The sequence below is a fragment of the Pelophylax lessonae genome (genome assembly GCF_965119305.1).
Source record: "Pelophylax lessonae genome assembly, chromosome: 6".
Taxonomy (NCBI): Eukaryota; Metazoa; Chordata; class Amphibia; order Anura; family Ranidae; genus Pelophylax; species Pelophylax lessonae.
Window position 1 is genome coordinate 299,253,125 of NC_138773.1, and position 61,653 is coordinate 299,314,777.

The 61,653-nt window shown below is 44.8% G+C and overlaps 2 protein-coding genes across 2 annotated transcripts; one reads left to right on the plus strand and one right to left on the minus strand.

The window, feature by feature from the left end:
* Positions 1-9,754: 9,754 nt before the first annotated feature.
* Positions 9,755-21,090, minus strand: LOC309558744 (uncharacterized protein; the record flags this gene model as incomplete). Its single annotated transcript, XM_082261791.1, has 2 exons — positions 9,755-10,778; positions 20,927-21,090. 2 exons carry the CDS (start codon positions 21,088-21,090, stop codon positions 9,755-9,757), a joined length of 1,188 nt encoding a protein of 395 aa, XP_082117917.1.
* Positions 21,091-21,174: 84 nt separating this feature from the next.
* On the plus strand, positions 21,175-37,357 carry LOC309558745 (uncharacterized protein; the record flags this gene model as incomplete). Its single annotated transcript, XM_082261792.1, has 4 exons — positions 21,175-21,244; positions 27,569-27,647; positions 34,858-35,360; positions 36,960-37,357. The coding sequence occupies 4 exons, from the start codon at positions 21,175-21,177 to the stop codon at positions 37,355-37,357; spliced, it is 1,050 nt and encodes a 349-aa protein (XP_082117918.1).
* Positions 37,358-61,653: the final 24,296 nt, after the last annotated feature.

The window sequence follows — 61,653 nt, forward strand, 5'->3', positions numbered from 1 at the left end:
AATCCATCAGACAGAAAGGCAGGAGTTGACAAGCTTGAATTTAGACACTGGGCATGTGGGTGGCAGTGACTGTATTTTTTATTTTTTTGCTACAGCAGGTGGGGCAGAGAAATTTGCCTGCTATAGTCTACAGCTGGTGGTGTGCTACTGGCAGACGTGCTGCAAGGACCTGGGACACCCTGCGCTATATAAGGTATAGCGGGGGTAGACTGAGGTGAGGAGTGAGGAGGAACATAATTGCGTCCCTTTTGTGTGGCTTTCAGGTGCTCTTGCCATCAGGCTGAGTTGTGGGGGGTTAAATGCCTTGTCAAGCATGTGGTACCCAAATGGCTGGTATTTTTGCCACGCTTGATGTGCTTGAGGGAAAGTTTGCAAATTGCAACAGTGCGATTGGCTGCGCATGTGCTAAAAAAGGCTCAAACAGTTGAGCTATGGGAAGTAGGCCGGGAGATAACAACTCCACAATCTGGTGGAATAGGGTGGCTGCTCTCTACTCTTCCATGATGGCTTCATCTTTGGAGTTGTGCCTCACCCTCACTTTCCTCCTCTGCTCTATTCAGCACCCAAGTCATCATCATCACCCCCTCCATCCTCCGGATAACTGAAGACAACTTGGCAATAAGCTGCTGCTGGGGGTACATGACTGCCAATTTGTTTTTTACCAGTGTTCTACCCTCTCTTTAGGCTCATGTTCCTACCTTTCTCAACCTCAGAACCACCATCTGAATCAAGTAATGGCTGTGCATCGTCAAAGAGCCAGTGGCTGACTCTGTTCCAAAGACTCAGCTGACTCCTCCATGCCTGATGCTATGGCTATGTCAGGAGTAGCTGTGGACAAGGAGGCAGAATAAGCCACTCTGGCAGCTGCAGTGGAGTGCGTACTAGTCTTTGCTTGGGTGACAGAGGATGAGGATGGTTTAGTAAAACTAGTCCACCACGTCCTCTGCATGCTGTGGCTGGATAGCATGGGCAACATCACTAAACAGAGGAAATAATGCCCTGAGTGAGGACGGACCACGTCCACCTTTGGCTGTGGACACATACGCTGCTAGCCCCCCTTACAGTGCCATAGGAATGTCTGCCTCTCCTTGGCCTCCCAGACATGATGGGGGGCTTATTAACAAAATGTAATAAAGATGTGGAAATTAATCAATGCAAACATTTTTTTTTTAAACAATCGTTTTTTACAGGAGCAGTGATTTTAATAATGCTTAAAGCGAAACAATAAAAATGAAAAATTCCTTTAAATATCATGCCTGGGGGGCCCCCTTAACCACTTTACGACTGCCCGCCGCAGATGTGCACCAGGCAGCTGCTCCTGGCCGCTCTCGTCAGCGGGGAAGCCGATGCCTGTGTCAGGTGGCTCCGATTGCCGTCTGACACCCGCGATCGTTCCCCACTGAGAGAGAAGGACGTTCTTCTCCCTGAGATGATCATAGAGATCATGTGATCCTGCTATATAGGATCACATATCTCTATGGTCATTTCAGAAGCCACGCCCCCCACAGTTAGAATCACTCCCCTAGGCTCACATTTAACCCCTTGATTACCCACAGGGTTAACCCCTTCCCTGCCAATGGCATTATTACAGTAACAGTGCATATTTTTAGCACTGATTACTGTAGTAATGTCACTGGTACCCCCAAAAGTGTCAAAAATGTCAGTTAGGGGTCCGATCTGTCCGCCGGAATGTTGCAGTCCCGCAAAAAATCGCAGATCGCCGCCATTACTAGAAAAAAAAAAAAAAAAAACAATAAAAATGACATAAATCTTTCCCGTAGTTAGTAGACGAGATAACTTTTGCACAAACCAACTAAAATACGCTTATTGCGATTTTTTTTACCAAAAATATGTAGCAGAAAACAAATTGGCCTAAAATGTTAAAAAATTTACATTTTTGTTAAAAATGTTTAATTTTAATTAGTTTTTTTCAAAATTGTCGATCTTTTTTTCATAGCGCAAAAAGTAAAAATCGCAAAGGTGATCAAATACCACCAAAAGAAAGCTCTATTTGTGAGAGAAAAAAGGACGTAAATTTTGTTTGGGTACAGCATTGCACGACTGCGCAATTGTTCCGTTAACATAGCGCAGTGCCGAACCGCAAAATAGGGCCTGGTTAGGAAGAGGGCAAATCCTTCCGGTCTTAAAGTGGTTAATGTGCCTTTAAAGTGGTGCATTTGTGCAATGTATGTAGCCTTCTGCAGCAATACTGACATTTCTAAAGGAAAAAATGTCATTTAAACTTGCTCGCGGCTGTAATGTATTGTCGGCTCCAGTCAATACAAATAAAAAAATTAAAAGAATTAAAAAAATAAAAACGGTGTGGGGTTCCCCTTAAAATCCATACCAGACCCTTATCTGAGCACACAGCCTGGCTGGCCAAGATGGGGGTGGGGTCCCCCCTCCTGAACCATACCAGACCAGACCACATGCCCTTAACAAGGGGGGGTGGGCACCTTGCTCCCATGTTGCTGGAGACAAGGGTCTCTTCCCGACAACCATGGGCTGTGGTTGTGGGGTCTGCAGGGGGAGGCTTATCGGAATCTGGAAGCCCCCTTTAACAAGATCCCCCAGATCCCGGCCGCCCCCCCCATGTGAATGGATATCGGGTACATCGCACTTCTACCCAGTCACCAAAAAAGTGTACAAAAAAAAAAATAAAGACAAAAGCCAATTTTGGACAAGGCCTTTTTTTAAAAAATAAAAATAAAAAAATAATGTCCCCCCGATAATCACGTCGCCCGCCCGCAACAGAAAAATAGAAAAAAAGAAGAAGCTCCTGCTTCTCAAGACGCCTCCCGTGCATAATGAGCTGTTTGAGTTTGACAGCTCTTTTATAGGTATAGGGATCTGACCTCACGAGCGCCCCATAATGGCTGATGTCATGTAATTTATTATTTATTACGCCATTTTGTTCAGCAATACTGACATAAACTGACATAAACTGAAGTGCCTATATATATTGTATATATATATATATATATATATAAAACTGGTATACACTGCACTATATGATCTCAACAAACTGTAAAAAAGCAAAAATCTCTCTCCCTACCAGCAATGTATTATTAACTATACTACACTGCATTATCTGTTGAACTCACTACACTCTCCCTGAAGGAATTCCACTTTTAAATCAGCCACTGGCCAAGGGAATTACATCCACAACCTCTCAATTGCAAGCCTGCTATTCTACCACCTACGCCACCGTCAAGCCTGCTTAGGCTGACCACACTCTCTCTGCCTAACTAACTTCTATCTTGCCCTACACACAGTGCACCTGCCTTTGGCCAATCATGGCACAGATGATTTGATTGGCCAAAGCATGGAGGTTAGAGTCCAAGCTTTGGCCAATCACATAATGCACTGCCAGTGTGCAGTGCATTATGGATGCGGGAACTCGAAGTTCCCACTAAAATCCCATTTGTTCGCCATTCGGCAAATGGACGAATGGGCTGTGTTCGAGTCGAGCTTAGGTTCGACTCGAACACCAAGCCAATCCCTAATGACAGCCCATTGTTGCATAATCAATGTTGGGAGTTTGTCAGAATTTATGCAGGGTCTTTTTTGTTCACCCTCCTCTTGAGGATTTACCACAAGTTCTCAGTGGGATTAAGGTCTGGGGAGTTTCCTGGCCATAGACCCAAATTTAGATGATTTGTTCCCCAAGCCACTTAGTTGTCACTTTTGAATTATGGCAAGGTGATCCATTACGGTGGAAAAGGCATTATTCCTCACCAAACTGTTCTTGGATGGTTGAGAGAAGTTGCTATCGGAGGATGTATTTGTACCATTCTTTTTTCATGGCTGTGTTCTTAGTCAAAATTGTGAGTGAGCCCACTCCCTTGACTGAGAAGCAAACCCACACACATGAATGGTCTCAGGATGCTTTACTGTTGGCATGACACAGGACTTTGCCTTTGGGGGGGGGGGGGGGGGGAGAGGTGCATGAGACTACAGTGGTTGAGGATGTGTGTGAAAACAGTACAATGGTGGTGGTGTTTTAGGGTACAGTGGTGTGTGGGGGGAAACATTCATGGCAGAGGTGTGAGGGAGTAGAGTGGTAGCTGAACTGTTTTGGGGATACAGAGGTGTGCTTGGGGACACTGGTGGCAAAACATGGGTGGAGGGGGTGTAGTGTTATCAGAGGGGTGCAAGAAGTGCAGGGAGGGAATATGTTTCCATGGGAGACAGTGGCGAAAGAGGTATTCAGGAGTGCTGGTGGTGCAGTTGTGGAAATAGGGTGCAAAGGCGAGCAGTGGTGGCAGAAGGATGGTGGGGGTAAAGGGGGCACTATGTGTTATTTACTCCTGACCTGTGCTCATTGTATGCTGGGAGTGCAGCAGTCAGAAGTGTGCAACCTGTAGCATAATATATAGCTGTGTAGCTATAGTAGCTCTCTAAAATGTTTGATTAAAGTATTGCATTAGGTTGATATGCCTCTTGTAGAACCATTTTAATGAATACCCCACCCCTATTTAAAGTACATTCTCTCCCTACAATGGCTTGCTTGACTCCCTGGAACTTTTTTTTAATATTGGCAACTGTAAACAACGGCATCTTCATCTGTGCTCATGCATGTAACTCTACAGTAATAGACTTGATGATGTAGAAAAAGTCATCTTCATAGGCCAAATAATGATCTCCATTTCGGCCAGCTGAAGATCTCCAGATTTTCTTCACAGCTGAAATATGTTGACTAAAATTGTTTTAAAGGTAATAATGTCTTATCTCAAGTCCCCCTGTGCATATAATGCAAGCGAGCAGTACTTTACTGGACCTGGAAACTTTTTTTGATCTTCTCCTTTCTTCTATCACCTCTAGACAGGCCCTCTATAGGTTCCTAAGAATAAAAGAATGTCCACATGATTGGATCTTATGGGAAATATAACTTCCTGCACAAGCAAGTCTTCAGACAGAGGCCAACTTCCTGGTATGCTACTTTCTGCATTCAGATAGTGGTAACTGTAGGATGCATCCTGTCACACTTTGTGGTTTCTACTGCTGACGAGTGATGAGCCAAATTGCCCTAGGTTCATATCCACCAGGGTTCAGCTAACAGCAAAGAAAGTTGGATGCCAAACCCAATTGAAATCAGCCAAGTTAATTGACCACTTTTAACTTGAACAATGTTTCTGGTCTAATAAGTAAATGGAGGTGTCAACACATTTACCAAGGCAAGAGATTTTAGAAATAAAGTACTGACATTTACTGAAAGGAGTTTTAAATTGCTGACATCTCCCGCCTGTTTTGTTTTTGTTTTTTTTAAACCAACAGACCCCAATGTTTCCCACAAAATACAAGGACCAAGTATATGTTCTGTAGGAGGACTGAATGTCTTTTGTAAATAACCAGCAATGAGTTTTTTTTTTTGCCAGCAAAACTGCATCTTAGAATCCATGCTTTGAGTGATGGAAATTAAGAGGGATTTCATGCCAAAAAAGTACCTTTAACAATCCATACCAGACCCTGATCTGAGCATACCTTCTAGCCAGGAAGGGGAGGTTGGGAACAAGACAAGAGTGCAGCCCCACTTCTAAACCAGGCCAATTTTTCTTTAGATTTACCAAAACCGAATAAATATGAGGTCAAACCTAATACACTCAATTTTTATGCTGGCAGGAGAGCATCAACCAGATTTTGATGTTCTTGACCCCTCCCCCCACTCCTAAAGGTTCTCCTTAAAATGCAAAATCGAACTTGTATTTTTTTTTTTCCTCCCACATTTCTTGGTAGTATCACCATTTAGCAAGAACAGGAGTTTAGTAGCTCAGTCGTGCTCCTAACTAGAAACTACTCATCACTAGGGATGATCGAACGGTTCGGGTCCACCATTGGTTCGACCCGAACATTGGGTGTTCGAAGTTCGGCCGAATTTAGAACTTTTTGCCCAAAAAGTTCTGAATTCGGCAACCAGAACTGCCCAAAATGCAATGCTTAAGGAAATGGGCTTTAAAAGCCCGTGATTGGACAGGAACCATTAGCAAAAGCCAATTGAGGGGGCAGGAGAATGCTAGGAATGTGATTGGAGTGACTAGGGGGTCCCTAGACCAATCATTAGTGAATACGCTCCGCAGTATATAAGATCGCCCCCGCCATATTCCTAGCATTGTTATACTGGACATGGAAGAGAATGGAAGCAGTTCTGTTAATTTTACTTTAAAAGTGTCATTTAGCTATTTTTAGTGTGAGGAAAGGGATATCTAGTGTAGTTAGAGTGCTCCTTTACACTTAAGTTAGCTTCAAAAATTGAGTTTCTGTAGGGAAAGTGTTAAGTGTAAGGGGACCGTAGTGTAGTGTAGGGTTAACTGGCAGTGACTGCTATGGCAGGGTGACAAAACCCTTCCATAGCAGGGTGACCGCTATAGAGAAATGATCATTTCTCTGAATAGCTTCGTAACTGGAATGTGGCTTCTCACCAGCCAAGCATTTTTTATGCTGCAGGGGCTGCCACTGCCAGTGCTTTTTTGAGGACATGTTTGATGTCAGACATGACATCTGAACATGTGTATAGGGGGTATATATAGACATATATGTCTGAATATATACCCCTAGACATATATAGGTGTGATAGTAGCAGAAATAAATGCTTGCGCTAATGAAATCATTTACAGGAATATATTTCTGCTACTATCACACCTATATATGTCTAGGGGTATATATTCAGACATATATGCCTATATATACCCCCTATACACATGTTCAGATGTTTTGCCTGCCTCAAAAGAACCCCAAAAAAATGCCAAAAAAACGCTAGCGTCAAAAAAAAAAATGCCCAGGTGTGTTTTTGCTGGCATTTTTTGGGGGGTTTTGGAGGCAGGCAAAACATAAGAACTTGTGCACAGTACCACTATACACAAGTTCAGATGTTTTTCCTGACTGCAAAGAACCCCAAAAAATGCCTGCTATTAAACCGGGAGAGAAACTAACTACCTGTCCTGAAAGAAAGTGTTCTAATACAAACTATCTTTTCTTTTTCTGGTTCTGGACATGCTACAGAGCTGAAACTTCACATGTACACCTTTTAGACCCCCCAGATCTGAAATTCAAAGTAAAAATCAAAAAATCTCTTTTTTTTTTTAATTTTTTCAATAATTGGCTTTTTTATCAAAAATGACAATTTTTAAGAACGTTTTTTTTTGTGTGATTTGGTGTCTGGGGGGTCTAAAAGGTGTACCTGCGAAGTTTCAGCTCTGTAGCATGTCCAGAACCAGAAAAAAAGATCATATAGGTGTTAAAGTTAAAGGAGGGTCCCGACCCACATCCCTGTTCTACTGAAAAATTATCTTTTTTTTTTTCATGGTTCTGGACATGCTACAGAGCTTCACATGCACACCTTTTAGACCCACCAGATACTAAATCCAAAGTAAAAATCAAAAAATCTCTTTTTTTTAATTTTTTCAATAATTGGCTTTTTTATCAAAAATGACAATTTTTAAGAACTTTTTTGTGATTAATAGTTAATGGGGCATGACCCAGAACCCTGGGCACTTTTTAGGGGCGTTTATTGGGTTTTAGGGCTTAAAAATTGTGTTTTTTGATTACAGAAGTTCGGGTCCCATTGATTTCAATGGGGTTCTGAAATCCGGGCCGAACTTTCGGGAAGTTCGGATGTTCTGGCCGAACCGAACTTTTCAAAAGTTCGATCATCCTTACTCATCACTAAACAGGTTGACCTAGCTACTCAAGTGGCATCTTGAAGTGATCAATTGCACATAGTTCAAGTATTGCAAGACAGTTGGCACCTGGCTACCTATGCAGTAAGCCACACCTGTAGGATCAATTAATCTCATGTTCCATCATGTGTCAGACCACCAAAAGATGCTAATGCTATTGTAGCTTACCTCATAGGGAGCCATTTGCTTTATCTGTGCTAAATTGCTCTCACCAGTTAAACGATCAGTTTTAATAGCACAAAACTGAGAAAAGCAAAGGCCGACCCATCTTCAATCTGATCAAATTAAAATTGCAGAATAAGAATATTCTCACAGACTGCTAAAATCTTGCTGAACCAGGGTACAGATGACACTAGAGGGGTAGGGTGAGATTTTTCTAAACAATGAGTAACTGCACTAAAAGTTACATCATTAAAATTTTGTAGATAAATGCAGCCATGTTTTAACCACTTGCCGACCAGTCACGTTGACTGTACTGCGGCAAAGTGGGTCGTTCCCGTCCAGCGACGTAGACCTACGTCGCTGGACTCCTCCTCTTGTGGGCGGTGCGCGCGCCGCCGGAGGCTCGCTCCCACTGTATTTAGTCACATCGGGAGTCGGGCCAGGGGAGGAGCAGCGGTGATCACCGCCGCTCTTCCCCGATCGTCGGGGAATCGAGTCTGGAGATCCGCCCGCTTGTGTAAACAAAGCTCCCACTGTATTTAGTCACATCGGGAGTCGGGCCAGGGGAGGAGCAGCGGTGATCACCGCCGCTCTTCCCCGATCGTCGGGGAATCGAGTCTGGAGATCCGCCCGCTTGTGTAAACAAAGCGGGCGGATCTCCTAAGTGACAGGCAGGGTCAGATTGCAGGGTTCAGCATAGCTGAACCTGCGATCTGTCCCTGTGTCACTCAGTCACCTCCCCCCACACACGTTAGTAAGCACCAGGCATACATTAACCCCTCCCTCTCCTATAAAATTAACCCCTTCCCTGCCAGTGTCATTTTTACAGTAACAGTGCATATGTATAGCACTGATTACTGTAGTAATGTCACTGGTACCCTCAAAAGTGTCAAAAATGTCAGTCAAGGGTCCAATCTGTCCACCGCAATGTTGCATTCCCTGCAAAAAAAAAAAAAAAATCGCAGATCGCCGCCATTACTCGTTAAAAAAAAAAACACCAAAAATGACAGAAATCTTTCCCTTAGTTAGTAAACGCAATAACTTTTGCACAAACCAATCAAAATACGCTTATTGTGATTTTATTTACCAAACATAGGTAGCAGAAAACAAATTGGCCAAAAATTTGATTTTTACATTTTTTGGAGGGGGAATTTCATTTAAAAAATGTGAAAAATATTGTTATTTTTTCAAAATTTACGCTATTTTTTTGTTTATACCGCAAAAAGTAAAAATTGCACAGGTGATCAAATACCACCGAAAGAAAGCTCTGTTTGTGGGAAAAAAAGGACGTAAATTTCGTTTGGGTACAGTGTCGCACGACCGCGCAATTGTCAGTTAAATTTGCACAGTGCCGAATCGCAAAAAGTGGCCTGGACGTAAGACAGCAAAATCCTCCGGTGGTAAAGTGGTTAAGGAATTATTTAAATTAAAAGCAGGACAAATTAAATGCAATTTCAAAGCATATTTATTAAACTGAATTAGGGTACAAATGCAATGGTCACCACTCTGACTGCCAAGGATTTTAAAATTATACTTTGAAGTGAACCATGGTATTATTCATACTGGGCATAGTAAGCAGGATTTCTTCAGACAGAATTTGGAAATAGATAGCACTTGCCACACCGATCTTCTGTTACTAGGTTACCAGTACATGCAGCTGTGGGAAGTTAAAACATTTGCCTCCCCACAGTAAAAAGTTTTTGATTCCCAGGTGGGTAAACACCAAAAAACAGGAATCTCAAATCGTATGGTATGGCAGCAGAGCATTGATCACAGGGAAAGCAAGTAAAAGCTGGCCCAAAACTCTGTGAAAGCCTTACATTGCTCAGTAAGAAAAAGTACAGGTTCACTTTAATGGTACAGTGCTAATAAGAGCGACTGAAATCACATCAATATTTGATATCCAGAACTAATTTTCATGCACATGGCAGGGGGTTATCAGTAGGTGGGGTAGGGTTGTCAAGAATTCTCATATCCCGGCAATGAAGCACAGGCTTTTTTCCAAAACCCATCTGGTAGACATAGATGTAGACTTTTTGTTGGGGCTGCACAGTGAGTGTTATTGTCTCTTCAACTTCAGTGGCCTCATTCCAATTCTCCTTCTCTGTGTTTGTACTAGATCCACCATATTCAGACGAAAGGGAAAATTGGACCTTAGCAATCAAAGCACTTAAGCCTCCTGTCTCATCCGAGACAGTTGCTGACACTTTCCAGTTGTGCTCTATACTAGACATCTTCTCATATCCAACCTTCTTGGCAACCCGATTCTTCCATTCAAGGGGGGTCTGGGAGTCATTGTTGATGGTCTTGATGCACACCCACTCACCAAAAGAGGGGCCCCTGGCAATAGCCAGACCTCCAGGCAGAAAGCCAATAATGCTGGGATGGAACAAGAAGGTTTCAACACCCTCATTTTTGTTGAAGTTGTAACACCTTCTGTACTTAATCCCGCCCCGCTGGTCCTCTGGAGTCACAAAATAGTGGTAATCTTTCACACCAAAATAGTAAAGCCCATTTCTGCATTCCGGGTGTAGCGTGAATTCTTCAGCCTCTTTATCTTTGTTCATGTTCTTTGTTTGGCGATAGACCCCTCGGTCCTGAAAAATTATATAGAAGTATCCAAAAGCCGAAAAATAATGATCGCCCCCTTGACAGTTGGGGTGTAGGGAATAAACACTTGCACTTTCATCTTTGGTCATCTTTGTAACTCGACGGTAATGGTCTGACTTGATGATGTAGAAGTGTTCATCCTCATGGGCCAAGTAATGATCTCCATTCCTGCAGGATGGGTGCAAGCTGAAGATCTCCAGATCTTCTCCATGATTAAAGTCTGTTGATCTCATGTAACAATTAAGGTCTGGCCTGACGATATAGTAATACTTGTCCATGCTACAAAAATCTGCATTGCTTTTGCTCTTCGGGACAATCATAGTTGAGATGCTGGAAGGAAGAACACAAAAATCATGAAATGAGATGTATCCATTGACCAGTTAAGGACCAACCCACCCACCATTTTTTGTTTTTTTTTACTACAACTCTGGTTAGAGGGGAGGACAGGGCTGGTAAAGGGGGTTTATATCCCCAGGCCATTACAGTATGTTAGGCTGTAGTGATATTACCCTCATTTCCTCCCCCATTTGGAGCCCCCAGTCAGTGACAGTTGCTGAGTATTATGTGGCTATATGTTCCTTGTTCAGACCTATCACAGCACTGGGCAGAGGAAAATCTTTCAGCACCAACATCATTTGTAGTTCTAAAAGTGTCAGCTACTGAGTTGTAAGAGGTGCAAAGGAAGGCAATGCAAACATTTTGTTTGTATGCTATGGTCTTTAGGAGAGTCCATATTTTTCCCTAGATCTATAGTGATCTTTTTCAACTTATATAGAACTTCCACATTTACATGGCCTTAAATCCTTTTGTCCTGTGTCCATGAAAGGTGTTACATTAAACCAATTCTGCATTAATTTATGGAACACGCAACAGGAAAAAGGCATGTCCTTGGCTTACAAAAATTTATAGGTGACCCAAAATTGAAAACATGGCATGGGCGTGGGTAGATCTCCGACACAACTACAATGTGATCTGCAGGCTGTTATCAGTCAGTGGCACAGACACTAGAAAGTACCAGGCAATTGGCATTTTCATCAGAAGCTTAGCACTGGCAAGCCACATATTTTACCCAGAGCGGGTTTCCTTCTTGTTTTGCTTATATATGCAATCAGAAGTCACTTTGCTAAAGCCAGACCAGTACAAGATAAAATTCTGATTGGTTGCTACAAGTTACAGGCATTTGGGGGGACTGGGGGCAATGCTGTGGGCTCCAATTCTCCACTAGGCTTACCCTAGCCTACTGCAATGCTTTGTGTTCCATCAATATGCTGGTGGCCTCCAAAACAATAATGGTACATGTGTGGCCAGAGCAAATGAGGCTCAAGCATGGACATCCTATTGAAAATAGCTATGTGTAGGTTGGTTTGTCCCAAGATCTCTGGAAAGTAACAAGAGTTTTGCAGACACCACTAGTTACCCACAACAATATAGTAATGGCAGTTCCCACATATAGGCCTTACCTTAAGGATTCTACAAGAGTCAGACAGACAGAAGCCAGGACACATTTGACTAATAGAGGGCAAGCAGATGAAGTAAAAATAAAAACTTATTGGCCCTACTCCTACTATACAAGAGTGCACATGACCAAATCCATGTAAATTAACAACACCAAACAGATGAATCATTTGTTAATGTCCAACACCTAGAATACATTGTTCAGTATAAAAAATACACTACAAAAGGATTATTCCATATACTTGCAATGTAAAGCCTCGATGCAGAGATGAATAAAGGTCCATGGTGCTCAGTACATGTGAAAGCAACAGTCTGAGCTCCTTCTTATATATGGAGATCACCCAACACACTGATCTCTGATTGGGAGGGTTCACCTTCATTATAATCACCTGATACAATCTCAGGGGGACTTTTATCAAGACAATTAGCCACACATTTGGATTGCTGATCAGGACTGGAGTTGCAAGGTATCCCTTACCGTTTGTCACCCCAGCCAGGTTTAGCCTCTCCTGGGTGGAAGTCCTTCCTGTACAGTCTCTAAATTAGTTCTATGGTTGGAGCCCCATTCTGGTGGTCTGGGGGCATAGTTCAGCCTCTCCTGGGTGGAAATCATTCCTGTACAGCCTCTACATGAGCTATATGGTTGGAGCCCCATTCTGGAGGAGCAGGCTTGTCAAAGAAATCTTTAAACAAGATTTGACGTAAGTGACAGCGTTTTCCTTTTGCTTTCCATATGCTTTTCATCTCTTTTCTCTTTTTTGGGGGCATTTGCCATTTCCAAGATGGCTGCAGCAGTGGAAGTATACTCTGAGCATGAAAGGCAGGAAGTGATGTGGCCCCTGTGGCCTGTTTCCTGGCTAGCCCTTTTCCTAGATGGCGATCTGAGCATGGTCAGGCACTGATATCATCACTAATGGCAAAATGTGATAGTTTTAAATGGTTTTATGGCATTTTTGGGCAACACATGGTGGAGCTCCCTACTCATGCATAGTGATGAGCCAAACAACCCCCCTGTTCGGTTCGCACCAGAACACCGCGAACGGAGGAACAGTCCTCATTTTAAAGGCTTAAATGCAAGTTATTGCCCAAAAAAGTGTATGGGGGGTCCGGGTACTGACAATCGTTTTAAAAGGAGAAGTGATTTTAATGATGCTTAAAGTGAAAAATTAAAAATGAAAAATTCCTTTAAGCACTTGCCGACCAGTCACTGGGACTGTACTGCGGCAAAGTGGCTCGATTCCGTCCAGCGACGTAGACCTACGTCACTGGACTCCTCCCCTTCTGGGCGGCGCTCGTGCGCCGCCGGAGGCTCGCTCCCACTGTGTTCAGTCACAGCGGGAGTCGGGCCAGGGGAGGAGCGGCGGCGATCGCCGCCGCTCTTCCCCGATCGTCGGGGAATCGAGTCTGTAAGTGACAAACAGAGACAGTTTGCAGGGTTCAGCATAGCTGAACATGCGATCTGTCCCTGTGTCACTCAGTCACCTCCCCCCACACACGTTAGTAAGCACCAGGCATACATTAACCCCTCCCTCTCCAATAAAATTAACCCCTTCCCTGCCAGTGTAATTTTTACAGTAACAGTGCATATATATATAGCACTGATTACTGCAGTAATGTCACTGGTACCCCCAAAAGTGTCAAAAATGTCAGTCAAGGATCCGATCTGTCCGCCGCAATGTCGCAGTCCCGCAAAAAAAATTGCAGATCGCCGCCATTACTCGTTAAAAAAAAAAAACACCAAAAATGACAAATCTTTCCCTTAGTTAGAAAACGCAATAACTTTTGCGCAAACCAATCAAAATACGCTTATTGTGATTTTTTTTTTTTTTTACCAAACATAGGTAGCAGAAAACAAATTGGCCAAAAATTAAAAAAATTTTGATTTTTTAAAATTTTTTTGGGGGGAATTTCATATAAAAAAATGTGAAAAATATTGTTATTTTTCAAAATTTACGCTCTTTTTTTGTTTATAGCGCAAAAAGTAAAAATCGCACAGGTGATCAAATACCACCAAAAGAAAGCTCTGTTTGTGGGAAAAAAAGGACGTTAAATTTGTTTAGGTACAGCGTCGCACGACCGCGCAATTGTCCGTTAAAATCATGTAGTAAAAAAAATCGCAAAAAAACCCCTGGTCAGGAAGGGGGTAAAATCTTCCGGGGCTTAAGTGGTTAAAGAACATCATGTCAGCAGAAATTCGAACAGCCTGGGATATTTCCTTTTTGGAACACTATGTGGCTGAAAATATGGTCCCCCCGTTCCTTAAGGTGGGAGCTACCTCCAGAGCAAGATGCACTGATTGATCATAAAGATTGGCTTGCATTTTTCAATAATGCAGGTTTGGATCTGCTTAAATTATTGATCAATATCAAAAAAATAATACTTACAATCCTAGACACTGAAATTAATAAAGCTCTAGCATATGCCTCATACACACGTACCGATCGTCGGCCGACCGATCGGCCGTCTTTTGTCCAGGGCTGTCCTGTCCGCTGAAAAGTGCAAAAGACGAATTTTGTCCGCCTACTGCAGAAGTGATGTCATGTGAGGGTTAACTTTCCCTGTGTTTTTTCTTCTCTGAGCATGCCCAGTCTTGCAAATCTGCTGATTGTCGGCCGAATTCTGTACTGACTGGCGAACAATCGGCCGTTCTGGTGTTGGCCAACAAAAATTTTAATGCTTGCACGACAGATTCTTTTCGGCAGTGGCGGCCCGTGCATAGGGGCGCCAGGGCGCCGCCCCCCTACCCCTAAAAAAAAAGAAAAAAAAAAAAAGAAAAAAAAACAAAAAACAAAAACGAACAAATAAAGTTGTTCAAAAAAAAAAATTGGGTTCGCCGGCCTGAACCCAAGGAACTGGTGGCTGGGGGGGGGGGGGGGGGGGTGGGGTTACGTCCCAGAAGAGGCGCCGATTGGCTGCCTTCTGGGGGGGTAGGGGGGTATCCTGGGCGCAAGTCTTTGCGGTTGGACACCCCCACTTTCTGATATCCTGGCTGTGATTGGTCCAGTCTACAGCCTGGACCAATCATCATCCAGGATATCGCTGAAGTCGCAATGGGGGCTGTGCCGGTGCGTGCGTCAGTCACTCACCGTCACCGCCGCTCAGAGAAGAGGAGAGGCCTCCCGCCCGCCGGTTCCCGCCGCCGAGACGACGAGGGAGAAGGACCCGCCGCAGAAGAGGAGGAAGAAGCTGAGCCGCGCCGCCGCCAGGTAAGTTTGAAGGGAGCACGCACGCTGGCACTCTGCAATCATTGGGGGACAATGCTGGCGCTCTGCAATCATTGGGGGACAATGCTGGTGCTCTGCAATCATTGGGGGACAATGCTGTGGCGCTCTGCAATCATTGGGGGACAATGCTGGCGCTCTGCAATCATTGGGGGACAATGCTGGCGCTCTGCAATCATTGGGGTACAATGCTGTGGCGCTCTGCAATCATTGGGGGACAATGCTGGCACTCTGCAATCATTGGGGGACAATGCTGGCACTCTGCAATCATTGGGGGACAATGCTGGTGCTCTGCAATCATTGGGGGACAATGCTGGCGCTCTGCAATCATTGGGGTACAATGCTGTGGCGCTCTGCAATCATTGGGGGACAATGCTGGCGCTCTGCAATCATTGGGGGACAATGCTGTGGCGCTCTGCAATCATTGGGGGACAATGCTGGCGCTCTGCAATCATTGGGGGACAATGCTGGCGCTCTGCAATCATTGGGGGACAATGCTGGCACTCTGCAATCATTGGGGGACAATGCTGGCGCTCTGCAATCATTGGGGGACAATGCTGTGGCACTCTGCAATCATTGGGGTACAATGCTGGCACTCTGCAATCATTGGGGGACAATGCTGTGGCGCTCTGCAATCATTGGGGACAATGCTGTGGCGCTCTGCAATCATTGGGGGACAATGCTGTGGCACTCTGCAATCATTGGGGGACAATGCTGTGGCGCTCTGCAATCATTTGGGGACAATGCTGTGGCACTCTGCAATCATTGGGGGACAATGCTGTGGCGCTCTGCAATCATTGGGGGACAATGCTGTGGCGCTCTGCAATCATTGGGGTACAATGCTGTGGCGCTCTGCAATCATTGGCGGACAATGCTGTGGCGCTCTGCAATCATTGGGGACAATGCTGTGGCGCTCTGCAGTGATTGGGGACAATGCTGTGGCGCTCTGCATTGAAAGGGGCTCGCACGCTGAACTCTGCATTGATGGGGGCACGGAACAGTTGCATTGAAGGGGGCACGCACGCTGAACTCTGCACAGTGTTTATTGCATTGAAGGGGGCACAGCACAGTTGCATTGAAGGGGGCATGCACGCTGAACTCTGCATTGTGGGGGCACAGCACAGTGTTCATTGAATTGAAGGGGGCACAGCACAGTGTTTATTGCATTGAAGGGGGCACAGCACAGTGTTTATTGCATTGAAGGGGGCACAGCACAGTGTTTATTGCATTGAAGGGGGCACAGCACAGTGTTCATTGCATTGAAGGGGACACAGCACAGTGTTCATTGCATTGAAGGGGGCACAGCACAGTGTTTATTGCATTGAAGGGGGCACAGTACAGTGTTTATTGCATTGAAGGGGGCACAGCACAGTGTTCATTGCATTGTGGGGGCACAGCACAGTGTTCATTGCATTGAAGGGGTCACAGCACAGTGTTTATTGCATTGAAGGGGGCACAGCACAGTGTTTATTGCATTGAAGGGGGCACAGCACAGTGTTTATTGCATTGAAGGGGGCACAGCACAGTGTTGCATTGAAGGGGGCATGCACGCTGAACTCTGCATTGTTGGGGCATAGCACAGTGTTCATTGCATTGAAGGGGGCATAGCACAGTGTTTATTGCATTGAAGGGGGCACAGCACAGTGTTTATTGCATTGAAGGGGGCATAGCACAGTGTTTATTGCATTGAAGGGGGCATAACACAATGTTCATTGCATTGAAGGGGGCACGCACGCTGAACTCTGCATTGAAGGTGGCATGTACACTGGTCTCTGCATTGAAAGGGGGCATATACCATCTCCTGTACCATGACCTGTGACATGCCTATACCATATCTGTGCCATGCCTGTACCATCACCTGTGCCATGCCTGTACCATCACCTGTGCCATGCCTGTACCATCACCTATGCCATGCCTATACCATCACCTGTGCCATGCCTGTACCATGACTTCAAAGTCACGCAATTTTTTACTGCGTTTTTTGACGCGAAGCAATACCCATTACATTTTTCTTTTTGCGCCCCCCCAAAAATTTTGAGCACCAGCCGCCACTGCTTTTCGGCCGAAAGTGCGCTGTCGGCTGTCGGAAGCATCATACTAACAAGCCTACAATCGGCCGATCGGTCGTCGGCCGAATATTTACGGCCGACAATCGGTACGTGTGTACGGGGCAATAGTAAGCAGGATTTCTTCAGTCAGAATTTGGAAGTAGATGGCACTTGCCACGCCAATCTTCTGTTACTAGGTTACCAGTACATACAGCTGTGGGAAGTTAGAACATTTGCCTCCCCACAGTAAAAAGTGCTTGATTCCCAGGTGGGTAAACCCCATAAAACAGGAATCTCAAATTGTATGGTATGGTAGCAGAGCATTGATCACAGGAAAAGCAAGTAAAAGCTGGCCCAAAACTCTGTGAAAGCCTTAGGGCTCTTTCACACGGGCGGTCCGATCAGATCCGCCTGTCAGTTTTTTAGGCGGATCTGATCGGATCCTCCATGCAGCTCTATGGGGCAGCGGGTGTCAGCGGAGGTCACCTCCTCTGACACCCACTGCCATCGGCATCCGATCCTGTGCTGAAATCTGGACGGATGGAAACCCTATTTTTCCATCCGTTCGGTAATCGGAGCGGAGCGGATCTGATGAGAGCGGACAAGCGGTCCGCTCTCCTCCGATCCCCCATAGAGGGCAGCGGGTGCTGAGACACCTCCCTCTCCGCTCTGCAAGCGGAGACGGAGCTGTCATCCGCCCGGCTCAGCGGGGATCGCGGATCGATCCCCGCTGAGCAACACGGATCCGCCTGCGGAGGCGGACCGTGTGAAAGAAGCCTTACATTGCTCAGTAAGAAAAAGTACAGGTTCACGTTAATGGTACAGTGCTAATAAGAGCGACTGAAATCACATCAATATTTGATATCCAGAACTAATTTTCATGCACATGGCAGGGGGTTATCAGTAGGTGGAGTAGGGTTGTAAAGAATTCTAATGTCCCAGTTTACAAACATCACAGGCTACCAGTTCTAATAGTTGCTGCATTTGTGGTGGAGAGTCACTGCCTGCCAAATGGACTTTCAATTGAAACGCACAGTTCATTGTTTGGCCAGAGTAAAGTGAACGAGGATAGTCTGCTGATATATCTCATGACAACGGGGTTGAGTTGCTTGCTATTTTGTGGACATTATTTATATCCAATGCTTTGGGAGTGAACTACAGTGCACCTCCCCCACTTCCTATATGTTTATCCTTTGGAACATCTGCTCTCCACTTGGAGCCTGCCCATTTATATTGGGGTTACCTGTCAGTGTGGAAATTCCTTTGCTCTACTTGCATCAGCACTAGGGTAAACCCTCAGTGCCACAACAGTCGCTGCTTCTAATCTGCGATTTCCTTACAAGATACATGACCTTCAGCATATTTTATTCAGTGGTTATATCTGAGACTGAACAGATATCTTTATGCAATTTGAATGATCGTGTGAATGCAGAGGGCAACACATATGTGCTTTTCCAATCCTGGTCTTTTTATTTATTACAACGTTGTTTATTTTTAATCTGTGAGGTGGTGGTCATATTTTATTGTATTATTGGTGTTATTACATTTTTTCAATAAAGCCTTTCTACCATTACCTGTGTGTTCCCTTGTGACAGTCTTAGAGTTCTGGTCTCCCCCCTTTTTTTTGCATTCCATTACCTCTGTCACGGGACTGCATCAAACCTTCGGCTTTGATGATAAGGTACATTAAGGCGATAGGAGTACCATGGATACCATGTAATCTCCCTTCAATAATGCGGTTTTGATCCGGTGGAACGCCCCCCCCCCCCCGTTTCTTACATTAGTGGCTACCTTGAAGGGTCTTCGTGAATAATACTTACCAGAGAATTTGGGTAAATTATGCATATCTCACACAGCAAAAGCCTGGAGTCCTTTATTACCTAAACCAGCCAAGGTTCTGCAGTTCTCACAAATGGGTCTGAACAGGGGCCTACGGTTCAAATATGATAAAAGTTCAGCCTTGTCTGCACTTACAGGGGTTTAAGGATTCCTTAACCCTTTAGTGATGCAATTCTTATGTAGCACCCTCCTAGGTAGGTGCTAGAGAATGAGTATAGTTTTTGGCTCTGTCTGCCTATCAGAGGAGCAGCAGGTAAGTTCTATATTGCACTCTGCTTCACAGAGTGCAGGATCTGTGAGTTAGGTCTGCTCAATGTGCGAATTATGTGGTCTGAGGGAGTGTCCCCACTGATCCAATGGGGAGGCACATTGGATAGTGGAGGGAACCTGGCCACAGGCTTTGATACAGCCCCAGGGATTGGCACAGACTGCTGTCTCGGTGCATTGTGGGGTGTGGTATAAAAGCCAAGAGCACATATGCTATGGGTCTTTGGCTGGTGAGCAGAGTCCCGGAAGGAGGATTCCGGCTGCCTCCTCTTCCGCAGAGGTTGGTGTATGGTCACAGGCAGTCGGCCTGGTGAGTCAGAAGTTTGGAGCCTAGAGGTCCAGGAGAGCTGACTAGGAGGAGTTGAGACACTGGAGAACCTGACAAGCAGTATCATGAGTACAGGGGATCGTGTCTACGGGCCTGACCAGGAAGGGGTTCACTCCGGAGTAGAGTAATCAGAGGACGGGTGTCAGACGGTGGATAGAAAGGGAGGGCTAAGCGAGTACCCTGAAGATAAGTGCTCAAGAACATTACCTCAGATTCACCTAGTGGCAGGATGAAGCTGCAGACTTGCTACATTCTCAGATAGAAGTCCTCAGCATTGTGAATAATTCAAGTGTTGGAGTATCCCATTCATCCCTTCTCCCATCCCCATATAAAATAAAAACAACAAAAACATCAACCCCTAGACTGTTTATTGATGAGCCAAAAGGTAAAGTGTTAAGATTCTTCATGCAGTTGCTTCCAGTAACCCAGGGAAACCTGAAAGGTGAGAAATCCAGCGGTCCTCAAAGGGGCAGTGCTACATTTGAGGGCATTGTCCGGGATTCACCCTTGGTTACCGCAATGGTTGCTAATGACTGAGAAATCTTGCAAAATAACGTCATGCTTTCTCAAGAAATGTGCTGGAGTGTCAGTGAGAATGTCTGCTTTAGGGGTATTAGGGAGAGTGGGATGAAGAATCAAATTAACAGTGATGGTTGCCAATGGCAACGGATGGACTTTTGTCAAAAATGTAATCTGTTCTTTCAAGAAATGTGCATGACAGTTGGAAGAGAAGAGATGCGTCCTGGATGGAGAAAATGGTGACCCAGGGCACAGGGATCGGTGTGCCGGGGGTCATGTCTGGACATGCACTATAAAGAAAAATGTTGACCATGCAGTTTATGTCAGCAGGACAATTTTCCTAAGTAGTGAGGAGAGTGATATTGGAGGAGATGCTGTAAAGAAAAATGTTGACCTTTCAATTCATGACAATTTTCCAATACAGTATGGCGAGTGTTGGCGAGTGTTGTCTGTACATGTGCTATGAAGAAAAATGTTGGCCGTGCAATGTCTGACAGCAGGGCAATTTTCCAAAATAGTAAGGGGTTAGTTGGCCTGGCGAGATGAAGGTGCAGGTACAGACAAGGATGGCGGATGTGTGCGGACTGAGGAGCACGATCTGCTGTACAGTGATCTTCATGCTGGCAGAGCTGAGTTGGAGCAGCAGTAAGGAGGTTACTGTACCACGTGGGAAAGCGCGCGCTGAAGAGATCTGCCTAGCAGGAGGAGCCACCGCCGGAGAATCAGCTAATCTGGAGTTGTGGGTGGAGTCGCCGCCCACGTATAGCCAATCCGGGAGGAGGAAGGAGGCCCATAAATTACTTCCGCTTTCGGGTGTAGCTGAGAGGGAGATACGTGTGTGGAGGAGCAAGATGGCGGATGCCGGAGTGAGCCGGAATGCGAAGGCTATCCCATGTGTTGGCGGAGATCTTGCGGAGCGGACTGGAATGCCGATGTCGACCCTGTGGGACACCGGGGTGCGACATGTGCCTGATGGATGACTGGCGGTGTGTGCCGGAGTTGGCCTGAAACATCTGGGCCTGGTATGTAGTTAGTGTCTGAATGTTACCATGTGTCTGCAAGTGTGGAGCCAGTGCGGGCACTATAGCAATCTGCTGCTGCGGGCGGAGAAGAGTAACGGTAAGCCCAGAAGATTGAATGTGTTGTGGGAGACTGGGGTCACTCGAGTCCTGTCGGCTTCTGAACCGGGAATCCCTGTGGGCAGAGGAAGAGGAGTACTCAAGATGTTGTTGGGGCTGGGACAAGTAGCACCTGCTTGTACTACTGTGTGCCAAGTAAGGGAGACCCGCACTACAGAAGAAACATGCATGCTGGTAGTGAGGGCCGAGGAGTGGCCACCTGATGCACGGAAGACTGCAGTGGCAGATACCGGCACCATTCCAACAATGGCATAGGGGAGTCGATGGCCTGCGGTGGGAAAGACTGAGTGTGAGCTATGAGGAAGAGTGGGGTCTACTAGCTTTCAACATTGCTGTGGATCCTTGGAGGAGGAGATTGATGTTTGGAAGTCAGAAGAGGAGACAGAGTGGGACCGGGGAACGGATGAATGGAGCAGTTCAGCCAGTCCTAGCATTCCTGATGAGGAGATTCAGGCATTTAGGCATTCAGTGGTGCCTGAACAGTGTGCCAAAAATATGGGGTTCTGCGAGGCCTACGCTACACGGGTCCCAGACCTATCTCCGCCTCTAACCTATGCCCGGGCACAAAACGAGGCCTATGCCTGCCTCATCACAAGAAAGGAGACCCTGTATTCCCCACATGGGAGAGGCAACAGACAAACCCTCCCCAGGTTCTCCAGACTACAACGGCTGATACAGAGAAAGGTGGCCTTGGAATATGGATAAGACTATCCTTAAGCTACTAGGGAGATAATATTGGAGATAGAGGCCAGGAGAGAGGCTTGGTGTGATGAGGCTGTGTGGGATTTTCTATACATCCCAAAACCCCACCGAAACCAGTCTAAGTCCAAGCTGTGGAAGACCTTTCAATCTGTAAAAGCCAATTGGAACTTGGGGCGGGCTATCTACATTCACTGTGTTGAGGTCTGCCTCCCAAATGGATCTGGCCAGGCTTGGTCCATCCGTGTCAGAGACTCTGAAGGGTATAAAAGGGGCTGGTTGGAGCAATAGAGAGTTTACTGGTGAGACCACATCCTGAAATATAGAACAAAGAGGAGGTACCCCCCAATGTGACTTTAACCACTTTACCACCGGAGGATTTTGCTGTCTTACGTCCAGGCCACTTTTTGCGATTCGATACTGTGCGACTTTAACTGACAATTGCGCGGTCATGCAACGCCGTACCCAAACAAAATTTGCGTCCTTTTTTTCCCACAAACAGAGCTTCATTTTGGTGGTATTTGATCACCTCTGCACTTTTAATTTTTTGCGATATTAATAAAAAAATGCGACAATTTTGAAAAAATAACAATATTTTTCTACTTTGACAGTTAAAAAATATCAAATATATTCAATTTTTGTCATATATTTAGGCCAAAATGTATTTAGCTACACGTCTTTGACAAAAAAATTCTCAATGAGCGTATTTTTAACCGCGTTAAGCCCGGAAGATTTTAACCCCTTCCTGACCAAGCCATATTTTGTGATTCGGCACTGCGTTATTTTAACGGACAATTGCGAGGTCGTGCGATGCTGTACCCAAATTAAATTTATGTCCTTTTTTCCCCCACAAATAGAGCTTTCTTTTGGTGTTATTTGATCACCTGTGCGATTTTTACTTTTTGTGCTATATACAAAAAAAGAGCGACAGTTTTGAAAAAATAACATTTTTCACATTTTTTTATATGAAATTCCCCCCCAAAAAAATGTAAAAATCAAAATTTTTTAACTTTTTTTGCCAATTTGTTTTCTGCTACATATTTTTGGTAAAAAAAAATCGCAATTATTTTGATTGGTTTGCGCAAAAGTTATCGCAGCTACTAACTACGGGAAATTTATGTCATTTTTATTATTTATTTTTTTTAACTAGTAATGGCGGCTATCTGCGATTTTTTTTGCGGGACTGCGACATTGCGGCAGACAGATCGGACCCTTGACTGACATTTTTGACACTTTTGGGGGTACCAGTGACATTACTACAGTAATCAGTGCTATAAATATGCACTGTTACTGTAAAAATGTCACTGGCAGGGAAGGGGTTAATTTTTATTGGTGATCAAGGGCTTAATGTATGCCTGGTGCTTACTAACGTGTGTGGGGGGAGGGGACTATGTGACACAGGGACAGATCGCAGGTTCAGTTATGCTGAATCCTACAATCTGACCCTGCCTGTCACTTAGGAGATCCGCCCGCTTTGTTTACACAAGCGGGCGGATCTCCACACTTGATCCTTGACGATCGGGGAAGAGCAGCGGTGATCACCACTGTAACTGAATACAGCACGCGCGCGCCGCCCACAAGGGGAGGAGTCCAGCGACTTAGGTCTACTTCGCTGGACGATAACGAGCCACATTGCTGCAGTAGCAGCAACGTGAGCGGTCGTAAAGTGGTTAAAGGTCTTCAACAGTGGCCCACTGCTGTTAAAGCAATGAAAAAAGTGTATTTGTATAAAAATTATATATTTATTTACAAAAAATGTATCAAAAGAACACACGGAAAATACAATACATAAACATCAAAATTGGGTGGCTAGCCCTAAAATGACAACATGTAAATGACTAGGTACATTGTAGCAGTAAACAAGTAAATCATGTAGTTGTTACACCCAAGACTCTGAAGGGAGGATTGTTCGGATCCCACATACCGACTACTATTGCTGAGGATGCAGGATGTTACCCTTTTTCAGAGTGTGTGTTAAAGCTTGTTTGAAGAAAAAGAGGGTCCGGAGAGCCCGAAGTTGAAGTGGGGAGTTACAGTTCAAGAGTTCAAATTTGTTGCTAGGGCCAAAGCCCTATTCCTAATACCCCTTTCCCTTATATCCTTGCAAAAGGGATTGGGTAATCTGCAAAACTGCCACCGCTGGGTGGTTTCATTAAAAAGGGCCAACCCTCTAACTTTAATGACTCTATGACTTTGCTAAATTTGAGATCCTTTGGACCATCGGGCCAGGATCATTCACCACCTCAGAGTTAAAAAGACACTGTGAAGAAATTTGGGCCATCAGGCCATAGAAGAGGATCTTTTACAGAGAGACGTTTTCTGAAAAGACACTTTGTGAAGATTCTGTCGGGCCAGTGGGCCAGTTGAAGGAACTTTGTGCAGGTTGCTACCTCAGGAGAGCAGGTAGTGGCTTGAAGTCTCTTTGGAGGGGGGTGCCAGAATGTTAGGGGCCCCTGAAGAGACTGATAACCCCCACAAGCCGGACGAGTTTGTTCACACTCCAGCAAACACTTTGTCCCAAAGAAGGCATGCTGCCTCGATGCTACAGGTGGGAAGGACTTTGTGAGCATCAGTCCGATGGACTCTGCATGTTTTCATGAACTTGTGGGCTTGACTGAAATGGAGTAACAGCTGAACGCCGAGTCAAGTATGCCGGAAGTGATATCTACCAGAGTGTGTAACTAGGGACTGTGGGTGAGAAGGTCGCCTCTGAGGAAAGGACAGTCTCACCAGTTCAGGTAGCAATGTTTTGTGATGTGCTTAACCTTTTGTTTTTTTCCTTTGCAGGCTTGCACTGAATATCCGAGTCTGGCTAGGCCCTCTATAGCAGTGTTAATTTTGGCAGCAAATTTCAATTTTGTTTTATTCTTAGTCTTAGGACTAAAATTACATTTTAGTTTTAGTCCCATTTTAGTCTTCTGCAAGTGTTTTAGTTTTAGTCATATTTAGTCGACTAATTCTCCAGTACATTTTAGTCGACTAAAACGTCCTACATTTTAGTCGACTAAAACTAATTTTAGTCATCTAAAATTGAATGGGTGTAGTTAAATTGTAATTTGTAATGCATTATTTAAGCATTTTGCTACGATTTCCAAATTCATTATATACTACTGCTGAAATGTAATGCTGCACAGTGCTAGATAGTGGTCTCAGGTATGAGGGATGGCCTGCAATATGCACAGTGCCATGGATGTCGGTGGTCAGAGAGGAGGCTTGTTGTAATGCTGCACAGTGCTGGATGGTGGTCTCAGATCTGAAGGATGGGCCGGCCTCAGCGGCCTGTAATGCACAGTGCCCTGGATGCCAGTGGTCTGAAGGGAGGCAGTAATGGCTGGCATGCTGTAATTGTAACACACTCACTCAGTGCCAAAGGGTGCTCTGCTCTCTGCTCTGTATGTGGGTGGTCATCTTGTGAGTCTGGACTCCGGAGGCCTGGCTCTATGCACAGTGCTGCAGTGCTCTGGTCTCTTGCAGTCATCACGTCACGGGGCACGCAGTCGCTTGCTTGCTGGGAGCGGAAGTAGGCGGACCTCCTTGAAAACCGGAAGTTGGGTAAACGTCCCTGCCTCACATTCTCGTTTTGTTTTTCGTTCGTTAACGAAAACTGATTTTATTTTCGTCATAGTTTTCGTCAGTTGACGAAAATGTGCTACACTTTTCGTTTAGTTTTCGTCACTGTAAAAATGCAGTTGACGAAAATTTTGACGAAAACGTTTTCGTCGACGAAATTAACACTGCTCTATAGTTTACAATGTAAGTACTGTGTTCAGTTAGTCAGTTAGGATGATATGTTTCACCTGCTTGAACAAATTTTTGTTTGGGGGGGGGGGGGGGGGTGCATTAAGTTGAATGCACCTATTGCGTATAAATGTTCTTTGTAAATACCTGTACCGTGGATATATATATTTTTCTACGTATTTTTTTTAAAAAATCTGATAGTTTTTATTGAAAAAATAAACAGTACAACAAGATGAAGACAAGAGACACATAATGAACAATAGGTCAGCTAACCGGTATCCGCTGGGCCTCTAGAGCCTTAGACAAAGATATGGTCGTCAAGATAAACGATTATAGCAAATACAACTATGACATAGAAAATCAAGGCTCTAAGACCTTGCAATCGGAAATGGTAGTTAGCACATTTCGTCCAACAACCTTCTCAGCCTAAACCCTGTGTCTCCTGTACTTGACCTACTGCACTATCCAAAGTGTCAGCCGTATTTGTCAAGTGTGTATGTCAGATTTTGCAACTTCCAGTGCGAAGTAAGACAAGTCATCTCATCATATACATATAACCGAAAATGCTTAATTTTTGAAATTTTTGTTTTAAACTATGCGCCTTAAAACTAGCGCAGACTAAAACTAAAACTACGTACTACATTGCCTCTGCATGAGCAATCTCCGGTGCCATTGTACTTTAATATTGCGGAATGGATCCTCAATACCTGTCTAGTATAATGAATGGATCTATACTATGTGACCTCGAGAGTTGTGTGTCCCGTAAGTGGAGGAGGTCAGTCCTCCTAGAATTCCAATAGAGACCAGTTGTACTGGAGCCAGACTGAGAACATCCAGCCAAGCGTGCCTTATACGTTCAAATTTCCCAGGGCTTCCTCTATGTTTGTGAGATTCTCTCTAAGAAGAATCCCATTCACTCCCCCAACCCAATCCAAATGTGTGGAAGGGGAAGAGGAGAGCCATTTCCATGCTATAAGTTTCCTAGCTAGAAACAATACCCTTAGGATAGCAAGCTGTGTATGGGGAGGATACGTCTCTTCATCCGAACAACCCAGTAAGCATAAATTAGGATCGAGGGGAAGAGTAATATTCCAAGTGTTATTAACAAAAGATAGTATAATTGTCCCGTATTGTGTACGTTTTGGGCACTTCCATAACATGTGTAGAAGTGTGCCATTATGAATTTTACACCGAGGGCATAACGAGGAGTCTCTCCTCTGCCATTTATGCAACCTATGAGAGGTAGGATCAATTTACCATCTTTCTTGGTTAAGTGAGAGAACCACATCCCCAGGATGTTGATCTAACTCTGATTACCTGCTTGGCAGCTACCTTTTCTTTCAGGAAAGCTGAAATCTGTGCTTGGTTCCAGCATGGCTTAAGGCAGGATCAGTCAGCATCAACACGTATAGTCATCTTCTAGATTGTTAGGACAATTAAAAGAGCCTACTCTTCACAAGACCCTCCTGTTCCAGAGGACTTAAGAGCACATTTAACTAGGGCAGTGCCAGCTCTGTGCGCAGAGCAGTGTGGAGTGTCTCATGAGGCTATTTGCAAGTCAGCAATATGGTCCTCATAGGACACCTTCATTTCACTTTATTAGGTGAAACCTGCTCACAAAAGTAAAATTGGGAAAATGCATACTTACGCTACTGAGCAGTACAAAATTTTTCTTGCACCCTCCCATATGGCGAGTTAGTTCCCATTGTATGCTGCCCTGAAGCGCCAGGAAAACGGAAAATTGTATACTCACCTAACCTTTCCGTAATTTTCCTTTCCTGGTGCCTCTTCATGGCAGCATACAGATTCACACCCAAATGGTGAGAGTTAGAGAATGCTGCGAGCCAGGTCTGTATTTGATTTATAGGTAACCAGTCCTATCAGATTATGGGGGTGGATCCACATCCCATTGTATGCTGCCATGAAGAAAGGAAATTTATGGAAAGGTGAGTATACAATTTTCAGTTTTTAGGGCTTATCCACACTAGCAATCCAGGGGTAGTGAGCCACATCTTTACTGTCCCCAGACCATTCCCACTTTAGCTGCAGGGGCAGTGGCCGGGGGGGGGGTACACATGCCACGACTGTGATGCTTCACTTCACGGGCCATGCCAGACAGTGCCGGGACAGGGACATCCAGCACCCAGGGATACCAAGCTGTGCCCCCCCCTTCACCTAAGGTTAGGGTCAGGGTGCCCCATCCCTGAAATAAACCATTGCGCCCAGGGCAGCTTCCCCTCCTGCCCACCCCTTGTCCCTGACAGCAGGGTCTATACCCTATGTTATTTTTGGTGGGCATAGCACCCGCTAAGAATTAGGTATTCAAATGAATGGGGTCACTCTGTAAGCAATGCAGGGTTCAAATAGTTAAAGCAGATGGTGAGGCGCCAATACATTGCCTCCTCACCGTCTCTCAAATGTTTTTCTGAAGAGTGATATGAATGCAAATCGCTCCTTAGATACCAAAGCAAAGCAAATGTGAATGAGCCCTTAGAACATGTTACATATTTGGGATACATATGGGTACGTTAATTATGTTCTTGCAAAATGTGGAGTTAAAGTATAACTGAAGGCAAAACTTTTCTTTTTAGATAGAGTGAAGAGGGGTTGGAACATCTGTCATGTTTTATTGCTGCCTGTGTCCCCATTAAGGAGATTCACCCACTTTATTTTACATGTTTACCGTTATCACCAAAAGTGAAAATTACTAATCTGTGTTGTCCCCAGAACAGGAATAGAGGAGAAATCTTCCAATAGGGACAATAGTTCTGGTGACAACTGGGGATTCTTTCATTTTGGATGGATTTCCTCTCACTTCCTGTTTTGACTGTGGGATAGAAAGTGAAGGGAAATCTCCCCAATGGGGTGTGCATTCCTTACTTCCTTACACAAATTAAAATAAACTGTTTTTGTTCTACTTTGGCTGCCCAGGGTTCCAGGGGTTAAAAGTACAGAAAATATCCTCTCACATATACTTTGCTAAACGAGAAGCGTCCGAATTGCAAACGTGTGGCTAATTTTCTTGATAAAGTCCCCCTGAGATTGTATCAGGTGATTATAATGAAGGTGAACCCTCCCAATCAGAGATCAGTGTGTTGGGTGATCTCCATATATAAGAAGGAGCTCAGATTGTTGGGCTCACATGTACTGATCACCACCGATCTTTATTTAGTGCTGCACTGAGGCTTTACATTGTATGTATATGGAAGAATCCTTTTATAGTATCAATTCTTCTACTGAAGGATGTAAACTGTAGCTGATGGTTGGTTATCAATGAGTTATTTAGTTTCTGTTATTATACATGGATGTATTCATGTACACTCTTGTATAGTAGGAGTAGGGACTCCAATCCCCCACCCTTCATCAGCTTGCCCTTTATTGGTTAAGTGTGTTCTTTGGGTCCCATCTGCTCTGGCCATGGTTGCATCATGGTTGACTTTTGAGGCCACCCGGCATATTGATTGGGTACAAAACATTGTAGTAGGCTAGGATATTAAAAAAGAATAGCGCACACATGCAAAAGAAATGACTATCAAATATGGTGACAATCCATAAGTAAAAATGGGGATTTAGTCCCACCATATGGCCATATCGTGTTCAACCCCACCACTGCGTCAAACTACCCTCAATTTTTTGCTTGTTTATTATGTATTCGGTCTGACCAGACTTCTGGGTTGAGCACCCCCCACACACACCTGTACTCTATCAGATTCCAGTATCAAGTAGATATAGGAGGAGTCCTTTGTAGTGCATTAGCACATCTATCCCAGCAAGGAGTGTTGTCTCCAAGGGTTAGAGAGGCTGGATTCACCCCTTTTTACGGATAGTGTAGGACCCACTGATAATGGGGTACTTTGACGCAGTGGTGGGCTTGAGCACGATATGGCCATATGGTGGGACTAAATCCCCATTTTTACTTATGTCTCCATATTTGATAGTCATTTCTTTTGCATGTGTGCGCTATTCTTTTTTAATATACAGTACATGTTGCTTGGTCCATAGCTGCACCGGCTTTAGATATACATGTTCAGGGTTTGCTCCCCCAATTTTTTGCTTGTTTAGTAGGCTAGGATACTCTGTTGGAGCTCAGGATATTGACCCAGTCCCCCACCTAATGCCAATAACTTGTAGCAACAAATCAGAATTCTATCTTGTACTGGTCTGGCTCTAGCAAAGTGACTTCTGATTGCGTATGCAAGCAAGAACCAAGCCAACCTGCCTAGGATAAAACGTGTAGCCTGCTAGTGGTAAGCTTCTGAAAATGCTAGTTCCCTGGTGTCTGAAGTCTCTGTACCAGTGACTGAGAACACCCTGCAGATCAGGGAAGTCAAAGAGATCTTCTGATTTTGTATGCTTTTTCCAGATGAGGCACTAAGAGTACAGAAGGGATTGAATTAGTATGATGGCCAGGCAACATGCATTATAAAAGTCAGTAATGGTGGGATCTGTAGCTTTTTCTCTGAAAGCTGGTTTTAACTTTTACTCCTGGCCTAGTGATGGGATGGACCATTGATTTATTGTTAGATTGTTGTCTCTTAGATCTGCCCAACCCATGTTTTAAGGTGAGCGTTTTTGCCCTGGAATGCATATAAGCATAGGAACGCACACACTTTAAAGGGGAAATAAAGTCCCATGCATAGTTTGTACCTCTAGGTAAGCCTATAATAAGGCTTATTTGTAGGTAATGTAAATGTCTCCTAAAGGTGCATATTTACTATAACTATATACGAGATATTTACTATATATGCAGTCGATGATCTCATCGGCGTTCCTCAGAATCCTGTGCCGTGAATGAGGATTCCACTGTGCATGCGTGATGTCATTGCAACTCCAACCAGTCAGAGCCATAGTCTGCAAAGGAAGACAGGTGAAGATAGATGTTGCGTCCAAGCGATGGCTTCGCTTTCAGTTATTAATGTGCTAGTATGCGATGCATACTAGCACATTATGCCTTTACCTTGCAGGTCTGGGATGGAAAAAACACCCAGCAGTTTACAACCGCTTTAAGTCAAGCGCAAAACTTTTTTTAAGCACTGGATATGGGGATTGTGGGGTAAATGGAAGACCTACTCCCAGTTTTAAAAGACCCCTCTTGGCATGATTTTTGTAAGACAGGGACACCTTTGCCATTGCCCAAGCTGTGTGTTCCATATATTAATACACAAATGACTTTCTGTAACACACCTTTCATGGACATATGCTAAAAGTTTTTAAGGAATGAAAGTGTTATGAGCTGAAAGATCACTACAGCTGGGGGGGGGGGGGGGGGGGGATGGATTCTCCTAATAAGACCATAGAACAATCAGTGATTAAAATAAATACATATAAATTAGCTTTACATTCACTCTGCAGCTCTTGCTTGATACTTTTGTAGAACTACAACTGGCATTGGTGGTGGAAGATTTCCTCTGCCAAATGCTGTGATGGGTCTGAACAAGGAATGTATGGCTGTATAATGGCCAGCAGTTGTCCCTGACTGGGTGCTCCCTCTGAGGAAATGTGTAATATCCCTACTTGGGCCACCAACCTATCGTACTGTAATGGCCTGGGGGGTATATGCCTCTCTCCTTCCTTTCCAGCTGTTGTGCGTTACACGTTCGAGAATATTATTCTGAAGAAAGTATACCGAGTTCTTTTTAATTGATTTTCTTTTTACAGCATATACCATAACGAGTTCTTTTAATTGATTTTCTTTTTAACAGCATATACCAATCATAGTGAATACATACTAGAATAGAGAATATATAGGTATATATATTCACAAGACCTGTATTCACAATAAATGGTTAGATTTGGGGTGACCCAAAAATATAATTTCACATAAAATAAAAACTTAACCATAACTGCGAATGGGGTATTTTTGGCTCAGTAATATAAAAAGAAAGCAGGATTATGTTTTCCCAGGAGTGGTAAAAACCATAGATCAAATGTTCTAAATATCAGACAAAATGTGTTTGCGAATTGCATAGCTAATAGCTAGTCACTCCGCTGCAGTTGGAGTGAGAATAGGCCATGCAAAACGGGAGACTAAAATCTACTATGGTTAATAGAACAGGGAATGTAATCTATTTACCCTGAGCATAAGATTTAAAGCTTATAAGGAAACGACAATCAAATAATCGACAATGTATAATTACCACTTCAAAATTGCTGCTGGCTCAAAATGGTCGTTACCAGAGTCCTAAGATCGCTGCCTTTCCCAAAATGGTGGCTGGTTAGGGAGGAGTTTGTGTCTGGCCTCCTTCAGAGTTTCAAGCGTCACACAAGGGTGGAGTAGGTATGAGTGTGGATGGATGGATGTCTGTGTATGTGTTGATGTGTGTTCATATCTCTCGTCTGGGTTCCTTTTTTATTTTGTATGGAACAAAAGGGCTGTAAAAATTACAATAAGCCGAACCCAGAAGGAGGAACTTCCTTCCCATTGGTTTGGTTAACCTAACCATTAACTGGTTGGGTCATTAGGTAACACCTCCACTAGTCACCATGTATGTTGGATATTAAAAATATGTGATAATAATTTTCTTCATTTAGTAATAATAGAAATTGAGAATCTGTCACGATTCCCATGGTCCAGGCATGGCCATCTTATATCTCCTAACTTAAATGTGAGTGTGTATATGTGTAAAATATATGTATGTGATTTCCTGATTTTAAATTGATACATATTATCCTGGAATGATAATTAACACAGGTCATGTATTCAAGCAAACGGTTATCTACTAGACTAGAGTCATTATGCTAGTAAACTATATAACCATAACATGTTTTTGAGGAATTACAGTATGAAGTCTAAGTGAACATCAACTATTAATCATCTGATACAATATAGCTTCCATGGGGGATTGTTTTTATGATCATAATTTCTACCTCCCCCCCTCTTGGCGTAGGTAAACCTCGGTTCACATTTATGCGATGCGGGAAGGCTGCGAATCCGCAGTCTGTTCCCGTATCGCACACGCACCCCCGGCAGTTCACACTGCCATATGTGATACGCTGGGGGTGTCAATGTAATGTTAACGACACCCCCAGTTTGATCGCATATCGCAGTGCGATTGTGCAGTTCGCACAGGATCGGATCGCACAAGTGTGAACCGCTGTGTAATCCGATCCTGATACGGCTGCCAAAAAGGGTCCCTGTGCGTGTTTGCTGCGGGTGCTGTGCGAATTTAGCCATACAAACTGTATGGCTAAACTCCCACCGCACAGCCGATCGCATGTAATGTCGGAGCAGTGCGCTCCGACATTACATGCGAACCCCGCACACGCACAAGTGTGAACTGGGGCTGAATGAATGAAATGTTCTTTTTCGAATAGAATAAAGAATAATTATCGCTCAACTCCTTCAATGCAATGAACCCCTTTTACTATGTAGAACCAAAGGAATGGGTATATGTAAATAATAATACCAATGCATAAAGGTGGGACAATCCAAGATAAATAAATCTTCTCTGCGTGAATGTACAAATGAATCCAAGATGATAAATAAATAAAATAATAAAAAATTAAGATGATCAAAGGTATCTAAAAGCACAGAATATTAAAAAGGAGCAAGAATCTGGGAGTTGATCACAATACAAATGTTGGTGTAAAAAAAATATTGACATAAATCTCAACGTGATGAGTCACAAAAGATCAATAATTGAGTTTTAAAGATATTTTTCAAGGGACTGTATGGACATTGATGCACTTTATACAGCACTGTAGCACTTTCTTTATTTCTAATCACCTATTTATTCACAGATATATGTGCCTTGCATTTTAGGAATTAATCACCATTGTTGAATATATTTTGGATTTCATCACTTTATCATTTTAATATTGAAAGTAGGAATATTGCTATATTTTTGACAAGATATTATTTTATCACTAGTCACCTTCAATTATTGATTTTTTGTGACTCATCACGTTGAGATTTATGTCAATATTTTTTACACCAACATTTGTATTGTGATCAACTCCCAGATTCTTGCTCCTTTTTAATATTCTGTGCTTTTAGATACCTTTTGATCATCTTAATTTTTTATTATTTTATTTATTTATCATCTTGGATTCATTTGTACATTCACGCAGAGAAGATTTATTTATCTTGGATTGTCCCACCTTTATGCATTGGTATTACTATTTACATATACCCATTCCTTTGGTTCTACATAGTAAAAGTGGTTCATTGCATTGAAGGAGTTGAGCGCTAATTATTCTTTATTCTATTAACTGTTGAGATACGTGGTGATACTATTTAATTGGCTGCTCTTTCCTGTGGTGTTCCACGACTGTTGGGATTTTGTTGTTTGTTCTCTGGCACGTCGTATACCCTATTTTAGCGCATAAGTTTACCTTACATAGAATGTTCTTTTTCACTGTCCTTTCGTTATTTATCTTTCTATAGTTGAAACAATGGTTTATTTGCTAGGTAACTGATGACATAGGTGTTCTCCTGAAACTGGTCTTGTATCTGCCATTGTGTGGAAAACACTTCATGGCCAAAACACAATGTTTATGAACTCCCCCTGATACCTCTTCTCATGACCAGAGGATATAGGTGTTTATCTTAAGGAAGTGTCAACATTGGCTTCAGCCCCCGTTCACACTCGGGCGACCTGTGAGGCGACCTGGTCGCCTCACAGGTCGCCGCAGGTCACCTCCCATAGGGAAGCTGCGGACCCGTTCTGATAGGAGCGACACAAGTCGCTCCGACTCAGAAAAAGGGTCCGGAGCTTCTTTGGGGCGACCAGGAGGCGACCGCCATAGACTTCAATGTTATGAAGTCCGTGGCGGCCGCTCCGAGGTCGCGGCGTGCTGCTCGCACCGCGACCTCGGAGGTCGCGGTGCGAAGTAGCGTCGCCCCAGTGTGAACGGGGGTTAACAGGTTCAACAAACAAAATAATGTATCCTTGAAAACCAAGAGATTCTGACTGAACTGGTGGTGAGGTCATGTAATGCCTATGAAAGGTCATAATTCCTGACATGTAATATGAAAAATATGTCTATTTCGTGTCGTAATATGAAAAATATGTTTATTTTGTTTCATAGGCCTGACACAGCCCAGTCCTCCTCTGTAATAAAATTTATATTCAAAACGAGGTAGAGCCTCTGTAAATTCTATATAGCTTAACTGGTTAATGGGCGCATCTTTTGTTTCATGTTTTCTTCCTCCAGCATCTCAGCTATGATTGTCCCCATGAGCAAAAGCAAAGCAAATTTTTGTGGCGTGGACAAGTATTACTATATCGTCAGACCAGACCTGAATTGTTACATGAGATCAACAAACTTTAATCATGGAGAAGATCTGGAGATCTTCAGCTTGCACCCATCCTGCAGGAATGGAGACCATTACTTGGCCTATGAGGATGAACACTTCTACATCATCAAGTCAGACCATTACCGTCGAGTTACAAACATGAACAAAGATGAAAGTGCAATTGTTTATTCCCTCCACCCCAACTTTCAAGGGGGCAGTCATTTTTGTTCGGCTTTTGGATACTTCTATATAATTTTTCAGGACCGAGGGGTCTATCGTCAAACAAAGAACATGAACAAAGATGAAGAGGCTGAAGAATTCACACTACCTCCGGAATGCAGAAATGGGCTTTATTATTTTGGTGTGAAAGATTACTACGATTTTGTGAATCCAGAGGACCAGTGGGGAGCAGGGGCGGCTGGTGTATACAGGGCGCAGGGGCGCCGCCCCCCCCCATCCATGCGTCCGGCCCCATAATCTGCATGCAGTGTGCCGGATGCATGGAGTGCAATGGTGGTTTTTTTTTTTTTTCAATCCCCTGATTAGAGCCAGAGGCTCTAATAGGGCGATGGAAAGGGTGGTCCGGGGCGCAGAGCAGTGCGCCTAGAGCCCACCCATTGTGTGACAATAGCAAATGAAAATTCAATATTTTCACACCGATCCTCCTCCTGGCCAATCAGGAAACCGGTCTAATACCGGCTTCCTGATTGGCCGCATGGCAAACCCCATGCCATTGGCCGAGGAGGAGGCGGTAGTGGGAGGACCAGAGAAGATGCGCCGCCGGAGTGAGAAGAAGCCGTCCACCGAAGCCGTCGCCGGAGTGAGAAGAAGCCGCCCGCCAGAGTGAGAAGAAGCCGTTAAAGCCGGAGTGAGAAGAAGCCACCCGCCGGGAGTACAGGACTGAAGACAACAGAAGCCGTCGCTGCCCCCGGGCTGCTCCAGGTAAGTGCACTGGTCTCGGGGGGGGGGGGGGGGGGGTGGCACACTGCACTGAAAGCACGCTGAACTCTGCATTGATGGGGGCACGGCACAGCACAATGTTCATTGCATTGAAGGGGGCACGCACGCTGAACTCTGCATTGAAGGGGGCACAGCACAATGTTCATTGCATTGAAGGGGGCATGCACGCTGAACTCTGCATTGAAGGGGGCATGCATGTTGAACTCTGCATTGATGGGGGCATGGCAATATGTTGATTGCATTGAAGGGGGCACGCACGCTGATCTCTGCATTGAAGGGGGCATGCACGCTGATCTCTGCATTGAAGGGGGCATGGACGCCGGTCTCTGCATTGAAGGGGGCATGTACGCTCGTCCCTGAATTGAAGGGGGCATGTACGCTGGTCTCTGCATTGAAAGGGGGCATGTACACTGGTCTCTGCATTGAAAGGGGGCATGTACGCTGGTCTCTGCATTGAAAGGGGGCATGTACGCTGGTCTCTGCATTGAAAGGGGGCATGTACGCTGGTCTCTGCATTGAAAGGGGGCATGTACGCTGGTCACTGCATTGAAAGGGGGCATGTACGCTGGTCACTGCATTGAAAGGGGGCATGTTCGCTGGTCACTACATTGAAAGGGGGCATGTACGCTGGTCTCTGCATTGAAAGGGGGCATATACCATCTTCTGTACCATGACCTGTGACATGCCTCTACCATCACCTGTGCCATGACCTGTGCCATGCCTATACCATCTCCTGTACCATGACCTGTGCCATGCCTATACCATGACCTGTGCCATGCCCTTACCATGACCTGTGCCATGTCTATACCATCTCCTGTACCATCACCTGTGCCATGCCTATACCAGTGCCATGCCTGTACCATGACCTCAAAGTCACGCAAGTTTTTACCGCGTTTTTTGCCGCGAAGCAATACCTATTACATTTTTCTTATGGCGCCCCGCACCCCCCCCCAAAAAAAAATTTTGGGCACCAGATGCCACTGGTGGGGAGGGATTAAGTACACAAGATGTACCAACTTCAAAAAAATGAGGGCGTTGAAACCTTCTCGTTCCATCCCAGCACCTACGGCTTTCTGCCCCTCTTTTGGTGAGTGGGTGTGCATCAAGACCATTGACAATAACTCCCAGACCCCCCTTGAATGGAAGAATCAGTTTGCTAAGAAGGTTGGCTATGAGAAGGAGACTATGTCCAGTATAGAGCACAACTGGAAAGTGCCAGCAAGTGTCTCAGCTGAGACGGGAGGCTTGGGTGCTTTGATTGCAAAGGTCCAGTTTTCCCTTTCAGTTGAATATGTTGGATCCAGTACAAACACAGAGAAGGAGAACTGGAATGAGGCCACTGAAGTTGAAGAGACAATAACCCTCACTGTGATGCCCCAACAAAGACTACATCTATGTCTACCAGATGGGTTTTGGAAAAGAGCCTATGCTATATTGCCGGGATATGAGAATTCTTGACAACCCTACTCCACCTACTGATATTCCCCTGCCCCGTGCAAGGAATTTAGTTCTGGATTTCCAGTGTTAATGTGGCTTCAGTCACTCCTACTGGTGCTATACCATTAAAGTGAACCTGCTGAGCATACTGAGCAATGTATTGCTTTCACAGGACACATTGGGCAGCTTGTTCTTTCCCTGTAATCAATGCTCTGCTGCCATACCAGTTGTTTTTTTTTTTGAACTTGTACATCCTGACTATCTAACGAGTGAATCTGTGAAAGCTGTGGAACATTCCTGGTTTTGGTGTTTGCTCACCTGGACATCAAGCACTTTTACTGTGGGGAGGCATGGGGGCAAATGTTCCAGCTACCCACAGCTGCATATACTAGTAGCCCTAGTAACAGGAGATCAGGGGTGGCAAGTGCAATCTACTTCTATGACCATGGCATTGGTCATACAGTGCAAAGTAACAGGATTTCTTCAAAGGACAACCTAAAAATAAAAACCTTGGCAGTCTGAGTGGTGACCATTGCATTTGTACCGTAATATCTAATAAATATGCTTTGAAATTGCATTTTGTGTGTCCTATTCCACAAAACACGGATTAATTTAAACCACAACGTTTTTTGTGTTGTAACTTTTAGTGCGGGTACTAATTATTTAAAAAACCCACCCTACCCTGCGTGTCGTCTATACCCCAGTTCAGTAAGAACTGTTAGCTGGCTGTCAATATGCTCCTGCAATTTTGGTCATAATGAAGTGGGGGTTGACCTTTTGCTTTTCTCAGTTTTGTGCTATTAAAACTGACCAGTTAACTGCTGAGAGCAATTTAGCACAGATAAAGCAAATGGCTTCTGATGAGGTAAGCTACACAAATAGTATTAGCATATTTTAGTGATCTGACATATGATGGGGGCATTTGATCGCAGGACATTGATCCTACACATGTAGATTACTGCATAGTTAGCCAGATGGCAACTATTGCAATACTTGAACTATGTGAAATTGCTCACTTAAAATGCCACTTGAGTAGCTAAGTCAACCTGTTAAGTGATTTGTTTTCTAGTTAGGAGCATGACTAAAAATCTCCCGTTGCTAAATGGTGATACTACAAAGAAATATGTTTTTTTTTTTTTTATTATTTATTTCAGGTACTTTTATAGCTCTGTCAATTTACGCAGCGCTTTACATATACATTGTACATTCACATCAGTCCCTGCCCTCAAGGAGCTTACAATCTAAGGTCCCTAACTCACATACACAGTAGGGCCAATTTGAGTGTGTAGGGTTGACCTTATATTAAAGCGGAGTTCCACCCTGGTTATACTTTTTTTAATAAAAATACCCCCGGGACAGTCAGGGCTAGTACATTCCACAATGGCTGGCCTCTGATCTGTCCCGGGTTGCACTTACCTTTTAGGAGAAATACTTACCGTGAAAAAGTATTGTCCAGCGCTGCCATCTCAGGTGTGGGCAGCTTGAAGCCAGCGCGATCCTCTTCTGTGTCCTCTTCCTTCTTCTTCGGTCCCACGATGCACTGCACCGGCCCCGCCGTCACTTCCGGTGCCTGCGCGTCATCCCTTCACAGCTTCTGGGCATGCCCAGAAGCTGTTTAGCAAGGTATGACGCGCCTGCACCGGAACTGACGTCGGGGCCGGTGCAGGCGCATTGATTCCTGGGAGCGATGACGTTCAGCTCCCAGGAATCATTGCAAAAGCCAGGAAGTGACGAATCGCCGTGGCCGCGGAGGGGAGGAAGAAGGAAGAAAAAAAAAAAAATTGCGATTATCCATTTGTTTTTCAGGTGACCCGGAGCGAGAAGATGGAGGTAAGTATAAATTTAGGGTGGAACTCCACTTTAATACAATTTTCCTTTAGTTTTACCATAATGTATCTTGTATGGCTAGCTCTAGTCCTTTTACAGAATGAAGATTGGTGCAGGACCAACAATGCCCCAACCAGGGACTACTTTACGCTTTTCAAAGTGACTTTGTGCTCTGCCCGTGCAGGACAAAGCAACTTGCTAGCTTTAAAATCTAGGGCTGGCTATACAATATACAATTTTCCTTTTAGCTTTAACCAAAACCATGAGGTCAAACCTAAACACTTAATTTTTATGCAATCAGACAGGCTTTGGCACTACGTAGTTGAAAATAAAAAAACAACTCTACACACTGCAAAAAAGTGATCCAAAATCATACAAATGCTAAATAAATGTAAATACAAAAAAGAACATATTCCAAATGGTGTACGAGAATGTAAAAAAAACAAAACCTCACACCAAAAAATATTAGACATATGAATAGTGAAATAATATTGTGCAACACATGTGCAAACAGAATAGTTTTCAAAAATAATTAATAATAAATGCTCCAATCCAAAATCAGCAAGTGTACAGTGAAACAATATTGCAGCATGCTCTGTGCTTTCAGATCTAAGGAGAGCTACAGGAGGCTTCGTCTGAGGAGAGGGGAGCTGGGCTCTGGAGAGGAGACCTCACACGTCATATCCCGGGATCCCCAATCAGCCAGTCTATCTACCGCTGGGGGACCAACCAGGATATTAGGTGCCTAACCTTAGCAGGATATTAAGTGCCTAACCTTACCAGGATATTAAGTGCCTAACCTTACCAGGATATTAAGTGCCTAACCTTACCGAGCCCAAACCTGAGTCACCCACATGCAATATTGCTAAGGGGTCCATACAGTCTGGTAAGTGTGTTAATCATTGGGGGTGCACTTTCACCTATTGCACGCAAATCCACAGGTTTGCACTATTTGGTTTTATGAAGAAAGCTCAGAGCGTGTTACATTTTGTTTCACTGGACACTTGCTGATTGGACTTTCTTTCTGGTTTGGGGCATTTTTTATTGTTTCACTGGACACTTGCTGACTTTGGATTTTTTTTGGATTGGGGCATATGGAAACTATTCTGTTTCGCACATGTGTTGCACAATATCATTTCACTATTCATATGTCTAATATTTTTTGGTGTAAGGTTTTGGTTTTTTTGACATTTCTCTGACACCATTTGGAACATGTTTTTTGTATTCACATTATTTAGCATTTGTATGAATTTTTTTTTTTTTTATCACTTTTTTGCGCTGTTTAGAGGTTGTGTGTGTGTGTGTTTTTTTAGGCCTCTTTCACACATACGGTCCGTTTAGTTTATCAGTTCAGTCACGTTTTTTGTCTTCAGTCAACGTCCGTTTTCATCTCAGGTCATATCCGTTTTTCATCCTTTTTTTTTTTCGTCTTGTCTGTCGTCTGTTGTTTGTCATCTGTTGTTGTTTTTGACGGATGAAAAATAGGGCATTCATCCGTTCAAAAAAACAGACATTGACGGAAGCGGATGAAAACGGATGATCATCCGTTTTCACATAAAAATACATTGATGTCTGTTTTTTTATGTGTCAACGGATGGATGAAAAACGGACAGCATGTGTGAAAGGGGCCTTATACGATCATGGTGATGAGCAGCTGCAATTAAGTGTTTCAAGACTCTGTAGCGCAGGGAAACGCAGTTTGTTACATATTTGAAAATAAACCTAGGAAGGAACAACCAAGGAAATTGAAGAAGAAAATTGTAAAATATATGGCATGCCTTAGTTCAGGTATTCAGGGTGTAACAAGGTAATAATGCAGCAGCCCTGGATTCCATATCAGTGTGAAAACAGCACAGCTGTGCAGGGCTCCATCATTTACACAGATCTGGGAATGAACTACAAGTCTGCTCTGCCACCATTGCAGACTGCTGGGGAGCGCCTTTTGTAGTTCACTGACACTGTCTGCCCACTTGGGAGATATAGGAAGCCAGCTGTACAGAGTCTGCAGGAGCCTGACATTGCACCCACCCTCTGCTGATCTCAGGTGCAATGCTTTGCAGGCTTTTTTAACAACTTCCCACCCAAAGATGTACTTGTACGTCCTTGGGCTTCAGCGGTTATACTGAGATGATGCCTGCACCTACAAGCATCATCCCAGTACCATTATTTTCAGCCGGCAATTCTATAGAAGGCAGAAGTGATCTGAGTGGCTAATCAGCCATTCGATCACTTCTGTGGGTGGCAGAAGGGGGTCCCATCACGGAGACCAAGAGCGATGACTGCCTGGGACACCCCCCCCCCCCTCTCTGTGACCCTGGAAACCAGGAGTGATTGAGTATCCATCGTTTTTGGTTCTGCCCCCTTCTCCCCCCCCCCCCCTTTTTTTTTCTTTTTTGTGGCCAGAGAAGAAGCAGCCAATCGGACGAGCCGCATGGGTGGCGCAGAGGAGAGATTTGGGGTCTATTAGACCCCAAATCTCTCCATAAAGAGGACCTGGCACGACCCATGCTATCACAAGGGATGTTTCATCCCTTGTGACAGCAAAGTTTGAACAAAAGTGAATTAGAAAAAAAAAAAAATTTAAAGCCCCACTGTCACACCGTGGTTATGTGCGAATGCATACATTACTCCCGCATGCAGGGCTGGTGCTAGACTATTTTGCGCCCTAGGCAAGACCGGCTACTTGCGCGCCCCCCCCCCCCAAAAAAAAACAAGCCTGAATGGCTTTGTGCAGTGTCGGTAAATAACAGCCCAATACACTCTTTGATCACAGATCCCATTGTGTGACAATCTGTCAGTGTTTTATTTATAATGGCATTTTTTTCTTTTTTTATTTCACTGTGTGCCATTATAAAAAAATATTTGTGGCGGAACACTAGGGCCCAGGTTCCAAGTGTGACTTTTGCGACCCTGCTAGTTCGGGCCGCAATAAGAGCATCATGGGCCTTCTGCTGAGGCTCTTGGTGGGCCCTGGATTATGAAGTCTCTTTCCCTGTATGCTTGAATAAAATTCTCTACAGCCCTGCCTTTCTTAACCACCACTTGTGCCTAGGCCATCACCACCCACTGCACCTGGGACCCCTTTCCTCATCTACTGTGCCTGCAGCCTCTCTTGCCTTACCACCTGATGCATCTGCAGCCCTTCTCTCTCACCACCCACCATAACTTACTATCTACCATGCCTAGGCCTAGGCAGACCTTCCCTCACCACCTAACGTGCCTGTAGCCCCCCTTTATTGCAGACATGATACAGGAGACAGCAGACATGATACAGGAGACAGCCGACATGATACAGGAGACAGCCAGAGACTACAGACATGATACAGGAGACGGCCAGAGACTGCAGACAGTAACGGATGAACCGGCCTCCCGACTGGGTACCTCCTGTTGATGGATTCTCCTAGTGCTTCCCGAGGGCTCCAAGCACTCCACCAGACACCATAACCACCTCAGACCCCACAAACCGCCGCAGCTTGGTTGGGGTCTCGCCATCTCCTACCCACCCTGGACCTACCCCAAGGCTCCAGGTTCCAGTGGGTGAACCTCTCTTTCCCAGCACAGGAACAGGAACAAGCTCTTATAAGAGCTTAGTGATTATTCAAGGGAGTATGAAGAGCATAGCAATCCCTTGTAGCAGACTTCCCCAATAAGAGACAGGACTCTCGATTGAGGGTGAAGTATAACTGAAACTTTAATGGTACAGCTGCTCTTTTATACAGTTTTCCCCCACAAGGTTACCACCCAGGTGGACCTTGTTAGTAACAGGCTCTGAAATTCACAATGCAATGAAAACAGAGTTTTACACTCAGTCACTCCCATACAGTGTACACAATCCCTCCCCTCTGCCTGATTACAGTATCATATGCAGATGAAAGTGTATACAGGAACAGAATTAACCTAAACTAATTATCTAGCCATCTGGACAGAACAATGTGAGGTCATTAACATTTAACAATGGGACAGGCACAATCCACATTCCAGCTCAATAGATAGACAATAGGAAGAGACCCCTGTATCATTCTGTCTGTCTCCTACACTCCAGTACATGGAATACACATTATCTCAATACACAAACAATAGGGAAAACCTGTCTGACATTGAGGGACATGGAATACACACATTATTTAGGAGTCACAGACTTCATGGCAATATGAAGATATTGCTGACGAATATTACTGTCCCACTTGAAAAAAACCAAACCATTAAGTATCTGTTTTTCACTTCCAGTGACGGTGAGTACCGTCGCACAGACATGATACAGGAGACGGCCAGAGACTGCAGACATGATACAGGAGATGGCCAGAGACTGCAGACATGATACAGGAGACGGCCAGAGACTGCAGACATACTGCAGGAGACGGCCAGAGACTGCAGACATGATACAGGAGATGGCCAGAGACTGCAGACATGACACAGGAGATGGCCAGAGACTGAAGACATGATACAGGAGACGACCAGAGACTGCAGACATGATACATGTGTAAACAGGAGTTTACAAGATATTTCAAAGTGCCAAAAACAGTTAAAAACTTTATAAACAGTCAATTGCTCAAGCACAGGAGGACAGTAAATGGTTAACAAGTCTGAAGCTCCTAGCCTGACCAGTTTCCTTCAAAAATAACAAAAAATGAAAAGGTCAAATAAATCATGGAAGGCTGACGTAGGACTCTGGTACAAATAACTCTATAGAAACAGCTGAAGTTGCAGTGTCTTCTAGAAATCTAATCATCATTCACCTGTCCTGTGAGCAGTGTGCTGTGTAAATAAAGCAAAGATGAGAAGCAGTGTGAGAAGACGGAGGGCGATCAGTGTGAGCATTGCCTATTAAGCACACAGGACGGAACTGGAGAACACACTGGTGAACATTAGTCTTCTGCAGCCGGCATTACCAGTGAGTGTGTGACATGCTTCATGTAATGTGATCATACCTTCTGTATACTCAGGTATGTCGGATCCTCTCCATCTCATCCCCATCCAGTCCTGCTCCTGCCATTAGCACCTTCTGGTCAAATGTGGCGGGCTGGGTAAAGGGGGGGGGGGGTTACAACAGAGGTAAGCTGAGTGGCTAAGAAGGAGTGGGAGGTGGAGCAACTTAGCAACAGCCACACCCTCTCACTCAGAAGAGCAGCGCTATTGGCTGTCTTTTACACTGCTCTTTTGCCTCTCACTCCATCTGAAAGCCAGTGGGTGGGAGAGGGGGAAAGCCGCACACCCGCCTGCCCCTCCTGGAGGGGAGGCGACGAGGAGGAGGAAGTGGTGAGGCAAGAGTCGGCTGTGCCCCTCGGTGGAAGTGCTCCCTAGGCAGCTGCCTGCTTTGCCTTAGTGGTAGCGCCGGTCCTGCCCACACGCATATGTAAATGGTGATCCCACCTCACATAGGAGGTATTGCCACGAAAGTCAGAGTGAGAGCAATAATTCTAGCACCAGACCTCCTGTGCCACTCTAAACTGGTTACCTGTAAAAGCATTTAAAGCGTCGCCTATGGGGAATTTTAAGCACCTTAGTTTGTCGCCATTCTACGGGCAGACACAATTTTAAAGCATGAGATATTAGGTATCTATTTACTCAAAGTAACATCATCTTTCACATTATACAAAAAATTGGGCTAACTTTACTGTTTCGTTTTTTTTTTAAATTGCGTTTGAAAAACCACTGCGCAAATACCATGTGCCATAAAAAATTGAAACACACACCACCATTTTATTCTATAGGGTCTCTGCTAAAAATATATATATATATAATATTTGGGGGTTCTAAGTAATTTTCTACTAAAATAAAGTTGATTATTACATGTAGGAGTGAAGTTTCAGAATAGGCTTGGGAAGGAGGTGGTTAATGCAGACCTGACTCCTATACTTTGCTCATCAGTACTGATCTGAAAACTTTGTAAGCCGCAATTGGCTTGAATTGTAGCCTGAATGGTTTGTGTGACATGGCTTAGCCCACTCTGTTGTCTTGGCCTAGCAATTTTGAGAGGGAGTCATTATTTATTTTTATTTTTTTATTTCAGGTACTTATATAGCGCTGTCAATTTACGCAGCGCTTTACATATACATTGTACATTCACATCAGTCCCTGCCCTCAAGGAGCGTACAATCTAAGGTCCCTAACTCACATTCATACATACATAGTAAGGCCATTTTTTTACAGGATCCAATTAACCTACCAGCATGTCTTTGGAGTGTGGGAGGAAACCGGAGTACCCGGAGGAAACCCACGCAGGCACAAGGAGAACATGCAAACTCCAGGCAGGTAGTGTCGTGGTCGGGATTTGAACCAGCGACCCTCTTGCTGCTAGGTGAAAGTGCTAACCACTACACCACTGGTCATTGGTTGGTCTCTGGCCTTTTTGGGGGAGGATAGTTACCTAGCAAGCAAAAGTGCACTTTGTAATTCACCCATAGATGACCTGACACCCCCCCCCACTTCCCCAGGACACTATCCCCTAGAAGTAATGGGGGTGGGGCGGCAGTAGGAATGAGCTCAGTATTTTGGACTAACAGGGGCTGTTCAAATGTTTGACTGACCATTCAGGGCATTTGTGGCAGCTTCTGGTTGTCAATGGCTGCTTGCACCAGCTGTGTCCCTATCAATCACTGATGTCTAGGGTTGCCACCTCATCCCTTTAAACCAGGACACACATTATTTACAAAGGTTCTGTGGCTGATTAATTTGGTAATTAATCTCACTTGCCTTCTCTATTAAATTAGCCTCAGAACATGTGTAATTATTGTGTCCTGGTTTAAAGGAATGATGTTACAACCCTACTGATGTCATCTGGGACCATTCACTTGCAGGGCTGTGAATTCCTGGCCACGTAAACAAATGGACAGGGAATGGTGCATTACAACTATAGGACTGCCAGATTTCACTTTACGGGTCCCCCTGAGTTACCAGCATACATGAATGACAGTTTCAAGTTCTTACTTTATCCTTTTCCAGCTCGCTCCAATAATCAGTCCATGGGGTATTTGTTGTTTTTGTTTTATTTTGAATGGGGATAGGAGAAGGGAATAGTGGGATACCCCAATATGAACTATAGACAAAATTGAGGACTCCTATGTTACCATACAGCCAGGCTGTTTCACCCTGCCACTATGGATGAACTTAGATTGAGTCTCTTTTCTTAAGATGACTTAGGTGAACTGACAATTATCTTCAGGACACTGTCACTAGCATCCTCTTTCTTCTTCACTGCTGACATCTGTCCTCTGACTATCCTACACTTAGGGTGGCCCCCTAAGGTCAGGCTCCTTGACACGAGTCCCTGTACTCACGATACTGTGGTCCCAGGGTCTCCAGTGTCTCCCATCTCAGTCAGCTCTCCTGGACCTCTGGGTTCAGCTCAGCTCATCTATTTCTCAGGCCCTCAGGACAACCTCCTGGCACCTCTGCAAAGGAGGAGGCAGCCGCCCCCCTCCCTCCGGGATTTCCTTCTCCAGCCAAAGACCCCACAACACATGTGCTCCTGGCTTTTATACAGTATCCCAGAATGCACCAAGGCGACCTGCCCTCTGTCAATCCCCAGGACTGTATCAAAAGCCTATGCATCCATTCATCAGATTTCCTCCCACTGCCCAACATTCCTCCCTATTGGACCAGCATGAAACACTCTCTAGACTGAATGAATCACATATTGAGCACAACGGGCAGACCTTAATAATGGATCCTGCTCTCTGGTAGGCAGAAAGCAACATAGATTTACCAGCAGCCCCTCTGGTAAGCAGACGGGGCTCAAAACTATACACTAGCACCTATCTAGGAGGGTGCTACACAACATTACTTGGTCATATTTAGGCAATGAGTCACCACTGTCTCTTCCTTTTAGGCTAAGTTCACATGTAGGCGTTTTGGGGCGTTTTTGGGGCGTTTTTCTGCTCTAGGATCAGCTCAAAAACGCCCAACAAGACAAATCCTATTCATTTCAATGGCCCCTGTTCACATCTGAGCGTTTTGATGTTTTAAGCAAAACACCCAACGCTCAAAAAAGTACATGAGCTTCTTTTTGGGTAGATTACAGGCGTTTTTATTTTTTTCCATTGGTCTCTTGTCAACCTAAAAACGCCTGCACAAAAACTCCTGTAAAAATGACTAAAAAACCGCCCATAAAAACGCCTGTAAATAGCAACGCCAAGATGTGAACGTAGCCTTAGGCCTCATGCACACTGGGTGTTTTTACAGCTGCTGTTTTTGGCTTCAGACTTTTTCTTTTTCTGCAGCCAATAAACGTACCCTTAACACACACCCTCCACCATTGTACCCTCACACACCTGTTTCCACACTCCCCCCTCAACTACTGTAGTCTCATACGCCTCTGCAACCCCCCCCCCCCCCCAACATCTCTGAGGAGTTCAAGAGTGTGCTACGTACAGACTGCAGAGTTCAGGACTGTGCTAACTACAGAGTGCAGGGTTCAGGTGTGTGATACATCCAGTGTGCAGGGTTCAGAAGTGTGCTATGTCCAGTGTGCAGGGTTCAGGAGTGCGTTATGTTCAAAGGTGCATATCTCATAGGTCACTTTACAACCAAAAATGACTCACTGCTCTCAAAATCATTCCTCTTCCCCCACACCCAGTACAGAACTCCCCTCCCACACCCAAATCCCCCTCTTAAGAGTACTAGAGAGAGGGGCTGCTAAAGAAGATCAGCTACAACTTACATCAGGAGGAGAGTGGAGAGTGCAGGCTGCGGGTCTCTGGAGAAGCTGCTGTCGCCAGAATAGTATGGCTGTGTACATCTCCTGCCCCCTCCTCTGCTGTCATAGGGATGTGCTGGGCAGGGGGGCAGTGCCAGGGAGAGGAACGCTTCCACTTGTGAACACAAAAGCTAGGCTTCTGTGTTTACCAGTGCCAGTAGTGAGCAGGCCTTGTGGCTGAGGTACCCAATCTGCGAGAGATCACACATATTTAACAGAAGTAATTACAATTAGTGCAGCATATTACTTGGCAATGGCACAGTTTAGTGGTGGGATTTCGCTCATTAGTGGCGCAGTATTCCAGGCATAGCTTGATTTACCAGAGGATGGCTTCTGCTGGAAGGGTGGTGGATAACGGCTTAATGTAGCAACATTTTATTGTGCTGAAGAGGTCCCCAAATTTTGTTTTGGATAATGGAATTCTTGTGGAAAAACCACATGTCCCTGCACTGTACCTACTTGAATTGATACCTCTTCTTGCACTGGTACCCTTCCTAACAAAATGGAGTCTCTGTACCTCACCACTCGCTCTAGGTACACCCGAATGATGCAGCCACCCTAATATAAAGAGTCCCATCACCAAAATGGCTGTCATAGGTAACCAAAATGCAGCATCCAATCAGATCGCTGCAAACTCTGTGACAACTACAGAGTCTCTCAAAGGAACAATTTTCCTTTGGAGATTTTGCTCCAAAGGAAGCGCCACCTACTGGATGGAGGACAAACTGTATCTGGCCACACATGTCACAACTGTCTGACAATTGGGACTGTCCCAATAAGAAGAAATTCCAAGAATTTTTTTTTAGGGGTACGGAGCGTGCTACACAGAAAATTAAAATTACAGAATAATGTTTTATACACAAATCAAATAGCTTGAAGGATAGGTTCACCTTTTTTAAAAAAAATAAATGCATATTTTTTGTAGGTTTTTGTGGTTAGCAGCTGGAGAGCTGCAGATGCTGGAGCATGTTCCATGTTCCACCCTAAAAACTTGAACTTATCCTTTAAGATGTCTCACTCCATCAAAAGAAGAAATCTGTACTCTATGTCCAATGTCTCAGGTGGCTGAATCCTGTATACTGGGCTGTACATCCAGTGCAGATGAGGACTGGGCCTGGGGGGCAGAGGGACTTTTATCCCCTGGTCCATTAGTAATAAGAAATGTTTGGCTGCTCACATAGAGTTGAGATACTTAACCATTCAGGCACTGACCACAGTGGGACCCTCGGCCATGAACACGTCATGATTATATAGATATAGATACACTATAAATCACCAAAAGTATTGGGACGCCTGCCTTTACACACCCATGAACTTTAATGGCACTCCAGTCTTAGTCCGTAGGGTTCAATATTGAGTTGGCCCTCCCTTTGCAGCTATAACAGCTTCAACTCTTATAGGAAGGCTGTCCACAAGGTTTAGAAGAGTGTCTATGGCAATGTTTGACCATTCTTCCAGAAGCACATTTTGTGAGGCACTGATGTTGGATGAGAAGGCCTGGCTTGCAGTCTCCGCTCTAATTCATCCCAAAGGTGTTCTATCAGGTAGAGGTTAGGACTCTGATCAGGCCAGAAAAGTTCATCCACCCCAAACTCACTCATCCAGTTCTTTATGGACCTTGCTTCGTGCATGGGTCCAAATCATTTGGTGGAGGGGGAATTATGGTGTGGGTTGTATTTCAGGGGTTGGGCTTGGCCCCTTAGTTTTAGTGAAGGGAACTCTTAAGGCGTCAGCATACCAAGACATTTTGGACAATTTCATGCTCCCAACTTTGTGGGAATAGTTTGGGGATGGCCCCTTCCTGTTCCAACATGACTGCGCACCAGTGCACAAAGCAAGGTCCATAAAGACATGGAGGAGCAAGTTTAGGGTGGAGGAACTTGACTGGGCTGCACAGAGTCCTGACCTCAACCCGATAGAACACCTTTGGAATGAATCAGAGTGCAGACTGTGAGCCAGGCCTCCACATAGGTGCCTGACCTCACAAATTCGATTCTGGAAGAATGGTCAAACATTCCCATAGTCACACTCCTAAACCTTGTGGACAGTCTTCCCAGAAGAGTTGAAGCTGTTATAGCTGCAAAGGGTGGGCCAACTCAATATTGAACCCTCGGACTAAGACTGGGATACCATTTAGGTTCATGTGCGTGTAAAGGCAGGAATCCCAATACCTGCTTCCTGTCGAGACCTGCGATAACAGCCTCTGTGAAGAAGTCCTCTAGCACCAGCTTTCTTTGGGATTATGAGATGTCATGAGACCAAATAACGAGAGCCAAAAAAGAAGCAGGTGCTGGAAGATGGAAAATGATGTGTCACAATAAACCATGTCTTTTGGGAACATTTACCCTTTAATGTGCCAAGAAATGAATGTGGCATCTTGCCATACTTTGTGTGGTACACTTTTTTTAGCCCACATAAATCTGTCCCCACTGTTAAAAAGAGATAGTCATTTGTCTTTGCTCCCCAGGTCAAAGGTTTCCAGTCCTTGCTTGGTCCACTGCCTCAGGTCACTGAGCTCTGTAAACAGTGCTGTCTCTCCAATGCCTCAAGTCACTGAGCTCTGTACACTGTGCTGTACATCTATTGCCTCAAGTCACTGAGCTCTGTACACTGTGCTCAGTGTTGCCAACCTCCCGCAGCATTTTTCACTGACAAAACATGAAAGATTTGTCTGGTAGAAAACATTTTTTTTTACTCATAACCTGAAAAATGAAACATTAAAAACTAATAAAGTCAATATTTAAACAGTAAAAACACAATATAGAAACATTGACAATACCCATAACAAGTAATCAGTGTTGGGGGGGTAACGAGTTACAATGTAACGCGTTACGTTAACTAAATTACTTTTTTTTGGTAACTTAGTAACGTACCGCGTTTCATTTGAAACATATGTAACTATGTTACTTTACTCAGCTTGAGTAACGCGCTTTCCTGCGTTACCCAAGCCGGGAGGCGGGAGGACTGAGGAGAGCGGGGGATCATGTGGCGGCGGAGGCGGGAGGACTGAGGAGAGTGGGGGATCGTGTGCCCGAGGACTCGGAGGAGGCGGTAGGACTGAGGAGAAGACGCCCGCCACTGCAGGTAAGTGCACTAGTCACTCTGGCATTGAAAGGGAGGCACACTGTGGTCACTCTGGCATTGAAAGGGAGGCACGCTCTGGTCACTCTGGCATTGAAAGGGGGCACGCTGTGGTCACTCTGGCATTGAAAGGGGGCACGCTGTGGTCACTCTGGCATTGAAAGGGAGGCACGCTGTGGTCACTCTGGCATTGAAAGGGAGGCACGCTGTGGTCACTCTGGCATTGAAAGGGAGGCACGCTGTGGTCACTCTGGCATTGAAAGGGGGCACGCTGTGGTCACTCTGGCATTGAAAGGGAGGCACGCTCTGGTCACTCTGGCATTGAAAGGGGGCACGCTGTGGTCACTCTGGCATTGAAAGGGAGGCACGCTGTGGTCACTCTGGCATTGAAAGGGAGGCACGCTGTGGTCACTCTGGCATTGAAAGGGGGCACGCTGTGGTCACTCTGGCATTGAAAGGGGGCACGCTGTGGTCACTCTGGTATTGAAAGATAGGCACGCTGTGGTCACTCTGGCATTGAAAGGGGGGCACGCTGTCGTCACTCTGGCATTGAAAGATAGGCACGCTGTGGTCACTCTGGCATTGAAAGGGGGCACGCTGTGGTCACTCTGGCATTGAAAGGGGGCACGCTGTGGTCACTCTGGCATTGAAAGGGGGCACGCTGTGGTCACTCTGGCATTGAAAGGGAGGCACGCTGTGGTCACTCTGGCATTGAAAGGGGGCACGCTGTGGTCACTCTGGCATTGAAAGGGGGCACACTGTGGTCACTCTGACATTGAAAGGGGGCACGTTGTGGTCACTCTGGCATTGAAAGGGGGCACGCTGTGGTCACTCTGGCATTGAAAGGGGGCACGCTGTGGTCACTCTGGTATTGAAAGATAGGCACGCTGTGGTCACTCTGGCATTGAAAGGGGGGCACGCTGTCGTCACTCTGGCATTGAAAGATAGGCACGCTGTGGTCACTCTGGCATTGAAAGGGGGCACGCTGTGGTCACTCTGGCATTGAAAGGGGGCACGCTGTGGTCACTCTGGCATTGAAAGGGGGCACGCTGTGGTCACTCTGGCATTGAAAGGGAGGCACGCTGTGGTCACTCTGGCATTGAAAGGGGGCACGCTGTGGTCACTCTGGCATTGAAAGGGGGCACACTGTGGTCACTCTGACATTGAAAGGGGGCACGTTGTGGTCAGTCTGGCATTGAAAGGGGACACACTGTGGTCACTCTGGCATTGAAAGGGGACACACTGTGGTCACTCTGGCATTGAAAGGGGGCACGTTGTGGTCAGTCTGGCATTGAAAGGGGACACACTGTGGTCATATACTGTATATATAAATAAAACAATAAATATTGTATTGTTTTTTTGTGCACTACAAATAAATATGCGCATTGGAATTTGTTCATATTTTTTTGAAAAGAAAAGTAAAGTAATAAGTAGTGAAGTTACTTTTCAAATGCAGTAACTAGTAAAGTAATCTCATTACAATTTACAGAAGTAACTAGTAACTAGTAACATTTTTTGAGTAACTACCCCAACACTGCAAGTAATTTGCCTGGTTTACACTTACAAAAGTCAGCACAACAAATTATCAGCCTTTGCTATTTACAGACAGTTGTAAAAATCAGTGATTTTTACAAACTGTCTGTTAATTTACTGACGCTTATTAACCCTGACTGTGCTGTCTGTCTAGTGCCTCAAGTCACTGCTATTGTACACTGTGCTGTACATCCATTGCTTTAAACCTCGCTTTGTCATTTTTACCTACAGGTAAGCCTATAATAAGCCTATATGATCCTAATGGCTATCTTGGTTCAGGCAGAGTCTATTTAAGACCCTGGGTCTTGAGTTTGGCACACATTTAGCCTGGGGATAGAGACAGGTCATCCATCTGTCAGAGGTAATAATAGAGGCAGGGAAAGGTTCCAGATAAGTAGGGAAAATTTAGGGATCCACCACTGTTCTTGAAAACCCCTGGTACCGATTAGTCAAGCTGACAGTACAGATGCTATCCTGTTAGTCTGCAGCTCGGCATCCAGGAAGTGACATCACGGCCCTCGGACGTACAGACGCTCAGGCAGCCTATGGACCAGGATAGCCTCCTGCCAGCACACATGAGACCTCCGTTCCTCAGCACAAGCTGTGTCCGGTACCAGAGGGACCCCCTAGGTGCCTGATTAAAGGCTCCAATATGCGCTTGGAGGAGTGGGAGGAGAGACTAGAGAGCGCTGCACACCTGTACCAGGTTCCCATCCAGTTGATCATGGAGCTGGCCATTAACTCCTTAGCAGGGGCTGACTGGCAACTTTCAGCCCAGGGGGCAAGTACAAATCGGAGGTGCATGGTGCAGCAACTCGGCCCGCCTCCTCTTGACCCCCATTCCAGGCTGAAGCTCTTCTCCAGGTACTCTCTACTCACCGAATACGGTTTCCTTACCTGACCAGCAGGAGGCAGTTGGGGGGAGCTGGGACAGCTCGGTCGGGCTGCCTGGAAGAGGAGAGTCTCCAGTGGGGCATGGAACCGGTCTCTACAGCATCCATGCTGGGGGGGTGGGGGGCCTGCGCTCTGTCCTTGTCTTCATCCCACACTCAGTAGGTCAGCAGTGCAGACTTTTTACTTCTCTTCACCTCTTCACCAGGAATCCTTTAGGCATGCCTGTGGCAGAAGTGGTGCAGCCTTTTTGAAGGGCATCAGAGTGGCCCGGGGGGCAATTGCCCCCCTGCCTCCTGGCCCAGCCCTCCCCTGCTCCTTAGAGGATGGTGGCCGACAAGTGGAGATGGCTCTGCCAGAAGAGGACCAGGCCACACAAGAGCAAATCGTGACACCCGTGAGGGCCCGTTCGGCAAAAACGTGGCGGTCTCAGAACTAACGTGAAGATTCTTTGCACGGAGGCAGTAGAAGGATGAGAGTTTTGTGTGATTTGTGGTGGTACATGGCTGTGCAGAAATTGCAGACTCGGGTCACATACAGAGAGAGAGGTTTGTGGCAGGACTAAAGACAGGCCTAGTCAGGAGGGCCCTACAGGAGTGAATCAGAGCACAACCAGTCATCTCCTTCCAAGACCCGATGGTAGAGGGTGTTGTGCAATGTAGGACTGCCCCCTTGGGAGCTGCTGAGTGTGGATTCCCCTGGGTTACCCATAGCAACAGTCCTTAAAACGTATAACTTTAAGACTTGGCTCAGACAAGGAACAGTCCAGGGGATTTGGTTTTTGTATTTTTTTTTTAGAACTTGGATGGGAGAAGAGACGAGTGGGATACTCCAACTTGAACTATGCACAATTTCTGAGGACACTAATTGTAATGAGGGCGGCAAGGCCACTGCTTCACCTTAAGTAAAGTAGAAAATAGGTTTCTGACTGAATTTCTCTTCAGGGTCCTGACTTGGCACCCCCTTTCTCACTTCATGTGGTGCATGCTAGCCCCCTTGTTCACTGACTCTCCACTGGAGTGGTCCCCTTCCTGGGCAGACCCCTGGCAAGCTTCTCTGTACTTACAGACACTGTTTTTCCCTGGGTTGCTCTGCCTTCAGCTCCACTTGTCAGTATCCTGGACCTCCTGGCTCAGCATCACACACTTGGTCCACTAGGCCGACTGCCTGTGACCACCTACCTTGCTGACAGGAGGAGAGACAAACCCTCACCCTCCTCCTGAGACCTGGCTTCCAGCCCAAAGACGCCCTGTCACATGTGCCCCTGGCTTTTATGATCTATCCCAGTATGCACCACTCTTGTGCCCTCCCACTGGGACAGCCACAAAAGTGTGTCACTGACTGGGTTTCCTCCACTGTCCAACAGGCTCCCCTATTGGATACAGTGAGGACACTCCCTCAGACCAAGTAAATCACACATGGACACATGTAACAGGCAAAACTACTGATCAGGCTCCCCTGATAAGCAGATGGAGCAAAACAATGCCTTTACCTAGCACCTACCTAGGAGGGTGCTACAGTAAGAACAGGAGGATGTGGTGGCAACTGTGGTGGTGACCAAAAAGTATGATATGGCTCCCTCACCTCTGTCCGCCATACAAACTACACTAAAGGAACTCGCCTTTGATGGAGCCTCCCTGAAACAGCAGGTGTCCACACTCAAACAGGATCTGGCCTCTCCCTCTAAGGGTAAGATCACTTTATGAAGGGATCCAGAGAACGACCGTAAGTGATTTTAGTGTGCCATTTTGGGCATGTAAGCAAGACCTGTGGCATGTCTGAAATTAAAAGTACATTCAAGCCACCGTTAAACTAGCAGCTCCTGGGCCAGAGGGACGATCCCAGGGACCTGCAACACAAGGCCCCAGCAAACCACAGCCCATGGTTGCCGCAAGCCCAGCGGTTACCACCATTTTCAATGGACTGAAGATCGCATGCCTAATTGACACTGGGCCTGAAGTCACAGTCATGGAGTATGACTTCTATGTCAATCAGTCTGGGATGTGAGACTAGATGGACCTCTCCTGGCTATCCCTTAAAGCAGCCAATAACTTGCCCATCCTGGGGGAAGGTGTCACCTGGTTGAAGATCCACACTGACCACTAAGTGGTGGATTGGGTAGGAGTAGTGGTGACTTGTGGCCCAGTGAGCTCTTCAGTAACCTTTGTCTTAGGCATGCTAAAATACTTGAACTTTCCTTGCTTGTTGGCCAAGTTTGAGCTGTGTGGCTCAACATCATCCAGGCTTGTGAAGCTCACCCGAGGGCAGCCGGGAGACAGTCCGAACAGGTCAGGGTCGTCCGTACACCTCCCAAACAGAAGCTGCTACTGCCACTCCTCCAAAAGGTTGTTTGGTTCCTCCCTATCGGGGTCCACATGAAACGTCAAGGAGCCACCTGTTAGCTCATTTACGTCAGGAGGCAATTGCAAGATGATTTTGCATTTAGGTCCCGGACCTAAGACCCTTCAGTTCTAACTCCCCTGTGTAGTGAATTTTCCTTCTGCTGGCCAGGAGATATAAAACATATAGCACTTAAGCTTAATGCAGATACATCTGATTTATTTCATTTCGGCTCACATATTTATGGGACATTTGAGAGGGAGAAACCAGTTCAAACTAGTGTACAATCCATGGGTCAGTTTAACAATATAATATATCTACTAAAACAATACATGAAAAGGCTTTTGTTTTCTCTAACACAGTGCTGTAAATGTGGGGTGTCGTGTGTCTGAAATTGCGTTTGTGGAAGAGCCGTTCCGTCTCTGCTCAGCTGTCTGATGTGTTAATATGTAAGTAATTGTCAATATGTTCAGGTGTTGTCTGTAATCCATATGCAAAAGTTAAGTGTCCAGGATTAATGACTGAGATGTGTTTGATATGTAAACACTTATCAATGTGTCTGTAATCTGTATGCGAAGCCTAACTGTTAAGTGTCCAGGATGAATGAGATGTGTTTAATATGTAATTGCAAGGGACCACATTCCATTGCAAAGTGGGCACGAGCTGAAATGTATCATGAAATTTAATATTTCATTAAGGCACATTGATACATTCTTTCACCACCCTAATGATAGAATCCTGCAAGGTTTTGGTGGCACCCGGAGAGTGGCTGGTTGCACACACCCTTTCCAAGATTCACAAAGGAAAGATCCTGGTACAACTCAATAACCTGGGGATCACTCCAATTGCACTCCCCAACCATGCTACCTTAGCAGACATCTACATAATACCCTGTCGCTGCATTTTGGAGGCTTAGCCTGGGGTAGAGGCCATATTTGCCCCGCTTCAGGTAGCCATGGCCTCGTTGGATGAGTCACAATACAAGCTACTGCTGAAACAGCTTGACATTCCTTTAACCACTTGCCGACCGCCGCACGACTATCTACGTGGGCGGTCAGCCCCTCACAGGCAAAGTGACGTAGGTCTACGTCGCTCGCCTGTGAGGGTTTAGGGAGCGAGCGCGCGCCGCCGGAGGCGCGCTCCCGCTCCCGCGTGGTCACGGACCCCCCCGCGCGCGTGACCGGCGGACCCGATTGCCGCCGGCCACTCTGCGATCGGCGGGGGAGAGGGAGATAGTCAGGCAGCTTGTGTAAACAAGCTGCCTGTCATTCTCCTCTCTGTATGAGAGCTGATCACATGGATCTACTATGTAGATCCATTGATCACTCCTCATACAGTTGAAGCCACAGCCAATCACAGTTAGAATCACGCCCCTAGGGACACACACAGCCCCTCCCTCTCAAATAAAGTTAACCCCTTCACTACCAGTGCATTTTTACAGTAACAGTGCATATGTATAGCACTGATTACTGTAGAAATGTCACTGGTAACCCCAAAAGTGTCAAAAATGTCAGTCAAGGGTCCGATCTGTCCGCCGCAATGTCGCAGTACCGCAAAAAAAATCGCAGATCGCCGCCATTACGCGTTAAAAAAAAAAACAACAAAAATGACAAAAATCTTTCCCTTTGTTAGTAAACGCAATAACTTTTGCGCAAACCAATCAAAATACGCTTTTTGCGATTTTTTTTACCAAACATAGGTAGCATAAAACAAATTGGCCGAAAATATTAAAAAATTTTGATTTTTACATTTTTTTTTGGGGGAATTTCATATAAAAAAAAGGGAAAAATATTGCTATTTTTGCAAAATTTACGCTCTTTTTTTGTTTATAGCGCATGATCAAAAAATCGCACAGGTGATCAAATACCACCAAAAGAAAGCTCTGTTTGTGGGAAAAAAAGGACGCCAAATTCGTTTCGGTACAGCGTCGCACGACCGCGCAATTGTCCGTTAAAGTCACGCAGTGCCGAATCGCAAAATGCCCTCTGGTCGTTTAGCAGCCAAATCCTCCGGGGCTTAAGTGGTTAAAGGATTATCCCCTACCTCAATAAAGCCTGCTGCACCAACTGCCGGAGAAGCACCTTTTGGTTTTTGCCGCCAGCCCAGAGGACAATGAGTACACGGAGGCCATTGGCCACCCAATACATACAGGGGATGCTCCATCGATCTGGAAGCAATACCGCAACATTCCAGCAGCTCTGTGCCAGGAGGTCAGGGACTTAATCCGCAACTCACTACAAAGTGGAGTAATCCGATAGAGTCACAGCCCCTTGGCTGCTCCTGTGGTTCTGGTGAGGAAGAAAGATGGAAGTATAGCACCCTCTATTGTGCTAGGTTTGTTAGTGTAGGTCTGTTGGTGTAGGTAAATTTATTTAGCTCAGGACTAAGCCTGAGCTGTGAATCTGGGTCAGGGTTCAGTGAAACAGGCTGGATGACTCATCTTGACAGCTCCTCTGGTGCCTTCCCCTTATCTAGTGAGTTGTAGAAACTTCTAGAACTAATGGGTTGAGGTTAGAAGGAGCTGTTTGGACTATTTCTGAGGGCCTCAGCCAATTCCAAGTAAAAGGGTTGGCAGGGGGCAGGCTACCTCATAACTAGGCATGTGTCATGCCAGCAGGGGCAGACAGGTGGAAGATAGAGTTATAGTGCAGTGGAGGCTGTCGTGGGCCCTCTGGGGTACCCCCTAGTCAGGGGGGGTGACCTTGTGACTATGCACGGCTGCTGGAAAGATCCTGCCATAATACATGGAGGAAGTTCTTCCTGGAGGCACAGGAGCAAAGAGAGAGGACAGCGGGAGCAGGTCAGCTCTACTGAGGACTTACAAGGGGGGAGACTGCCATACGTAGCCAGTTCTCCCTGAAAACAGCAGTGTGCTTAAAGTGGTTGTAAATGCAGAAGATATTTTTTCTGAATATGCAAAAAACACTATATTATTGTTACTTTCTATATCAAACCAACCAAAAAATATATTAATTTCACACATATACAATGTTTTATGTTTTGGGGAGGAGCCATATTAGTGTTGCTTGTCATATATATATATATACACATAGGCAAAACAATAAAAAAAAACATATATAGATATACATATAATTATTTGGTTTGGCATCTATATATATATATATATATATGTGTGTGTATATATATGTGTGTATGTGTATATATATATATATATATATATATATATATATATATATATATATATATATATATATATATATATGTATATATATATATACAGTGGGGATCGAAAGTTTGGGCACCCCAGGTAAAAATTTGTATTAATGTGCATAAAAAAGCCAAGGAAAGATGGAAAAATCTCCAAAAGGCATCAAATTACAGATTAGACATTCTTATAATATGTCAACAAAAGTTAAATTTTATTTCCATCATTCACACTTTCAAAATAACAGAAAACAAAGAAATGGCATCTGCAAAAGTTTGGGCACCCTGCAGAGTTAATATCTTGTACTGCCCCCTTTGGCAAGTATCACAGCTTGCAAACGCTTTTTGTAGCCAGCCAAGAGTCTTTCACTTCTTGTTTGAGGTATCTTTGCCCATTCTTTCTTACAAAAGTCTTCCAGTTCTTTGAGATTTCTGGGCTGTTTGTCACGTACTTCTCTTTTAAGGTCTATCCATAGATTTTCAATTATGTCAAGGTCAGGAGATTGTGAAGGCCATGGCAAAACCTTCAGTTTACGCCTCTTGATGTAATCCCCCGTGGATTTCGAGGTGTGTTTAGGAACATTATCCATTTGTAGAAGCCATCTTCTATTTAACTTCAGCTTTTTCACAGATGGCATCAAGTTACCATCCAAAATTTGCTGAAATTTTATTGAATCCATTTTTCCTTCTACTCTTGAGATGTTCCCTGTGCCACTGGCTGCATTACAACCCCAAAGCATGATTGATCCACCCCCATGCTTAACAGTTGGACAGAGGTTCTTTTCATTAAATTCTGTGCCCCTTCTTCTCCAAACGTACCTTTGCTCATTCCGGCCAAAAAGTTCAATTTTAACCTCATCGGTCCACAGAACTTGTTTCCAAAATACATCAGGCTTGTCTATATGTTCATTGGCAAAGTTCAAACGCTGATTTTTGTGGTGAGGACGTAGAAGAGGTTTTCTTCTGATGACTCTTCCATGAACACCATATTTGTACAAGTATCTCTTTATAGTGGAATAGTGTACCACAACTCCAGTGTCTGCCAGGTCTTTCTGGAGGGATTGTGTAGTCAAATGTGGGTTTTGAATAGTTTTTCTCACAATCCTGCGAGCTGTTCTGTCTGATATTTTTCATGGTCTTCCAGATCTTGCTTTAACTTCCACTGTTCCTGATGACTGCCATTTCTTAATTACATTCTGAACAGAGGATATTGACATCTGAAAACGCTTTGCTATCTTCTTATAGCCTTCTCCAGCTTTGTGAGCGTCAACTATTTTCAGTTTTCTAGACAACTGCTTAGAAGATCCCATGGTGCTGATTGTTGGGGCAAGGTCAGATGAATTTGGGCATTTAAAACTTTTGAGATTGACATCACCTGGTCTTCCCAGACAATGATTGAGAACAATCCATGACACTGGCAGGTCTCAGCCTTGCAAAGGGGGCAGTGCATGCTATAAATTCTGCAGGGTGCCCAAACTTTTGCAGACGCCATTTTTTTGTTTTCTGTAATTTTGAAAGTGTCAATGATGGAAATAAAATCTAACTTTTGTTGACATATTATAAGAATGTCTAATCTGTAATTTGATGCCATTTGGAGATTTTTCCATCTTTCCTTGGCTTCTTTATGCACATTAATACAAATTTTCACCTGGGGTGCCCAAACTTTCGATCCCCACTGTATATATATTTAGATTTTTTTATATATATATATATATATATATATATATATACATATAGACATACATAGATATGTGCATTTCTCTCATTAGCGCCTGAATAACGCCGTTTTACCGCGGTATTTGCCGCAGTCTATTGCGCAATCCACTATACCTCCCACTAACGTTTTCTAAAATGTTATTTTTAGCCTACTTTTTGGTTTGGAGCATGCTCACATGGGCTATCTGCCAGCAATAGACTCCGGAGCTATTTTTGCGTTTTACACTTTTCTTGATATCTTTTTTTCTACTTAACTTTTTCACACAGTTTAAAAGCAGTTTATCTCAAGATCATATAACACATCTTTCCCAAGCATTTTTTATTTTTTTCCTGCCATATATTGTGCTTTTGAACAAAACAGTCCAGCTTTTAGCTGGACTGTTTTTAACTCCAGCCCTGACGTTATTTGATCTTAGTGAATTGCAGATAGTGCCATTAGGTATCCTTCCTGTCTTAAAATGCTTGTTTACATCAATTGTATCTTGTGTTATCTGCATTCCAGTGAGCCCTTAACCCCAGTGCTGCAAATGGTTATTACTAGCAATTAGTTAGCTGTCTGCCTGTAAGACCAGAAACCAAGTGCTGCACTATACTCCTGCCATTGTTGTAAGCCCTGTATTCTGTGTGCTCCATGTCTATTGTCTCTGTACTTACATGTTCCTGGTAACTTTAGGGTCGCTGAACCAAGCCATACGTGATAAGCCCCCTTTGAGACAGCCTATTGTTCATGATAAATGTTTCATTGAATTCAGGATAGTGTAGATAGTTTAGTGTGGATGATCCTACCAAAATGTGATGCGCCAGAAATATAATAAAAAAGTGATGACTTTAAATACAATAAATCATATCCAGTTCATAAGGCACATAGCAATGTGTGTGCTTCCAATAAAGTGATATGAAGAGTGTCCCCGTATCCAATTGAAGAAAATCCAGTGATGAAAACAAGTTGTAAACACCAATTAGTGAATCCCTCCACCAGGTGAATTAGCCTCTCACCTTCCTAAAGGACCCAAACGGGCCAGCAATCACATGTATCATGGATCAGACTTCCAGGAAAGAGCCACACTGT